Source organism: Centruroides vittatus, unplaced genomic scaffold (genome assembly GCF_030686945.1).
Source record: "Centruroides vittatus isolate TY-2023 unplaced genomic scaffold, ASM3068694v2 contig_799, whole genome shotgun sequence".
Taxonomy (NCBI): domain Eukaryota; kingdom Metazoa; phylum Arthropoda; class Arachnida; order Scorpiones; family Buthidae; genus Centruroides; species Centruroides vittatus.
In genome coordinates this window covers 568363-636545 of record NW_027122516.1, presented here as the reverse complement: position 1 = coordinate 636545, position 68183 = coordinate 568363, and the positions used below count along the sequence as shown (strand labels likewise).

At 29.0% G+C, this 68183-nt stretch overlaps 1 protein-coding gene across 1 annotated transcript; it reads right to left on the bottom strand.

Annotated features, from left to right (window-relative positions):
* Nucleotides 1-19666: 19666 nt before the first annotated feature.
* Nucleotides 19667-34952, bottom strand: LOC136981835 (uncharacterized). The gene is made up of 13 exons (XM_067278219.1): nucleotides 34650-34952; nucleotides 28128-28266; nucleotides 27994-28065; nucleotides 26868-27048; nucleotides 25165-25329; nucleotides 24626-24805; nucleotides 24463-24550; nucleotides 23898-24022; nucleotides 23690-23748; nucleotides 23537-23618; nucleotides 22684-22768; nucleotides 22540-22612; nucleotides 19667-20076 (listed from the first exon to the last, which is right to left on the bottom strand). Exons 1-13 carry the CDS (start codon nucleotides 34824-34826, stop codon nucleotides 19982-19984), a joined length of 1521 nt encoding a protein of 506 aa, XP_067134320.1. The 5' UTR covers nucleotides 34827-34952; the 3' UTR covers nucleotides 19667-19981.
* Between the last annotated feature and the right edge of the window lie 33231 nt (nucleotides 34953-68183).

Genomic DNA, 68183 nt, shown 5'->3' with positions numbered 1-68183 from the left:
ATTGTCATAAATTTTACTTTTCTATAGTAAGATATAAATTTCAGATTCTTTTCTTCTTAAAATATATTTATATCAATAAAATAAAAGTAGTGCCTTTAAGAGAAATATATGGAAGAAATATATTTTTATAAGTTAAACTTTCCTTCAGTAAAAATTTTAATATTATCTTCTTTTATATAAGGCACAGTAAAACTTTCTATAGTTTTTATAACTTATATTTCATATTGTTGCCTTAGATAATATATTTGAAACATCAATTTGAATAAAAATTCTAGCACGTATCTGTAAAGGTTAGAAAAACTCGAAACACGAGATACAATTATTATTCGTTTTGACAGAATCTGGAATAAATCCAAGAGATTGAAATGCATACAAATTCCTCTCCTAAAAGAAAATCTGATGAAAGAGGATATATGTATTGTTTTTGTTTTTTTTTATAAATTATTTTGTTGTTTTTAATGTTGAGGTTTTGCTATTGCATATAGAAGTAGTTGGAAGTATTCATTTATTTTCCAGTATTCTATTATGTATACGTCAACATCAAAAACATTTCATATGTTATTCCCAATAAATCTGTTTATCTTCTACAGATGTTTGATATATTACCTGATCCGCTAAACTTTCTATTACATTATCAAAACTTTTAATTATGGATTTAAAACAATATTATATTGATATATATAAACACTATAGCATGTTAACCAACCAAGATCTTTTTATAGCAGTGTTTCTCAAACTTTTTGGTCCGCGACCCCCCTTTTGCACTTACCCATTTTTAAGGGGGTCCTTTGAAATTTTGTGTATAGAAAAACATCCCGGAGGGGAAATTAATTTAAATTTAGAAGGAGTTAATTTCTTTTGTTTAATTGCATTGAAACACTCATAATTTTAATAGCAGATTTATTTTTAGTATCATTAAAAATTAATAACTTATCTTTGGTACAACTTTGAACAAAATATTTTAAGTACATGTTTCGACATTAGTAAACTCAATTAGTTAAGTTAAGCATATTTTAAATTAAATTTAATGTAATGGGTACTGCTTATTTTGGCACAATAAATTAAACCTGGGTTTAATATCAGTCAGTGCAGGTTTCAGTGATTTCTATGTTGCTAAGACGAGAGCGCTGCTTTGTTTTGACGTTGGTCATTACCGAAAATGCCATTTTGCATAAATAAGTGGTTGCAAATGGTAAGAGAACTGCCATTGCTAATTCACAGAGTAGTGGAAACTCTGTTCTCACACTAAGCCAAAACGAATTAAATGTTTGCTGACTAAACTCGGTTTTGTATTACAACTACATTAGGAAAATTCTTCTTGGGCACTTATTGGGAGATGTTTCACTTGTTCCATTTCTACAAGGAATGGTTTTTGCACCCAGATAAATTGTTCAGTATCTAAATCTGATAAAATGTATCTTTTAAATTATTCTTCCATACATGACAAATAATTAATTATGATTTTCTTAATTAAAATATTATCCAAATTATTTTCCGTGATAAAATCATAGGTACTTGAAAATATTACAAACGTACCATTTTCCACACTTGATTTCCATACGTTTATCTTCTTCATAAACGCATGAATTTTATCATACAAAATTAATATGTTCGTGTTCTCACCTTGCAGGGACATATTCAGTTCATTGAGTTTTTCGAATATGTCTGACAAATAAGACAATTTGCAAACCCAAGTTTCATTGTGGAAGAGATTGGAAAAATCAGACTTTGTTTCTGATAAAAATGTCATTATCTCATCTTTCAACCCTATTAGTCGTTTTAAGGCTCGCCCCTTTGACAACCACCTTACTCTTGAATGTAGTAAAAGTTGTTCTTAATCTGCTCCCGTATCCTTACATAAATTTGCAAACAAACGACTATTAAGTGCACGACATTTTATGAAATTTATAATACGTATGGCATCATTTAAGACCACATTAAGATCTGGTGATATTTTTAAGCTACTAATGCTTCTCGATGGGTAAGAAAGATATGTCCATTTGTAATAGATTTAACTTTTGCTAGAAATCCGACGCGCTGTCCTTTCATCGCTGCTGCACCGTCAGAACATCCACAAATACAATTATTCCAGTCTAATCCTTGAAAAAATCATTAACTTGTAAAAAAATATTTTCGCCTGTTGTACGATTGTTCATTGGCCGACAAAATTAAAGGCATAACTATATCGAACATAGACCAAAAGTTGAGCTCAATTTGTAGTATTTGTCGATTCATCCAGCTGAATTGCAAATTTCGGACTTTCTTTAATTCTTTGGATAAGTTGCTGAAACTAATCACAGCTAATTTCTGAAATCCTTCTACTAACGGTACCATTAGAGAGAGAAATTTTTCACAATTTATCTGCATACTTTTTTCCATGAATGGTTTCTGTAATTTGTGCTCCAGTAGGTAAAACAAGTTCTTCTCCAATTTTATATGGTTTTTTAGCCTTTGCTATTAGATATGATGCTAGGTAAGATACTAAAATATATTTTTCCTGAGTAAAGGCATACTATTCTAACAAACATTTGCTTTGATTTGATGACTTTAATAAACTTTGAAAATATTCTATAGTTTTTTGAATAAGCAGCATGTTTCGTGTTGAAATGCCTCAGCAATTTTGAAGGCTTCATGCTTTCAGCCACCAAAATATCATTGCATAATAAGCATAAAGGTAGTTGTTTGTTATGCGTACCGGTAGAAAATGTAAATCCATATTGTAAATATGACTCATTATACGTTCTCTTTTTTTATGAGCTGGTCCCGTTGCTGGTTCCATTTCTGTTTTCGTTGGGGTGAACATCGACAAAATTCAACACGGCGTCACAGGAAACGGAGAATTTTCCTAATAAAAATAAATAGAGAAATAAAAGTACTTTAATTACATTTATTTTGATATATTATTAGCAATAAAATACTATGGAAATGTTTAGTTAGTGAGCACTTTTTGTTTGGAATGTAAATATTTCTAACTCCACGTACTTATAGACGCAGCGCTGCTAGCCAACGTTCTTCTATCATAGTTTAGGCGGGGAATGGAAGTTCGGGGAATTTCCCAATAGCGCACAAATTTTTGAATGTTATATTCAAGCTCGTATTAAAATAGCCATATTGTTTTTATTATTTATATGTGCAATTTATTTAAGTAAAAATTGTTTTATATATTTTTGATTTCTACTATTTCTAAACATAAATCCATAGTAAATTTATAAAATATTTGAAAAAAATGATCTGTTATCAATTTTTCTGCAACCCCACAAATATTTTTCACGACCCCCACTTTGAGAATCACTGAAAGCATGTTATTCGGTAAGTGCCGTTTCACTTTTCTGGCTATTATATATATATAGTGATTCCTCAAAAGGTGACCCCAGTAAATTTTTACATTTTTGGACTCGGGGATCCTTGAAACATCGAGAAACAAAAATTTTCGAAGATTTTTTGTATGTCTGGGTGTGGGGAGCATAATTTTGTACACTCAATTTTCAAAGCCTTATAATTGCATTCGAGTTGTTGTCAAGACTGAAGGTGGTCATACGTACTTCTTTGATATTACGACAGGAGTCAGTCAGGGTTGTGTCCTGTCCTTTTTCCTCTTCCTCATCGCCCTTGATTATGTCATACGGCAGGCAGGCATTGGAGCCGGTATCCACTGGTCTTACCAGGACCGTCTTGGAGATTTGTTTTTTACTAACCATATCGCCCTATTACAGGAAAGTAAGACAATGCCACAGCATGCCACGGCCGCATTGGGTCTGGAGGCACACAAAATTAGCCTCAGGATAAACGCCTGAAGTCGAAAATTATGCATGTATGTAACACGTCCCAAACGTGGAGAGTAAATATCAGAGAACAAGGATTAGAGAAGGTGGAAAGATTTACCTACTTGGGTAGTGTTATTTCCAAAATGGTAAAGCGGAAATGAACGTCAAGTGCTGCATCAGAAAATCGGCGACCGTCTTCTGGCGGATGAACAAAATCTGATCCTCACCATCCAACTCATTGAGAACCAAATTCCGCCTGTTCACCTTCATCATGATTCCGATAGCTGTTTATGCTAGTGAGTCCTGGAAGACATCGGGAAACACCAATAGAAGGCTCGATGTCTTTCAACAGAGATGCTTACGACGAATCCTAAAAATCTAATATTTAGATCATATCACCAATAAAGAGGTTTTCCGAAGGAGTGAAATGTGCAAACTTCATAACATTGTCGTCCGTAGAAAAGTTGGACTGGTCAGCCACATTTTTCGTATGGAGTACAATAGGATCCCTAAGATAGCCATAAAATGGGTTCTCCCTGGTGCCAAACGACCACGAGGACGCCCCAGAAATAATTGGCGTAGAACTTGTCTTCAAGATTTGAAGATGCTCAATATGCCGTGGGAGGAAGCCGAAGCCCACGCCCATGATCAAAATCGATGAAAAATACAGTAATTGCTGCCCGATATGCTACCTAGCATTGAAGGAACTACTACTATTCGAAGCTTAATTACTCCTGTGCCTTTTGTCGAAATTTTCTGAAATTTTGCAGAGGGATTTATGTATGAGAGTGATTGATGCGTTTAAATTTTCATGGCCAAATTTTAATGGGGTGGAAAGAGAGAGAGAGAGAGAGAGAGAAAGGGGGGTCACTTGTCATATCCCGAATGGAATCGTACTTAATAAAGATTTTACTTGCCATTACAATTTGCAATTATTCTTTATAAAACTCTTCTCTACTCTCAAAATTTTTTAAAATAAAATTTCATAACAGATAGCTCTACACAGAAAATAAACTCTTGCCGGGAAAGCTACGCAACTCGCTGCTCAATTTATGTGAAATACTTTATATATAAAAATATTTTATGGATGATTCTTAATTAATTCTACAAAAATATAAAATTTTGTTGTAAATTATTTGAAGTAGATAAATTGTTATTTTTATAATTTGCGTTTATAAATATTATTATTGAGTTTTTATTATTCATAACTCTACAAAATAATATACACAATCAATTTAATATAGCTTACAGAATTAATATTTTACATATGTAATTTTTAATTGATATTGCAAGAGTAGTAAAAGAATGTTGTACAATTTAAACACTAGAAGTTTCATAATATTAAATTAACGAATTAATCTAAAAAATAAATTAAATAATTTATTTACTTTAAGAAGAATAATTACTAAATATATTTTGCATTAAAAAAACAACAAATAATGTCATCTGCAAGATTATGATCAAAAAATGAAACGTTCTTAAATGGGAAATGTTTGTAATTAATTGTTGCAAACATTTTTTAAATTTTCAATTAAATGAGATTATTGTATATTAAAGAAATTTTTAATTATTATACAATTTATTCAAGGAATAAAATAAAATTTAATTAAAAGTGATGTGACACTTGTTATTTACACTTGTTATTAATTGTTTATCTGTAAATCTGAATCTACTCCTTGACATTATAATCTATCTATAATAAAAATTAGATATGAGAGGTTAGTAAATTGTTTTACTTCTTGTTTAGGTCTACTCTAATTTTAAATATATTTTTCATGAGTGTACGTGGACATACGGTTGATCCTTGGTTCAGGTAATTAAAAAGCACAATAATAAGTAACTAGAAAATGCAAAAGAAAGTTTATAAATGTGAGCGCTTATTCACGTTTTTGAATACAAAACTTTCGATTTAAATATAAATTAGAGGATTGAAATGTTAAAAAACTAATATTTTATCAACATGGAAAAGTATACAAATAGAACGAAACTTGAATAAAAGAAATTTACATTGTCTGGATTATAAATTAATCGTTAAATCCTTAACTTTAATTGGGCTGCAATTTGAAAAATTTGTAGACCTATAAATTGCCACTGGTATTTGTCTATTTGTCTATCTGTCCTTCCTTAATCTCGAGAATGGAGTTAAATAGATGAAAGACAAGACCAGATGTAGAAACCTTAAGAAGATCTCGATTAACTATATACATTACAAACTTTTCCCCTGAAAGGTATTAGATAGATGACCCGCACGACTCTATTGTTAAAGGAAAACTATGATGTACAGGGGCAAGCCACTACTAATTTGAGGTGGATAGCATATGTTTTAAATTACATAAATTAAAAATATGTTTAAAAATTGCGTCCTGGCATTATGATTATTTATTTATTTTCGTACTTTACAAGTGATTATCAATGATCAGAGGGAAAAAGTGAGAACATTTACAATCTTTTCCCTTCATTCATGCATAACTGAATGTCACTCGATTCCTGTTTGCTTTATTTTTTCATTAAATTAAATTGCTAAGGTGTTAACATTTTAAAATGTTTCTTGTAAAGATTTTCATGGCAAATTGCAATCACTTCCTGTTACGCCTCAACATATAGTTACTTATATATTCTCTCAATATGAATCTATTCATAAATATCTCGCTCTCCATGTAACACTGTAATACATAGACAACGTCATGTGATTAGCGTGAGATATATAAACAGTTTAATTAAATGTTTCTTTTGTAATTAATTTAATTAATGACGATTTAATTGATTAGCTATTATTTCCTATATTCATGTTTTAATACTATTAAATAAAACTATTAAGAATTGACAGTAATAAAATTATAAATGTAATTAAATTTGTATTGTTAATGCATTTACATTGTACTCATACATTGATAATGTAACATTAAAGCAAATTTTATTCATTTATTCATTTTTACTCGAAAAAATTAGTAACATGCATTGAGTTGTCTGAATGCCAATTTTAGTATACAAAAATATTATTTACTGTTACACAGTCACAATGCCAGGAAGCAATTTTCAATTATCTTTTAATTTAAAAAATCATATAGCTTCCGGTCCACGCCAGAGGTTCGTATATAGTTAATTGGGACCTCTTGTCCCTCAGTGTTTCACATCTGGTCTCGAATTTCATCTATCTAACATCGTTTTTGAGATTAAGGAAGAACAGACAGTGCAAAGTTATGTCTACAATTTTTCAAATTGCGGCTCAAGCATTTTGTCCCATAATGTGTTGTTAGATAAGACTTAAGTAGATTTATTCTTCCCCTTTTTAATCGGAGATTGTTGGGCTGCAATTTTAAAAATTGTAGATTTATAAATTCTCACTGTCGTCCATATGTCTGACTGTCCTTCTTTAATATCAAGAATGGTAAAAGAGAGATGATAGTTCCTACTAGATATGGAAAAATGAGGGGCAGAATGCCCTGATTAACTGTACAGAATCCTGCGGTCTATACCGAAAGTCATGTATTTTGAATTCGAAATTTTTCCCTGAACTGAGTTACATAAATGGCCGACATGACTTTGCTGTTATCTGAAAACGTATAATGTACAGAGGAGAGAACACTACTAAATTAAGATCGAGATTATATATTTTAAATTAAATAAATTAAGATTATGATCAAAAATTGCATTAAACAAGCAAAATTTTTGCTAGTTTAAATGACGATATATACAAATGTACACAAATATCCTTTATTTCGACCCTCCCTAGCTGGCTAAATGGAGTTTTTCCGGGTTTCTTCCATTCTTTTCCCAAATGGGAGCCAGCTTCCCTAATGTCCTCCCGGAAGGCTGCTTTAAATACTCGTATAGAGTGTAGCATATTTCCCATAAAATTTCTCTTCCAAATTCTGTTGGACACTTTTATCACTGGACTGCTCATTGCTGCTTTCTTTCCTCAGCTGCTTTGAGTCATCCAAAAGAAAGCAGGTTAGGTCTGGTTGGTTAAAACTGCATACTGCAACTTTCCTGTCAATCTGTCTTTCTCCTTAGCTCCTAGATACAATGGTAAGTAAAATAACACAAACAAAAATATAACATGCAGAATAAAGATAACACATAACATATTACACGTAAATTATGAGCCCTCACAAGAGACTAGTTTTTCTTATGAGCCCGCCTAGGGACACCATCTACTAACCCACACAAACCTACCTCACACATGACACACTGGGGCCTTTTTATGCACTCTTTTAAGCGGGAAAGGGCCTAAAACCAGAAAAAAAATGTACACAAATATACTTAACATTTTTACAAAATTTTTCATCTTTTTTATGAAAAGTTGGCGTGCAAATGTAAAATAAAGTTTATTTAAATCAGAGTTCATCGAAATTGTTAAACAGTACATGAAATTAATGAAATTAGAACACATCTAGTACTGATTTTATAGCTTCATTTCTTATCGCCCATTCTTACCTTTTCTTATCTATCTTTAATTTCATTAATTTTTTATAGGTGCCGCACAAGCAAATGTAAATAACGTAAAGTAATACACATTATAAATGCGTAAATTTCACCCTTCAGCTGTAATAATTAAACACAAATGTTTGAAGTAAGGCCTTTCTGAGGAAGAATTGTGAGTTACCAGGAGCGCATTATTCCATATTAATATTCCGCCATTTGTAATCTCGTAATCTCAAATAAACACCGGGTAAAATAATTTAAACCATGCCTACTAAAATGGAAAGCTAATTTCGTATTCGGTTACTCTGAGGTTTAGCACATTTATTCTTAATACGAAACAATTAAAAATGGTACAGAGATTAACACATACCTGTAACTATTACCTTTCCTACTATTATATATAACAGAAGGAAAGTATGGGGATATGGTTAATAAATGACCCCCCAAGATTTTTACATTTTTGGACTTAGTCTTTGGACTTTGACACGTCGAGAAATGCAAAAATATTCTGGGGTTTTTTCTGTATGTATGGATATTAGTGTGTGTTTCTGGGGAGCATGATTTTGTTCACTCAATTTTAAGCTTAATAACCCCTGTGCTTTTTGTCGAAAATTTCTGAAATTTTGCAGGGAGATTTGTGTATCAGGGAGATTGATGCTATTAAATTTCGGTGGTTGAAAGTCGAGAGATTAGGAAAATAAAGGGAGTCGTGTGCCATTTCTCTAGCGGGGTCGGATTTAACGACGGTTTTACTCGTTATTACCATTTATAATTATTTATAAAACCTATCCCCTATTTTCAAAATGAAGCTTTTTGTTATTTTATAATAATTAAGAAATATAAAAATGTTTTAAAAATAAAATATCATAACAGATGTAGTTTTAAATGCTGCTGACAAGGTTAAGCAACTCGTTGCTGTATTTTTATAATAAATGAAATAATTGATTGATATTGAATTAGTCATTAACAAAATGTAATTTTATATTGTTTGTAATTTAGGATGAATTTTCTTTAGTTTTACTAACCCACATCAGTAATCATAAATACTCCATAGATTACATGACTAATAGCGTCATACCGGTGTTTTTAATGAAATTTTCGAATTTCAGCATGTATAAAACTACATTATACCGTGTTTATATTCTTACTCCGTATTTGTATCATTTCACTCTATTAATTTATATTTAACAAAGAGAAAGACAATAATAGTTCAGAGCTTTGATGTTTCATCAAATGGAACTTAAGATAAATGATTCAAATGCCACTAATAGTTAAACGTAATATATAGTTCAGTAATGGTAATAAATGGAGTAATTATAAAATTTTAAAAATGTTTTATACTTTACGTCTGCTATATTAAATATATTAAATATTTACAAAGATAAATTCTATTGTTAATGCGTATCCAATTATTATAAACAATATTTAATTATAAGTAAAAATGTACTGTACATATTGTGTTAATGTAAAATGTATTTATTTATAAGAAAATACTTAATTTTGTTTTAAAATTATAAGCCAAACATTTTTTGATCTATTTAATATAAATGCTGATTTTAATATCCAAATATTTGCTTTTATTTTTAATAGATTTTATCCATTGTTTTAATTATTATACTTTTTATTGTAAGTTTTGTAATTGTTTGTGGTTTTATTGTTACTATGAAAGAAGGAATTTATTGTCGTAGATATTTCTTACTGTAAATAATATAAACAAATAAATCTGAAGCGAGATAACTGAAACTTAAATAAGGGATGACATATTGTTACGCTAATAATCCAGTAACACATCAGCATGGCACAGACGAGTTTTACTGAGTATCAGCAAATCAAGCCACATCTGTATAGCTTTTATAGATAAAAAATATGATTATTTAAGACCGATTGTAACCTTTCAGCTATGCACACAAACTCCAGCAGATGGTGTTTAAAATTTAATGCTTTTTCTATGGGAAAATACTTTCTAAAAATTCCCGAAAACGGAAGTAGATAGTACGAAAAAGATTTTTGCTTTAGAAGCATATTTAATTCTTCTATTAACACACGGTTAAGAATTTTGAAAATCAAATTCATTAATTTTCTACGAATTTTTAAAGTAGTAGAAAATTTGTAGAAAATTAACGAATTTGATTTCCAAAATTCTAAACCGTGTGTTAATAGAAGAATTAAATATGTTTCTAAAGCAAAAAATCTTTTTCGTACTATCTACTTCCGTTTTCGGGAATTTTTGGAAAGTTTTTTCCCATAGAAAAAGCATTAAAGTTTTAATGTCATCTGCTGGAGATCACCTGTTTAATTAATCAGCATTAAGGAAAAGACATAAGTAAACTTTCTGGATTTCAAACGACAGTTTTATTTTGGCGAATTCCAATCTATTCACATTACAGAAATCGTTACAAAATTCGCTCGAACATTTATAATTGCATTAGTAAAGAGAGAGATTCAGGGTACCCACTAGGCTAAGAAATCCGTTCATAAATACTGTATTTAGAATAAGCGATGGTTCCGGGGATGTTAATTCTATAATTCTGACAAAGTAAATATGATTTTTTTTCCATTTCTTGAAGTTTACGGTATAAAGCTAGAAGGAAGAAACTTCTCTGTTCAATTGGTACAATTAGGATATGTTGTACAGAGCAAAGAAGATGAGGACTTTCTCTGAGTCTTGGCAGTTCGCTTTCCTTTCTCTCGAAAACTCCTCTTCGTCACGTTTAATCCTGTCATTGAATTTTTGAATTGTCAACAAAAATTTATGAGGGTTATTGACAAATTAACTTTTTACTCTCCTTGTCAGTATTTAATCAATGGATTGTAGAAAATATTGCAAACTTTGCAAAAAATAGTTTATACTTTTAAAATTTCGTAAAAACACTTCTTTAATTGCAAAATTATTAGAAAGATTTTAATAATTTTTGGAAGGGCTGTACTATAACACTGTACATATACATAAAACATTTCAGGTAATATGTAACTTGTTGCACTTTAATGAAGAGGGGTTGCAAATAAATAGAGGATAACTGTAAATATTTTTTAAAATATTGTTCTATGTGTTTTAGCAGTTTGAAGGGAATAGCAGTATTAATTATATCTAAATAATTAATACTACAATTCCTATCTTTTTCTATATCAAACTGTATATTTGTTTTTATTAAGTTTGCTTGTTGTAAAATTCTTATTTATTAAGAATACCAAAATCAAAAATACGCATAAAAGAACATATACGAGCGATGAAGGAAATTATGGAAATTCTCATTGGTGGAACATTGCAATAGTGATGGATGTGAAATAAATTTAAACACAGTTAAAATAAAGAAAAAAGAAAGTAACAATTTTAAACGTCAGGTATATGAACACATCAACATAAAAAGACAAAGAAATAAAATTAACAATAACCTAGGACGAGAAATCCACCAATTATGGCCGAGTATAATCGACGACGTAAGTAATAGGCAAGGGATATAAAAAGACTTAAGTGATAGGTGATGGTTAATTTATTCGTTTAGATGAGCTAGGATGGTTAAGTAAGTTAAATCTATTTTGTAAATTTAAAATTTTTTTAAAATTTTTAATACAGAAATATGTACTTAAACAATGTTATAATGGTGATTCTTTTGGATGTAAATTTTGCATATTTTGATGTAATCGGCTACAAGAAAATTGTAAGTTTTTACTAAATTTTTGTCGGGTTTTTAGTGTATTGTAATATAATTTTTTTTAATTATACGAATTTGTTTTAGAACATCGTTGTGGTAAACCTGCTGAAGAGAGACCTATTGGTCCGAAACACGAATATTATGTGTATTATGTGTACAGGGAAAACAACAGGTAAAACATTAAAAATTTTTTATTTTTTCTGATTAAGAATCTCCCATTAAATGTCTTCCATTTTTGTTTATTTCATCCCAATTTTATTTATTGTTCTATCCGAAGCCAGGAAAGTCCGATTAATAATTTCTGCTAAATAATTAATAATATTTTCGGGGGGAGTAAACACAACCTTGCTAAGCAGAACTTATCACACAGGAACACAGTAGTGTTCCTGTGTGATAAGTTCTGCTTAGCAAGGTTGTGTTTACTCCCCCCAAAAATTATTATTCAGCAGAAATTATTAATCGGATTCTTGGGAGTCATTTTTTGTTTTTTGGGAGTTACAATAACACTACTGTGTCTCCCAAAGAACAAGAAAAAATCAAATATTAAACTAGCAAATTGTGTGTATCATTTCTTATAATTTATTTATTAATTTGTATTTAAAAATTGATAATACGTTTTAATAAATATCAATTTTCTTTTAAAACAATTTTATTTATGAAAATAATACAAGCCTATTCCTCATTTCATTCTAATTATTTTTGAATGGATAAACATTAATTTTATAAAATAAATTTTAAAAAATCGAATATAAATTTATGAATTTAACTCTTTCTGTAAGACGGTATTATCTATAATGATTTAGCGAATATTGTCTGTTTTTATGTTATATACTATTTATTATTAAAGTATAAATTAATAATAGTTTTTAAGGTAAATATTCTTAACATTCGTCTACAACACTATAATTTAAATGGAATAGATCGATCACTCAAATTAAGCTAAATTTATCCCAATTGAAAAAAAAATAACTATAAAATAAATTAATTAAAAATCAAATTTAAAATAATAATATATTCTCTACTAAATGTCAATATGAAATCTCTTAACCATAGTATCGAAGAGTGATATGTATGAAATTTCAAATGAAAATAGAAAAGATTTATGACTAAAAGAAGTAGAAATTGAAGCCTCTGAATATACTTATATCTGGCTTTGAATTGTAGGAAAAGTTATTTATCATGGCATTTTTCAGTTCTGCGCTTTCATCCTATTTCAAATACAGTATATATGTATACTGTTAAGTTATGCACTATACAGATATAATAACGTCAATAGTTGGAGAGTTTTCCTATAACGCATTAACGAAACAAGTATGAATCAATTGTAAAGAGCAGAATAAACAATGATAAACAAAATATGTTTTGGAATATACCATTCTACTGAGTAAATAAAGTAATATATAAAGATCTTAAGGATCATTGAGTTTACGGGAGAATTTCATAATCGACAATTAGATTTCTCTCTAATCTAGAGATTAGTAAACATGTTTAACTAGATATGTTTGGTTTTGGAGCGCAATTCAACACAGAATTGTTAGCAAGTTGAAATTTGTTGGAATATCTGAGAAGACTGCATTAAGTGCTTTATGCTTATCTTAAGAAAATCTGTTTACGACTATTTCAACTCGAATTAAAATAAATATCCACCTTCGAAAATATTTGAAATGACTTTTTGTTGTTTCTTTTAAAAAATTTAATTACGTTAAACGTTAATTTATTTTGGCAAAGATTAGGATGTTGCTTTTGAATGCTATTGTGGGTTCTTGGTATATACTAAATAGGCAATTAGTAATTTCAACTTATTCGGTGAAGAATGTGTGAATAATAATAAATACAAGAACATACTGGTTAATATTATACAGCAAAATATGATAAACATCCTAACGACCTTTTATAATACTTTAACGCATAAAATAAACGTAAAACATAGGAAAATTATATTCGATTTAAAAACTAATCAAAACTGGAACACTGCAAATGAGAGTCGAACTAAAATATCATTACTTGAAAGTAGTTTAATTGAAAAAAATAACATAAAATCATCAGTAGAACAAGAATAGATTTAGCAAATGACATCCTAGAATGCTTTTTCGTGATTAAAACGTGGCTAATTGAAAAATGATCTGAAACTAAATTTCGATCATTTGAATGACACATGATCATTTAAAGTTCTTTTGAATGCCTTTCATTTAATTAAGCCAAAGTGATTCATTTTCTGCAAAATTCGTTGAAGAATACGAAAAGTAAGTTTCTACACTCGGCTTAGTAAGTGAAAATCGAAATTATAATTGTCATTACTACGAAACTCTATGGTATTGATAAATAATTTTAATGGATGTAAGACACTACTACACAAGTTATACTGGCGAGTTAAATTTTCTCCGTCGTGATTCGAATTCCTATTGCTGACAGAAAAAAAACCTTATTATATATTCTTCCAGCAAATAGTATTGGATATCGAAAACCGTTTTACTCGGTTATCAAACTTCTAACCTTTTATGATATCCATATTATTAAAGATTGAAACAGCAAAGATATGTTATACAGGACGGGAAAGAAAGTCACGTAACACACTTACTACAGAATAAAGAATGTATCCAAAGTTAATTCGTTCATGTCAGAAACACATTAGACCAAGGGGAAAACAGATTGACGTGTGTTATAGGCATGGTCACTATCTTGATGGCGGCCATATTGAATGCAGCTCCGAAACTGTAAATAGGAAGGTCATATAACACATCATTTAGGGTGAGAATTTGAAAGGAATTGATTTTTGAAAGATTTAATTGACCTGCCTTGAACTGTTACAGAGTTATGCACGTTACATTATGTGCCCAACGTATTTGATTATTTTATGTTGAAAATTAAACAAAAATTTTAATTTGCATTAAATTTAATTGTTTTGCAATGTAAGGTTGAAGGTCGCATTATGGCCCATCAGGTGTGGACTATTATTTTGACCAATTTCAATATTTTTCTTCAAGAAATGATTAAGCTATCTCCTATAATCGAAGTCATTCCTTGAAAAAAATTGGAGTTGTCAAAATAATAGTCCAATTTTAGTGTGCCACAATAGCCCACTAGTTTAATTTTATTTGACAAGATATGGCAATTTAACACAAGGGCGATATCCAAATGGGAGTATCTCCCCGGAAGAGTTTATATGGGAAATTGGTTCCTATTTAAACATTAGATATATGAAGTTAATCAACAGTCTTAAATTCTGTTGGAGGGTTCTTCATGATCTCAGATTCCTTGCAGTCATCATTCACTTCAAATTCTTTGCGTAATCTTATGCAGAGTTTATTCTTTTTCTTCAGATCAGTTTGTCCTTCAGCGGATTTTGAATCCTTATCAAATAACTTATTGTACAGGATTTTTCTTGGAAATTTAACTTGACAGCTACTTGCTTTATTAATAATTCTTCAATTTTCATTTCATCACTTGTTACCATATCATTGGCACTATTGTTCTTACATTGATGATATCCTAATAATTCCTTAATTAAATTGGCGAAGCATTTTGACATCGCAAGTGCTGAAAAGATAAAGAAATTGGAATAATAAATATTCGAGTATAAGTTATTCAGCATTAAAAAAACATTACATGCGATGCAGGCAATGCCACCTTGGCGAAAAAAAAAATCTAAGTTGAATAATTAACATAATAGATGAACCCTGTGGGTACTCTACCACACTATAAAAACAGAATCCTTGAATAATTATCGTAAGGTATTCACTAATTCAGACTTGAAGTTAAGAGGTTGTTTTAATTTTAAACCTCTATTAATTTGTTAAAAACTTTATTAATTTGTTTTACTTTATCATGGACAGAATTCAATTGCTAACTTAAACATATTGTTCTCAATGATTTTATTTTCATACACTTTCACAATAATAAGCCCTGAATTTATGAGGTAATAGTTTTACCTCATTCATGAACAAATATAGGCTGTCCTTTTCACTCTCCCTATGAGAATTTTAGAATAATCGATACTTTATAGGTAGCGTGTTATATATAGTTCTCCTTGAAAACAATTCATTTCAACGCTGTCAAGATAGAAGAATAATTACTATCCAATTATTGTGTGTAAAAATTACTTCACTCCATGAACTGCATTATGAATAATAATTAACGTTTTATAAAACTTTAATTATTAAATCGGAAATCACTCGAAATCGGATGTAAAAGAGTAGTTTTACTTGAATTTTAATTGGAAATGTTTACGCCGAACAAATAAGGCATATTTTAATTTTTTCATCGAAAACCTACTTCTGGCATAATAAACCAACAATAATTGGCAATATAAATATCAATTAAAATAGTTTTTATAAAATACGGCTTCAATTCTTCTTACAAAACTTGGACTCCATTGCAGTCCTAGTTATGCGGTAATGGGAAATTTCTTTCAGATTATACAATCTAAATTAAAGCCTCGAGTTTACTAATAGCTCGATCAATCATAAAATAATATAATTATTTCAATTTGAATGTAAACAAACAAACTTATGTTTCTTTGTCATTGTATTGATAGTGTCATATCTTCTTTGTAAATAGTTAACACGATGTTGTGCTTCTCTAAATTCTACATATGATAATATAGCTAAATTTACAATAAATAAACAGACAATAACTAATTAGATTATTATAGATTCCAGACATAAGATATAATATTCAACGTTTATTCAAGCATAGAGCGGTTAATGGAATAAGGCCACGCAACATGTGGGCGATCTGCCAAGAACGAGGAGTAAGTGCATTTCAGGAGGACTTTCTATTGAAAACTCGGTGTTAGACACGTGAAAAAAACCCCAAAACTCCACGTGGTCAGAGTATTGAAGAGGCGCAAACCTGCAACCAATTATCAGTCTTTTATCCGGTTAAGTTAGTGTACCACGAGGCGACTTTTCTCGTAGCTATTAGCAGTGGCAAGAATTCGCTCACGCCAAGGCAGCTGCTACTAGTTTGTAACACGTAACTATTAGCGAGGTTGAGGCCGAAGTTTTAAACGTGTACGTTAGGCGCCGTTTTCCTGTAAGGCTAGAAGTTTGACAATGACGTTTGGAAAGTCAGTGGAATCATGCTCGACATTCCAAAGGCCATTGTCAAACTTCTAGGATTACAGGAAAGCGGCGCTGAACGTCCGACGTACACGTTTTTGCATTTAAAGCTTCGGCCTCAACCTCGCTAATATTATACGATTTAGTCACAACGAGACAGTCAATGGTAGTGAAGATAGTGTGTCGTCTAGAAACGTCGTCGCATCTCGTCGTTTTATTTTCAAATGACTCATTTGTTTGGCGTGTGTTGGTACAAATTCTAATAAATGAGAAACTGGAATATTCGCAAAAAGAAAAACTGGAATGGTTAAAGTGAAAAATTATAGACTTTTATATCTCGTTTCTGTTTTTCGTCAATTCCATTTCAGCTATGACAACGACAAAAAACACATTCAATAATAAAACTCCAGCAACAAGTTGCTTAACTTTCCTGGCAACATTTAAAACAGCGTAGGTGGTTCCCTCTGTTCTGATATTTTAATTAAATTTTTTTTTATATTTTTACTTATTATAAAATGAAAAACAGCTTAATTTTTAAGATAGGAACGTGCTTTATAAAAACTTGTAAACGAAGAAAATCGTCATTACGCCCGACCCTACTCAAGATACACACGCGACCTCGTTTATTTCCCCAGTCTCTTGACCTTTAACCTCGAAAATTTAATAATATAATTTCCCCTAATACACAAAGTTCACGGCCAAATTTCAGAAATTTTCGACAAAAAACAGGGGTTATTAAGCTTCAAACAGGATGAACAAAATCACACACACAGAGAGAATCCCTCGAATTTTTTTTGTATTTCTGTACGTTTTAAGGTCTCCTGAGTCCCAAAATGTAAAAGTCTTGGGGGTTATATTTGATCGATCGCCATATTTTCTCTCTGTTATATATAACAGAGCCAAAGAAAGTAAAAATACCTCAACGTAAACGTGAAGTTTAGTCTACAGCGATCATGTTGGAGACACGAGTCGACACCGTTAACTACTAGATCATGTCAGCGCCGGATTAGCATGTTTCTGGAGAGTATAATTGAATATTTATTTCAATTTCAGTAACAGAGACTATTTATAGGCGCTAGTCGCATCGTATGACTATACAATGCGACCAATCGCGGCGAGTAAAGTCGTCTGGTGCGACATTACCTTTAGGTTTATTAAAGAAACTGAGAAGTAGAAAAATTGTATTTATTACAAATCACTATAAGCTATTAAAATTACATAATTCTCTTTCATTAATTGACACTAAAATGTATAATTTTATCTCTCTGATATTGATTAATACAGAGTAAGTTAAACTAAAAATAGATTACATTAAACTGTTGCTTATATTGAATTATTAAAAATTCAGTAATTACCGAGAATTATTCAGCATAAACATTATCTTCAATATTTAAAATGAAAATATAATATATACGTAATTATTAATGTATATTTTAAGCATTATTTAGTATTTATTACAATATATATATATACTGTGCAATTAAAATAATTGCATAGAAGACTTATGATAATAGAATATTACATATAATAATTGCATGCGGTTTTATTGGGCTGCAATTTCCAAAAATTGTAGACTTATAAATTACCACTGGCATTCGTCTATTTGTCTAGCTGTCCTTCCTTAGTCTCGAGAAATAAGTTTTATAGATGAAATTTCAGACCAAAAATGGAAAATAATAGGGACAGGAAGCCTCGATTAACTATGTAAGACACTCCCTTTTGAACTGAAAGTCACGTTATTTTAATTCAAAAAGTTTCTCCTGAGTGCAGTTAGATAGATGACCGGCATGAATCTAGTGTTAACAGGAAAAGCATGATGTACAGGGGAAAGACGTTACTAAAATTGAGAGCGTTGTGAAGAAAAATTGCAGCCCGACATTGTGACGACGTCACAATAAATAATAGCTCATTTTTTATTAAGAGGACTTTTTCAGACCCATTCTGAGTTAGGTGAGGATGACAATAGGGCTGTGGAGTAGTGAGAGACTGGGCCAGAAAGGTCTGGATTAGACCTCACCACGAAAAATTTCTGGTGATTACTAATTGTTCTAAATAATTAATTAGGTTATAAAAGATGTAATTTCAGTTATACATAAATTAAATACTATTACTATAAAAAATTATTTTTTTTATATCTTATTTATTCATTCACTAGAAAATATGGAAATAAGACAGAAAAGTTTTAAATTTTGTATGTTTTTATAGTATATACTTAAATCATTATACATTATAAATGTTGTTAGGAAATTATTAATATATTTTTATAAAAAATATAATTATATAATTAATTTTTAATAATTTTAACACGTATTTTTAAAGATTATATTTCGCGTTTATTTTGTATGAATATAAATCTTGGAAAATGTATAATAGAATAAGAATAAAATATTCAAGAACAAGATAATAGAGCAGGAAAGTTTTTAGTAACAACATTATATTTCCAAAAATATATAAAATATTTATAATTATTTAGACAAAGTTTTCATTTTTAATCATTAACAAATATATAATCTATATATATATATGCACAATATAATTTATAATTTTAAAGATAATAAATATAATTATTATTTAAATAATACTTCAACATTGTCACATCGATTACGTGAACAACGATTGATTATTTTTATGTAATATTTTCATATTGTTACATCAAGAGCGTGCACAATGGCAGAGTTATAATAAGTTGAATAATTCGTTATTATAATTATATTTAAAATATTCCTTAATTTATCTTTCACTTTAGACTGATTAGATCCGTTTAAAATTTATTTAAAAAATTATTTCCACTTAATAATTACACACGTGTCTAGATACAGATTTATAACAGATTCTGAAGCTCTTCTTTATATACAATTATTAAGGCTCAGTTTAAAATTTTATAAGTTGGCCCACATCAATTTGAGGCATAATTAAGATAGAATACTCTCCAAATAAACGGTATATAAAGTATTTAAAGTACAACCACTCGATACTCTGTCACTGATCGATCGAATCATTAAGGTAACCAACATACATAAAATATATTAAATTTCGAAGAAATATATATATATATATATATATTTTTTTTTATATAGAATCAAGTCGTTTCTAATGTTAATGAACATAAACGTTGGAACTCTTCTTCATCTTTCTCAAATGTTTCTATCAGGCTATGGACTGACTTTCTCTCCACTGTAATGAAAAATTACATTAGAAATTTAAAAACAATGTAATTAAAAATATTACTTAGAAAATTAAATAATATCAATGTTAAGTTTTATATTTTTTAATTATTATTATTTATTAGGGGTAAAGCTTATTCAAAGACCTAGGTTGAAGGAAGGAAGAGAGGAGGAGAATAAGGAAGAGAAGGAAAGATCCAGGTAGTGTACTGATTATGTAGGGATATATTATAAGATAAATTTAAATTAAAAGATAAGAAAAGACGATAAACAGTGAATTATCTTTAAAAACAAAAGGTTAAATAGTTAGTAGACAAAGGATGAAAGGACAAAAATTATATCATAGTATTTGTGGAAAACTTTGTAGAGCTATCATTAAGTAATGTATATATTTGAAAAAAAAAATTGAGTTTTTTCCTAATGAAATTCAATCTTTATTTAGAAGCATTAAATGGTAATCTAAAGTTAAAAAATGTAATTAAATACTAAATTAAATTTGAATTTATTAAACTCATTAATTACTTCATTCCATAAAACATGAATTATATTTAAAAGCAATTTATATTTTTAATATTCGAAGTCCGAGTGGTATTTTGATGATAATTTTTATGGTATCTTAAGTTTTATTTACTTGATAAAATGCGATATTAAAAATACTTCGAATATTTCTTTAATGTATTATCATTAAATATGTTAAAAATTAAAATATTTTGTCAGGAATTAATACCTTTTAATGTAATTAATGACATTCTCATTTTATATTTTAAATGGAATTGTAAAAAAATAATAATATGTATGAACCTAAGATGAAAGAAGACAATATTCCATCAAAGCAAAACATGTAGACCAAAAGGAAGGTTTGTATTTTAACATGACGTATGTAGACGTATAGAATTAATTTTTATTTTAATTCTATACCAATTTTCTGCTACCATATTAAATCTCATATTGTACAGAGTAATATAAAATCCCCATACAAAACATAGACCATTTTGGGTGTGATAATTTAACGGGGGTGTTTAACATTCCCAGACGTGTTAATGTTTACACTGTAATAGAAGCAAAACATTCATATGCATATTTAGTTAGCTGGCGATTTTACATACAGCAAAACACATTTTACGACTTATAAGTGACTGCACAACAAAGTAAACCCTTTCTTTACGGGTGAACACTATCGAATCACTCTCTACACTTAAATTGTATAACATTCTTTAATTTGTTATTGTATCAATCAAAATAATTACTTATTACTTTCCTGGTTTTGTTAGCAAAAGTAAGGCGATCGATCGAAAAAAAGGCCCCCCCCCGAAATTTCTACATTTTTGTACTCAGGGCATCTTCAATCGTACAGAAATGCAAAAAAAACATCGTTTTTTTCCCCTGTAAGTATTGGTATCAGTCTATGTGTGGGGCACGATTTTGTTTACCCTCTTTGAAGCTTAATAATTCCCGTGATTTTTGTCGAACATTTATGAAATTTTGCAAGGAGGTTTGTATTTTAGGGGTATTGATGGTGTTCAGTTTTGCTGGTTAAAGGTCAAGAGGATGGGGAAATTAAGGGGATCATTGGTCATATCTCGAGTAGGGTCGGACTTAACGATGATTTTATCCGTTATTATCATTTAAAAATTTTTGTAAAACCTATCTCTACCGTCAAAATTAAGCGTTTTGCCAATCATGTTAAATACATTAAACAATTTATTCAACTTTTATATGAACTTAAATAAAGTTACATTAAAAATAATGAAATGCGTTATGATAATCTTCAACAAATTTAATTCAATAAGATACTTACATATGAATGAATTTATTTATTCGTTTCATTATAATTTTCATATGAAAGAGAATTTTTCTCTCAGAAGGAGAATGTTCTGAATGTTTAATTTTTGAAAATCCTTCAACCAAACTATTAAAGTTTTAATAAGATTTTATATTTAATAAAGTCATTTAATCTGATACATTCCATTTATAAATATAAATTTTTCATGAACTTATTAAAGAGAAATGATTCCTTACAAAATATATTCATAAATTCATTTTTATATTAAACAAATCTCGTACACTATTAAAGAAAAATAATATTTTTCAATAGTAAATTAGATTTAAACTTCTTAATCAATTCACATTACAGATAAATGAATTATTAAAGATTTATTTTGTTTGAGTATTGCTTAAAGCAGAATTATCAGATTTATTTTTAATAAAAATTAATTTTATTATCTCCTTAATGATCTTAATATTATGCAGATAAATCTTTTTAAATTTTTAAATGGTTAAGTTATTTAATTTAATTATAAAATTTTCATTATTATATAAAAGTGGATTTTCACAAAGGAAAAAAAATTGATTTAAAATTAACTTCTGCAGTAATTTAGAAAGAGTAAAATAAAATTAATGTGAAATTTTTAAAGTCAGGAATAAAATAAAAAGAGTTTTCTGTTTAAAATTTTGAAATAATAATTATATTTACCTCTAGATAATCTTGCCTGAAGTACGTAATTTTCTTTTTTGAGAAATGTTATAGTTGTTTCTTGTCGCCTCAGCTATAAAAATAATATTAAATTATTAATTTAAACACCATTATATCTTATTAAATTCATTAAATAGTATTTACTAGATTGTGTAGTCGCAGAACTTCCTGTTGAAGTCGAGTTAAACACGTAAAATGTGACTGGTAAGATTCCAAACTCTTCTGCCTCCTGTGTAATAATATTTAAGAAAATTTTAAAATATTATAGATGACAACTGCATACAGAAGAAGTAAATCCCTCATATTTTACTAGCACTTTCACTATACACGCCTAACAATGATATATGTAGTGTAAAAAATAATAATAAAATTAAAATTATTGTGACGAATGGTTTCTAAGCCAAAAATTATGTAAAATTTGATATAACAAGTCAAATAAATACTTTACTTCATCTTTAAAACAACTACAGGTAAGAAGAATGCTCTAGATAAATATAATATAGTAAATGTTAGAAAAATTTCTATTGCTTTTTAGAAAATTAAGGCTTTAAATGACGTTTACAGCCCTTTTGCAGACGTTTTAAAGCCCTTTACAGTACATTTTTGGGTTCGTTCTTGCTTACTGTGAAGGGCTTGTTTAAAATTTAATGTTGCTTTTAAGGAACAAGAAGAATCCTAATCACTGAATCCTGTCAAATTAGTAAAGTGTGTATAAAACGAGGAAACGTAATAACGCTACGTTTACACAAAAATTCATTAAATGCGGGTTATCCACGAGACGTTTCACCTTAAATAGAGTTATCTGTGTTTTAATTTTCTCCAAAAAATTATTTTTATACATTAGAAAAGGTATATATAGAAAATAATATATAAAATTAAGGTTACATATTAATAATTATTTGAAAATTTCAACCACTTTAGTTGAAATTTTCAAATAATTTTCAATATGTAACTTTAATTTTATACGTAACATAATATGTAACATAATTTCTCCTACCATTTTTCAATTTCATCCTGCATAGCAGTCAGAGATTCGGGTTTATCCCAGTCATACACCCCAGGAAGTGGCGGATAATGTCCTTTTTTTATTGAAAATATTAGTTATAACTTAAAATATTTATAGTTTCATAACTACATTTTAATATTTTACCATCGAAAGGTGGCAAATAACACAAAATAGTAGTATTTTCTCTTCTTTCTTCTAAATCGCTGTTAAAGAAAGTGTTATGTTAATTAATAATATAGAAATTCTAGACAAGTAAATGATTTAATTAATAAAGAGACAGAAAAAATGCTATCTGAAACACTTAATTACAGTAACAAAATTAATAAAAATATTAATTATAATTCATCGTTACCAGAATCGACTACATAAAATGATATCATCCGTGAAATCGTTCTTTTTAAAGAAATTTTGCGAGTAATTTTTTGCTTGAACAACTAATGCATCATATGGTCCAACTTGTGAGGGATTTTTTAGTTTCTAAAGGAAGAAAAATATAAAATTTGTTATATATTTAATTCATAATATATACATACATACAGTGAATGTCACGAAATCCTCACAGTACCCCTTTTCATTTGCAAAAGTGAATTAGAGCGTAACAACTGGAGACAAGATTCTTTGTTTTTTCTTTTGTTAAATGCATATGTAACGAGCAAAAATTATTGTGGCATGTTCGCAATGCTGCACTAATCAGGGGACAGTGGGAATTTATATGAATACAATTTTCAAATCGAAGCCCAAACAGAAGAGTAAAAACAATATAACGCGGAAGGTAATAGCAATGATTCTGGTTTAAGAACCCCTGAATGTCCGTGCTTTATGTAACATGAGGCATCATACAAATTTTGTAGATTTCGTAACGTACACTGTACCTGTGCATAAAATACTTTCAGGTATTTACAGAACAAGAAAATTACCTTCAGAAAATATCTTCCAATGCCACATTTCCTGTAACGTTTACGGACGGTCAATAATGACAAATTGACAACTTTTACGCCAGGAATTCTACGAATTTTATGAATGAATGTGTTAGAAATCATATTATAAATAATTAACAATTGAAGGAGGATTGTGTCATACTTATAATTTTTGTGGAAAGTAGATGAAGCTATTAATTTGTGTTCGATTCCAACATGAGAAGGTAAGAGGCTGTAAGTTTCTTGGGCTAATCGGGATTCTTTTCTTCTAGTGACGACTGATCTAAGGAACGTTTCTAACCCCCTAGAAAAGTCATCGTGGTAGTCGTCTTCTTCCATATCACTGCAAATAAAGCTGACTTTTTAGTTGGAATTAGTAGTAAAACAAAGTATAGAAAAGAAAGAAGAATGTAGCTTAAATCTTAATGGTATGAAGGAAAAATTTTGATTTAAGAAAACATATAAACAGGGAAGAAATATATTAAAATAATAAATTTAATCGGTAAGAGTCATATTTTTCTATAAATTATAAAATATAAATAAATATTTACAAATCTACCATAAATATTACTGTTAAATTGATGGAACACTTAGTAGTAATGACAATAAACTGTATTTAATTGTTTCGAAAATGATTTGCAATTACTGTATTATACTTAAAAATTCATCTTAAAATAGGTAAAATATTATAAATATTGTTACCTTTCGGATCCGGTATCAACAGAATCACTAAAAATATCAGAAAAAGGCGATTCCGTGTGTGAATTTCCGTCTGTTTTTCCACTGTCACTACGTGGAACTGAAATCATATTGTTTCTATTCTGGAAGACGTTTCTTTCAATAGCACATTCCTCACTTTTTCTATTTCTGCTGACAAAAAATGTTAAAATAAGAAGCAATCTAAACATTTATTACGTAAAATAATACTTTTTTATATCACAAAAGCATCATAAATAAACTTCCATCCATTTTAATTTATTTAAAATAAAATAAACTTTGTAAGTACTAAAATTGCGAATTGTCTGCATTAATACATATGTATAAAAATGTAACCTTGTATAACTGTGTAATAACATAATGAATTTACTTGAATCATTCATTATGATTATTTTTAATTAAACAAAATTTAATGTTTCTTTCAATTTCTTTAAATTTTTAGTTAAATATCTCCTTACTGGCTATATCCGGTGGTCAGAGGCCGAGTGATAAACCACTAAACACTGATATTTTGTCGTGGGATGTGGGATATGATTAGATAGAATAAGGCAATGTAACACATGGATAATGTCATGAGATTGTTTTCTATGGAAAATCGGGCCTTATTAAGGTGTAAAACACGAGAAGAAAACTCCGTAAAACACGTGGTCAGTCCGTTGGTGGGTCTTTTCTGACCTGACCAACGGACTGGCCACGTGTTTTTCGGGTTTTATTTTCGTGTTTTACACCTTAATAAAGGCCAATTTTCCACATGTGAAGTACTGTACTTCTATTGACAAATCGTCCAAGTGTTGTATTCCCTTATTCTATTCAATCCTATCGCTATACTGTGTTATCCACTTCAATTATTCTATGATTCTTTATTACTTGCTTGTACATCGTCAAAATTTTAAAGAAATTAATGAAATTATTTCATAAAATATAATTTCAAAATTAGAAAATAGAGAACAATTTATAATGATTCTTTTCTACTTCACGGACAATTATTCCATTTATTTAACTTTCCCAACTTCTAAATCTATCTTTTTAACAATTAATCTATTGGTTATTGTGTATAAGTTTTATAAATTTTTATAAAAACTCTTAAAAACCTTCTATAAGATAAAACTTTACTAAAATTTATAAAATATTTCTGGCTTTATATTATAAAATTTAATTATTAATTCTATAAGTAAAATCCTATAAACTTAATTAAAATGTTTAAAATTAAATAGAAATTTAAATTACTATTTATATATTATAAGTAATTTCTTATAGAATATTTAAAGATATTTACTTAAGAACATTAAATGCCAACAAATAAAGAAAAATGAATAAATCACGAAAGATAATGAAGAATGCTATAGAATACAAACGTTTAATTGTTACAATACATTAAATCAAAATAATATAATAAAGCAATGTTTTACTGAATATAATCATTTCAATTCAATTTAATTTTATTTAATTGCTTCTTAATTGTCTATTAAGTAAATATAATTATTTTAACTTCTTTACAAATTTATATGTAAAAATGTAGAATTTACCGAGTAATATCTTTACTAAATTTAATGTTATTGATAATAATTTAAATTCATCTTAAATGTCCGAGTTTATTTGTTAATACAATTCAATGTACTGTACAATACCACTTATATATATATATATATCACTCTATATAAATGCCAAGTATCGGAGCATAAACTTACCTCGATGTCCATAGTTTCCAATCATCCTGGATTGGAGAAATGGCACAGCTACTCCGGTCATCATCTCCTGTATGATTTTTAGGGGTGGATGTTGAAGATCTACTCTGATATTGAGTATTTGTCACGCTATTATCGGGGACTCTTCTATCATCGTGTGCTGTTTCAGGATTGTTGTTGATTTCTTAAAAAAAGTAAAAAGTAGATCAATAAAAACAAAGTCACGTTATTTTCCCATTACGACCGTTCTTCTTTCCTTTAAAAATTTACCCTCATAAAATTTTTTTTAAAACTTGTTTGTAGTTTTTTATTTATTTGATATTAAACGTTCAATTATATGTATATATAACGCGGGTTATATAAGATACAGTTCTAATATACAATAAGGCACTCACGTACTTCTGATACGTGGTATATGGCACCTATGGTGACAAGGTTTGGTCAACCTTTGTGTAATCCTTTAAGGATTAATTTGTTTAAAATCGTACGATATTAATCAAAGAAATTTCTTAATAAAATTAAACATGGCTTCTTAACTTTATCAATCGTACATGACATTGCATAGAAGTTTAGTATTAAAGACACTTTTGTGAAAATATATGTCAATTGAATTTTTCCCTATTCGGATCAGTATTATTTTCTCTGACCCCTCTTCAGAGGGGTCAGAGAAAATAATACTGATCCAAAATGCATTTGTAAAAAGGCATTAAAGGAGTTTGAACCTGTTAAGCTGTGAGGCAGTCTACCGTCAATTTTTCGGATTAAAGAGACTATTACTAGATCAATATGTCAATTGATTTACTCATTTTCTATAGAAATTTTTACTTTTAAGAACAGTAAATTTAATGTCTAAATTTAGTTTTTAAAGTACATTTTTAAAGTAATTATTAAGCTTATAGGTCACCTTTATTTTTAAATTGATTGTATGAAAATCACGTTTAAAAATTAACATAAAATTCAAATATACATTCACGATTTTAACTTCATTTCACTAAAAGTTTACAATGTTATGTATACACTTGAACTTTAAATTTTTAAGAGTGATTTTCACAAAATAAACTACTTTTAAACCTTATTTTTAATGCTTATTATTAGAACGATATATAATGAAAAATAATTATATTCTCACCTCCTATAGAATCTTCTCTAGAACGATAGCTTGGACTACTAATTATCTGATTTTCCCATTCCTTGAGAATTTCTATAGAAGAATGCATTTTAAGTATAAAAATATCGCTAAAAATAAGATTTATGACTCAATACCTGAAGTTTCTCGAAGAAGAAAAAGTGTCCTTGCACCTTCCACACAAACGATCCTATACAGAACTTGAGCCGTAAAGTCCGGTAGACACGTATCGTAAAGTGCTACTACTGCGTGTAGTAAATCAGTAGGAGACGTTACCTGCAGTAATATACAAATATCATAAAACCACAGCAAATATTCTCAGACTATTGTAGAGGTCCGTCACTCCATAAGTTAGATTTTAAATGTTTAATGACATGAAAAACATTGTAAATATTAATAAAAATAAACAGTTTTGTAAAGAAAAGTACTAAATTAATATAATATACTAAAGAAATTATGCATTATTGCTATATTAGTATAGTTTTTATTAGAATTTTCTCGTATTTGTATTTTAAAATATTAATCATTATAAGTAGTAGATTACTTAATAATATATCAGAGAAAATTATCAGATTATGTTATATTTACGTAAAAATTAATATAAATATAATGACTTTCTATAGGAAACTGACCCTTATTTAGGTGTTTGAGACATGAAAAAACCCATGCGGCAACTCGTTGCTCAAGCGCAAAACTGCGACCATACCAGTGTTTTAGTGATGTTATTCACTAGGCCACTGGTGGGAAAATATGCAGCATTTCCCTATAACCATTACTTTTCTAGGAGTTAGAGGGCAAGAATCTCACGAAAGTGAAAAAACCGCATATTCTTAAACATTAACTCTTAATACCCTTAACACAAAATAAAGTACAGTACGGTTGCGCTAATCCGAACATCTATCATTTCCCGTACTAAAATAATGAACTTGTCAACTGTAAACTTGCAGCTTACGTATAAAATAAAAATAGCCACGTGTTGTGAGCATTATTGCTCATTCTTTCTGTTACCCTCTTTGACTTAACAACAATTCTAACTTTTATTTGCTTCCGTAAAGTATCTTACAACAGTAAAAAAAGGCTTCGAAGCGTATGCATCATATCCCTAATACCATACCCCCTTAATCCGAACTTTTCATTAATCCAGACTACTGCTGATTTCAATTAGTTAGAATTTGCGCGACCGTACTGTAAAATAATATACTGTACTGTCTTACTGCGTTTTATAAATTTAAAATTACAGTATCAACGAGTAATTATTTATTGTGACATTGTTACAATGTCAGGCAGCAATTCTTGATCATATTTTTAATTTATTCAATTTAAAATATATGCTCACCACCTCAAATTAGTAGTGGCTTGCTCCTGTACATCATACTTTTCCTTTAACAATAGAGTCGTGCAGGTCAGCTATCTATCTCCTTCCAGGGGAAAATATTTGAATTAAAATAACGTGAATTTAAGACCAAAGTGAAAATTCGTACACAGTTAATCCGGGCTTCTTGCCACTTTTTTTTCTACATCTGTCTAACATCGTTCTCGAAATTAAGGATGGATGAGAGTGGGAATTTACAAGTCTATAATTTTTAAAATTGCAGCCCAACAACGTAATCTAATACAAAAGGATGCAATACAGTTATTCACAGTACCATATTGTGCTTTATACACGTTAATAATAACAGTTGAGAGAAACACAAGATATACTTTACACTAAGAGACAAAACGCATAAGTGAGGTGGCTAGTGTCATGACAATCCCATAGTTGTTCAGAGCATTAAAACTTTTACAAAAATTTAACTTTTTATAATAAATCTGTGTATATATTTATAGTATTAAATAATAAAAAAATAAATTATATAGATATTTTATGTAGTTTTTAATTTTCTTTACACTTTTTATGCGCATTATCTGCAATTTTTTGCTGTATCCCGCAAGACACAAGAAATAAAAAATCATATATACGACCCTATATAAAGTTTATATAACATTATTACATTTATAATTCATATTAAATAATTCACAAATTCAGTCAATTCAAGCATTAAAGATGTAAAACTTGTGATTATTTGCACTGTAAAATTGAATTTCGAAAAAGAAGGTTAAAGCTAAAATGTAGTTTTGAATATTTAAATAAGGAACTCTCTTATTAAATATTAAAATTAATAAACCTAAAACAAACATTTCTTAAAAATAATACTTCGATTAATTAACTTTGTTAATTACTTACATCATTAAATTATACTTTTACAAAAACTTACCTCAAAAATGGTAACTAATTTCATTATAAAAACCAATAATTACATTAGGAAAATGTTATTACAAAGCACGTGTTAGCGTCTACAATTTGTTCCTGAGAAATACAACAAAACCTCGTATTATTGATCCCAGCAGCAAGAGAAAACTGAATAAACCCGTTATATAATGTCGTAACGTGTGAATGAGAGGTGGAAAAATCAACAAAGTCCTGGTATAAGAAGCCAATTTTTCTATCTTTATTTATTCACGTGTTTAGATCTCTGTAGAGGGGGCAAACGAGGCACTGTCCTCCCCAAAATCGAGTGAAAAATTCCACAAATTATAATCTTAAAAGTGATTAAGATATAATAGTAGAATTGATTGTATATGCAGTTTTTAGAAGAAAACAAACGGTTTTATTGATGTAACCTCTGAAATATTTATTTTCTATGGTTGCTTAACAAAGGAAAAAATAAAACTGCCTGAAGAACAAAATTTATGGATAAGAAGTAATTCAAAAAGTCACGAGTTTAATTAATAAGTTTGACGTGGTTGAAAACTTTATTGCAATTGACAATTATCAATAATATAACATCATCATCATCAAGTACTGTCAAATTTAATTAATATCTCATATTTTTCCTCCATTAATTTTGTCATATGCTTAAACAAAGTGATTTATAGAAGTCATTACAACACATATAATAGCAAATATTAGACTATTAATATTTAAATATATGAAAATGTCCTTAATACTTTTTCTCTTAAACACCAGTAATAAAAAGTTAGTTTTGATGTTAAAATTAGTTGATAATATATTAATTATTTACGTATCTACAAATCATTTATATCCTTATAATTTGTTAAAATTATGTACGTCATAAACAAGAAACGTATTAGGAAAACTATAAATTACATTAATGTAACTTTTTATTCTCAATGTAGATTTTTATCATAAAAATGATAATGGACCACCCCTATTAAACATAAATCATTTAGAATATGTATTGTGATTTAATATAGATCAATCATTTTATAAAATATGAATTAAAGTTTTAATAAAATTTCTTATTTAATATAATAAATCGTGGCTATTCTCATTATTATTATTGGATGGTGGAGGTCCAGTGCCTTCGAGTGGGGGAAGCTGGAGAATTTTTCTTCTCCAGGCCTGCAGAAAACTTTGGAGGTCCTTAGGGATTCCTATATCTATAAATTAATGTTATTTTTACTAAAAAAATGAAATATTTAAGAGGAGTTTTCATTAATAAACATTTATGTATTCCATTTCTTTAAAAATAATGGCAAAACGGCCCACATTAATAAGTAGAAAGACTTTCTAGAGACTACTAAGGATTTATCCTACAGTCTGAAAAAAAAAGTGAGTATCGGATAAGGAAGAGGGGAAAAACTTATTATAACAGTTCTTAATAAAATTCAGAAATTTTCTAAAAATTAGAATGTTTATACAGTATTTTTTGTAATATGACGTAAAAACTATTGTGAGAAAAAGAAGATTACAAGTCATTATCAAGTGAAAATAAAAAGTAAAAATAATCTTGGTATTAATAGAGACGTAAGAGAAAAATTTCATAATATAATTAAAATTAAGAAACTTCAGAGAAAGAATTATAAAATAATTTTATATATATATAAGCGTAGAGCTTTTTAAAACCATTACTACTACTTTCTTGAATTGGTAATCACGTTAAGGATCAAAGGATTCAGAAGTTGCTCCTAATCGATAGTTGCTCGAAATAATTGCAATTCATGAAATAACATAACGATATAAAAAAAGAATCAAATGGCCAGAAGCGGTTGAGATTGTTGACATTTTGCTGAAGATAAATAAAAACGATGCTTAATATGCTCAAATATTTGTTTAAGAATTTGGAAAATGTGTGATCATTTTCCATTTTGTACAGTAATTTAAGTAGAAATTTCTCACAAACTAATGACGTTCAAAATAGATTTATTCATACTCTTACCTTTAAAAAGAAAAATTTAACCAACTAAACTTTGTGATGTCTTCAGATAAGTGGGAAAGTTTAACAATTGCTTCTACGCAAAAAGTGTTTTAACATTCTGTACCACGAACTATCATCAGAAATCTCATCATCTCAAACTATGGTGAGATATCATTATCGAGAAATTGTAATCCAAGACAGAAAAACTTTTAAACTTACCAATAAATAAAACTATTTTAATGTTTTCTTTTGACATTTTTATGATCTTTGTCTTTCATATTCACTATCAGATACTATCGGAAGTGTTAACTGTTTTTTTATGTCTTACATATTGTTAAAATAATTTTACACGAAGAAACTCGTAACTAATATTGAGTACTGAATTAATCATTTTTAATGCTAAATAATAAATTAAATATAATAAGTAGTAAATTATCTGCATATTATATAAATAGAGTATAATTAATAGGTGATAATTAATTGTCTAGAATGCTTCTAACTTATTGCGTTTACGAGGTATCTACAGACACGTGAAATTTAATGAATATGAAAATATAGGATTATTTTAATACATAATTAATATGTTTTAAATATATAAAGATTTAATGTTGTCTATAAGTTTGATAAATTATCTATATAAAGAGACTTTTACTCATCGATTTTGAATAGAGTTACACAATCGATACAATATTGTAATTCTCTAGAAGTTATTCAAGCATAAAACATATGATCATTTTCTAAATTCTCTGAAATATAAAGGGAGTTTAATATATTTTATAATAAAAATAACAATATTAAATTCATTAAACTGTTAATTTTACTCCGAATAACTTATACTTGTTGCGGAATATCGCCTCACTAACATCGACGTAGCGAGATATCTCGTGGCGTAATGTTGGAAATAGACGAGATAAATAGAATTATTCTTCGAACAATAAAATATCGGTTAAAACAATAATTCTTGAGATATAGAGCGTGACAAAGTAAATGATATCGCGTATGTTATCTTTACGGCTTTATAATTCTATGAGAAAGTATCCAGAAAACTATGGGATAAATTACAGATTTTTCGTATAAAATATTAGAGATAATTTATGAGTTGATACTTAAAAAAATAAAGATAGAGTATATGCAATTTTAAATATAATTTTATTCACATTTGGTATAGCAAATTAAACCTTCGCCTAGCTACTGTTTGGAGTGGATGCCTCACGAATGTGTCACGTATTGCGTGTCACGTGCTCGCAAGCGGAATAATTTATATGTCAGTACGAGACAGTAAACAGTTTTGTCTGGTCTTATTTTGAAGGAAACGTGACCAAAAATACCTTCGAAATCACTTACTTATAGAGTTTTGTGTAGTTTACATTTTCCTAAAAATGACCGCGTATATATCACGTTATAAAATGCATTTTCCTAAGTTCAATTTTAATATTTACATTAAAAAATGTATAATTTCTATTTATTTTTTATCAGTTTATAATAGGAAACGACAGAATAATTGATAAATAAAATTTTGAAAACAAAAAAAAATTATTTTAAAATTTTAATATCTACTTATCTCATATATTTTAATTAGATTTAAATAAAAAAAACAATTAAATTTTAATAATAAATTTAATTAAATTCTAATTATTTTAAAGAATTTATAAAGTATTTTAATTTTTTTAACTTTAAAATTAATCATTTGTTATATAATTTAATTTAAATTATATAACTATTTACTATTTATATAAAGATATTTTCATAGAAAATCGTAAGAATTTATAAAATTAAAGCATATAAATTGTATATTTTTTATTCTTAAACAAATATTAAGCTTATTAAATTCTTATATTTAAAAACTTTAGCGTTATTACTAATAAAAAATATTAAAAAAATTTTTTTATAAACCTTGGTGTATTTTAATATTAAATTTTTATTTAAAATTTTATAATTCTTATAGAAGATTCATATCTAAACACAAGAAGATTATTAGTTTTAAATATTGACGTAGTAGTGAATTGAAATTATTATTTATATAATCGTAAACAACTTAAATAATAGAAATTTTATGTATTTAAATAATGTAATTTAAAGTACTGGCCACTAAATGAAGTTTAAAAAATCGATAACTGTAAAACATTTTCTTCCACGCCATAATAATCAACTTTTTTTTAAGGTTATGTTTATAAATGCTTTTTTTTATTATATATTCAACTGTTTAAATTGCTTGAAAGGACTAAAAATTCCTATCATTAATATTAAAAACAATTACTTATAATTATTGTATTGTTATTTTCTTTTAGCCCATTAAACGTTTCTACTGACTTAAAACAGTTATTTATATTCAAGTGTGTTATTTATATTCAAGTATTATAGTGTGATAAGCCCAAATATAAAGAACTGTTTTTAAGTTATGAGAAACGTTACTTATAATTGCTTTAGACATATATATATAATTAGTATATAAATGCCCACCTGATCAGAATCGAAACCTCCTAAATTTAATTTATTCCACTCGTCTAAATTGGCAAGACGTGACGTTCTGTCCCCTTTAACAAACTTTCCAAATTCGACTGTAACAGGAAGAGCTGTGATAACGTCTCCTTTCTTGCTTTTGAAACGTACTCGATCAGCCACCGACACAGACAACATGCTACTGATACTCTTCTGGACCGTTCTGTCCTACTTCGATCTTTCTGTCCATATACACTGCCAACTAACACCATCTGGTGGGGTGACGCCATATTGAATTTACGTTCTACCCCTCTATTGGTTCTTCTATTTTGTGATCGATGGGTACTCGCTCGATCACTTTTATAAATATCGAACTGGAAGTTTACGACTTTCTGAATGAAAATTTTAATTAATTAAATTGAAATTGACAGTTATAAATTAAATTATACTCAAATAATTTTACTTGTAAAATTGTTTTACCATGTGGCTTATGAGCTTTATTGGAATTATGTATTATAATTTAAAAGAGTCGTCGTAGTAGATGAAGTTTTCTGAAAATGTAAGTAGAACTTTTGAAAGCAACGAAAGTTTTTATGACAGAGATTTTATTGCACACTGAAAATTTAGGTTAAAAGCTTATAGAAAAAACCAGCAATTATTTATTGTGACGTAGTCACAATGCCGGGCTGCAATTTTTAATCATATTTTTAATTTATTTAGTATAAAATATATGCTCTCGATTTCAAATTTGTAGTGTCTTACCCCTGTACATCATACTTTTCATGATAACAACAGAGTCATGACGGTCATCTACGTAACTCCGTTCTGGGAAACATTTTGAATTGAAATCACGTGACTTCCGAGCCAGACCGAAAGATTGAATATCACAATCAGATGCCTACTACTCCGAATCTTTCCACATCTGGTCTTGCCGTTCACCTATCTAACACCGTTCTCGAGATCAAGGGAGGACAGACAGACAAACAGATGTCATTTAATAGCTAATTATATGCTGAATTATTTAACTGTTTAAACACGATTTCAATTCTTGTTATCATGTGAATCAATGAGCTTAAAAATTTACATTCCTCTTTTTATTTTAAGAATACTGAGAGCAACACAAACAGAAAGATAAATATTGAATAGTATGATATTGGATTTGATTAATAGAAAGAGACAATGTAACATATGGACGATCTGCTAGAAGAGAAATGACTTCTGGAGGACTTTCTATAGAAGAAAAGCCAAAATTTAGGTCTTAGACACGTGTATAATCCCAGAAAACAATGGTGAGGAGCAAATTAATTGTATAAGATTAAAAATAAAGATTAATATACATTTTTAAAAAAAATAATATATAATATACGATTTATTAATCAAGCGAAGAATTTTATAATGCGCTTATAATAAGTGAATTATAACAAAAAATTGACATTATATAAATTAAATATAATTATTGATAAGTATATAATAATTAAATTCTACACTATATAAAGCGAAAAATTATTGTTTCTTCGATTATTATTACATTAATGTGCATATTATGAAATATGTAAAACAATTAAAGTACTGTACATACAGAAATAAAAATAAATTTTAAATAATTTTATTAACTGAAAAACTAATTAATTTAATTTAAACTTATTGGTGAATTATTCAATAATAAACATGCAACGGTAGATTATGAATTTTTCAAGTTATAAAAATATTCGAGGTTACTCGGTTGTTATCAGGAGAAGTATGATATACAGGAGAAAGATATACAACTAAAATCCTTTTCTGTTGTTTCTAAATTTAAAAATGAAAGAAATTACAAATTTATTTAATTTAAAATATATGCTTTCCATCTCAAATTAGTAATGGCTTGCCCCTGTAAATCTTACTTTTCCTTTTAACAATAGAGTCTTGCCGGTCATCTAACATCTTTCAGAGGAAACGTTTTGAATTGAAATAACGTGACTTTAATTATATTATCATCACATTTTCAAGAAAAAAAGGTATTAATCTGAGTAATCTATAAATAAAATAAAAAATAAAAAAATTGTTTTGGCAATTCGTGAAGATTTAAAAATAAAATCGAAATGAAAATATGGGTTGTACTTACTTATAAAGCTGCCTTTGAAGTTAACAAAATAATATATTTTATAATCCATACTCAATGTAAATCGAATTTTGTTTATGAAATTTAAAACTTGAGTCATTTAATATATTCTGATGTTTTATTTCTCAACCAAAACATCCTGAATAATGCTCATACATAATAATGTTAAAGTTTTAAAGCTTGTTGAGCGTATCCAATTAAAAATATAAGTGAAAGATGACTTAATACAATTAATATTTTATGTAAATAAAAATATATAATGTAAAAAGCTATATATAATTTTAAGCATTCAAATATTCTTGGCCAATTTTCAAATTCGTTGTTTGTTTATATTTGTTGCATATAAGAATTGGATGAATGTATGCGATAAGATTTTAATATTTATATATTTAATCAAAATATTTTACAAATAATAGAGAAAAATGATAAAAATTTATTTTAAAAAAGGAAATAATTAAAAACTTTTAAGAAATTTTCATAAATTTTATCTTTTAAGATATTTATGGTGTTATAAAACGCATTTAATTTTAATTTAGTGGATAAATAATGCTATAATTCGATACTTTTGTATATTGTAAAATTTAAATAATGTCTTTATTTTAAAATATAATTTGTTATAAAAATTAATAAATAATTTTATTACATAATAACGCTTTTCCTTGTAAGCACATTAGGTTTATCATTAATAATTAAGAATCTTTTAACATTGAAAAATGTTCTAAAGTTTATTATCTTTTACACATATTTTAACGTTGTGTAATCGTTATAAAACACTAAATTAATTAAAAAATAAATTATTTTTAACAAATAAAAATTAGAAATATTTATTTTACCAAAATAAAGTATAGATGAATGAAAAAATAATATTTAAAAAATTTTTAATGCTAATAACGAGTAAAATCGTTAAGTCAGACACTATTCGAGACACAGCACCTCCTCTAACTTTCCACCTTTTCGACCTTTAACCACCAAAATTTATTAACCTCAATGCTCCTCATACCCAAACACACCTGCAAAGTTTCAAACATTTTCGAGATAAAGCACAGGCGTTATTAAGCTTCAAACAGAGTAACCCCATACATACACACTAACATCTATACATTCAGAAAAACCCCTAAATTTCTTTGCATTTTTTTCACGTTTCAAGGGGCCCTGAGTTCATAAATGTAAAACTTTTAGGAAGACATTATTATATATAACAGAGCAGGGAAAGTAAAATACAGCAAGCCTATTCGATTCATCTATAAAAAAAATAATAATGATTATTTTCGTTAAACATTGAAAAGTAATTTTAAAATATACGCTAACAATTTTCTTTTTTAAAATTTTCTTTCAAATTTTGTTTACGAGACGAATATCAGTTAATCACTTAAGAAGTTATCGTTCTTGAAAAGCATTCATAAATCAATTCAGTGAATAGAATTTTTATACAGTTACGTCCAATTTTTCACTGGAAAATTGTTGTCATATATATCTAATAGTCTGTATAAAATATCTCTCTTTTTCATATATACGTTAAGAAGTAAGATTAATCGAGAGAAAAGTCGTCAAAAGTTGCCTGTTGATGATAGAATACAGATAGTGAATGGTTTGAAGTGATAAAAACGTTAACCAAAATCACTCTTCCATCAAAAATCTTCAAAAATATCATTCGTCACCCCCTTAATACACCACCATATATCACTTTGATTCTAATAACTGAGATTTATTATTGGATACGAATGAAAAAAATATATATAAACATTTTTTGTGAGTTAATATTTTATATATATAAAGAAAAAACTAATAAATAAACCTAAAAATTTATAACTCTACCTACAATAAGGCTTTGTAAAAAAGTAGATGTATATATATGTATATATAAACTTAAAATTGATTATATCACGAATAAGCTTTTATAATAAATTATATATGTACTAAAATAATTTAAAATTGGTTTATTTTAATATTTTTAGCTGTTTTGTATTGATATGACCTATTTATTAACACATGAATAGATACTTAAAGCGGAGAGCCAGCAACGTTTGCTGAATGTAGAACACTTGAACTATTTTCTGCCTCTATTCACGTTCGAATCCTCATGTGTTTTACATATTCTTCATGTTTGTCCTGGAATGAACTTCTGAATCAAATTCAAATACGAGAAGACGTAGAGAAGGAAATTCTCTAAACTTTTGTGTATTCTGTACGTTTGCTTAGAAAATGTCATAGGGTGTAATTTATACCTTAAAGCAGAGTTTTCTTTATAAAATAATAAATAAATAATTTATATTAATTAAGAAAAATGTCTTACTTACAGGTGAGAATTAATAATTTCCTGTAAATCTACATTTCGTGCGTTAAGTCGTTCCTCTAAAGACAAACCAAGTTAATTGTTTTGAAACCCTTTTCATTGTTTTAATTAATTAATTCACCAATTCTCATTCAAATGTAATTATCAATTAATTGAATAACAAAATTCTAAGCGAATTACTTAAAAAAGATATGATTTTAATATGTAAATCTGCTTCCTTGAATTTATTCCATTGCATCACTTCATGATTATTTAAACTTCATTTATGCGAAATTTATCTTAATGTTGAGGAAACTTAACAATAAAAATTAATTACGAAATTAATAATTTATAAATTTCTTTCTATTTACGTGTTTAAATGTTCATTATCTTTGTGGAAGAGAGAAAATTGCAAATAAATATTTACAGATAAAAAGCTTTATTTGCAAAATAGACGAATATTATTTAAATTTTTCAGAAAATAATGATACTTTAATATAAATATTTAATTTTAAAAAATGTTAAAATGATATTTATAAAAAGTAAATAGAAATTTTGTAGTAAACTTTACACGAAAAGTAATGTTAATTTTTACTTTCCCAGCTGTTATGTGTAAGAGAGGGAAAGTGTGGAAATCAGCTGGAAAAAATGACCCCTCCTCCAAAATATGTTTAAATTTTTGGACTCAGGAGACCTTAAAGTGTTGATAAATAAAACACAGTTGAAGTATGTATGGATATATTAGTATGTGTGGGAGGGCACATTTTTTTCATTTACTTTGAAGCGTTATAACTAGTGCCAGTTGTTAACATTTTCTGAAATTTTACAACTAGAACGATTAAATTTTAGATGTTAAAGATCGAGAGGATGAGGCTATAAAGTGGTGTCCTGTGTCGGACTTAATGAAGATTTTACTCATTATATTTTTTTTATAAAACTCACCTCTTCTCTCAAATTGAAACAAAACTCTAGAAAATTAAAATGAAAGTTAATAAAATTATGTACTGTACTTTTAGTATTAACCAATGGCTTTAATTAATTAATACTTTATGTGTAAACTTAATGTTGCCAGGTAATTTAAATGCGTGTTTGATATTGGAATTTCTAACTACAAAACTATCAAAATGGCTGTTTAATAATGTCTTTTAAACGAGAATATTTGTAAAATATAAATGACAAAATTTAGTTTCCATGGAAATATTTCACGTATAACCTTAATCTGTAAGGTATTGTTTAATAAAATATTTACATTATCATCAATGTGTGAATAAATAATATTTATAATTAAAAGCTTTGTTTAATGTTACAGTAGAAACAAAGAAAATTGTTAATGGGAATGATTTCAAAATTAATAATTTGAAAACGGAAATCATTTAAATGTTTAAAAATATTGCAAAAGCTACACCAGAATTAAAAATAAATAAATAAATAAATTCAGCAATTTGTTGCATAAATTTTCCGGCCAAACGTTAAAATTTTACGTGGTTATATCTCTTATAAAATTTTTTAAAAAGACTTTTTATATCAATAATTATTATGAGATAGCAAAAAGCTTAATTTTGATTGTAGAGATGAGTTTTTAAAAATTTCAAATGCTAATAACTATTAAAATTGTCATTAAATCTGACCTTACACCAGTTATGACATACGACCTCGTGTTTCTCCCTAACCCGTCGAGCTTTAACCACCAAAATTTAACAGTCTTAATCCTCCTAATAGATAAACCTCCATGCAAAATTCCAGAAAGTTTCGACAAAGGACACGGGAGTTATTAAGCTTTAAATTGGGTGAACAAATTCGTACCCCTTCATACAAACTAACTTTTTTCCATTTCTTGCAAAGAGTTTGGAAGGAATAATCTTAAAGTTTTAATTTATAATATCTGTATTTAGTTCTACATAAATTGGAAGAGTTTATTTTCATAAAAGCACAGAAAATATTTTACCAATGCCTTATAAATTATTCACAGTAACCAATTGATTATATTACATTATCGATTTTGAATTAATAGTAATGTATTATGATGGCATTCATAATAAAGTAAATAACATAATTTACGTAATCATATCGATCTTACATTTAATAAATATCAATTACTGCATCAAGACAGTGTTTATATTTGCTTTACTTAAAAATTAATGTTGCTACTATATTTTTTGTATGACTTGAATGTCAGAAAGTTAACGTTAATAACTATTAGAAAAAGCTTTTTTGTAAATAAATTAATTTAAAAATAATATTTTATACCCCAAAAATTAAAATAATATAATAATTATATAAATTTAATAATATAAAATAATGTTTAATAAATAATTAAATAGAGTTAGATAAGATTACTAATTTACTAAATATAGATTTATATTAATAATTTAATACAATTGATAGTAAAATGTAATTAAAATTTTAATGGACATTAATAATTAAATATATTTATAATTAGGATATAGAGAATATAAATTGAATAATTTAGTGAACTACATTGATCTTTTGCATATAATACAATAATATATTTAACTTTTAAAATTATCTTGAATTTTATGTATTTAATATGTATTATGTTACATAATACTTTAAATACGTAATAAATTTCCTGATTGATTCACGGAAGATTGGGGATTTTGCATAAAGTATTATATTATGTATCATAATACTTGACATACGATTATCTTCAAATACAGGATAAGCAACTGAGACATTATCCTCGTATATCCTCAGTTAACGGAGTGTCCTGAGATTCCTGTCTACATGGGTATCGTGGCCGAACCCATAATGAATTTAAAGTAGAGTTTCTCAGTCCCCGTAGGAAAACAAAGAACTTTAAAAATAACAAACAATAAACATTATAAATTTTAAAATACTTGTGTGTAGTCGGGGCTGTTTAAACCAAATATTTAATTTCTAATTAATTAATTAATTAATTAAAAATTGTGTTGTATATACAAAAGAGTCTTGTGATAAGACATCGTTTTGCCTTGATTTAAAAATCATATACGTCATAAAAATAAAAAATTTTGCATAAGTGCTATTTGAGTGTAAAATGATCAAAAGTTATTTTACTTCACTTCAACTGCTTTAACACGCTGTAACTTATTTTATCTTTGCAGAATTTGTTCGTTTTCTTGGTTTTTAGTTCAGTCACTTGCTATAAATGTCTAAGTGTGCTTATTTTTGTCTTTTAATAACAAGTAAAAGACCAGTGGCCGAGTAGATAAAACCACTGAACACTGGAAGCTGGTCGTGGGTTCACACGGGTAGCCATGTGGAGTCTTCCGGACATTCTAACGTTTGTAACCTAACCTAACCTAACCTAACCTGAATAGGGACCAGTTTAAAATTCCTCCCGGGAGGCAGATTTCCTACGTGTCTCGTTGCCATATAGAAATAAACCAAATCAACAGTTTTCTCGATTGGATAAAAAAAAACGTTGTTTTTAGAAGCACTCGGAGAAGCATTGATAAAGCCGTATCCAGTAGAGGATCCCGATTAACCGAGGTAATGCATTATCCGTGGCGAATCTGTAAGTGAATACACAACTTTTCTTATACTGTAATTCACGAAAAAAGTTTAAAACGATAACGTATTATTGCAAAATGATTTTTTCTCTGTTACCTTACATCATTTAACTTCAATGTGAGATAAATTTTTCATATGTAAATACAATAATATGCATTTTTATTTTTATTGTACGTATTATCTGTATAATAAATAATGTTAAAATGTATATATAATTAAATTCACTGAGGTATAAAAAGAGGCTTAAAAGTGCTCATATTTACTAGAAATTTGTTACTATTAATTGGTACAAGAGACTATTTGACTAAACTAAGACAATCGTAAGTAGAAGATGAATACATAAATATAACATAATATCTATTGAATAATACATACGTGTGAATAAATGAATATAATATTTATTCAGTTTATATTTATAACATAAATAAATAAATAAAATAAGACAGAAATGAAATGGATAGGGCGAGCAGGATATAAATACGAATTGTACAAGTGCATAGGACATGCACAGACATATTAAAGGAAGTAATACTAATAAAACTAATGTAAAAAATGTTTACAGGAAGAAAAACTAAAGCTTTCTAAGTATAGAGATGAGTAAAAGACTCTAAAACTCGAAATTTCTTAATATTTTGACTCGTATTACTTAAGATGTATTATAATACTATAAACGATAAAAATTCAGTTTTATTACTATTTTAGAGTTTATGCACGTTGTTATATATTTATTTATTGTAAAATACACTATATAAAGGCGTCTATGACTAATAATAATAGAAACAAAATAATAAATATATTTTAAATAATTATAACAAGTAATAATATATAAACGACAAGACTTAATTCGATAATTAATTGAATAAACTTTTTATTTTATAATTCCGTGCGATTTTTATTTTATGTTTAATATTTTTGGAATGTTATCAGCTGTCCAAACATGTAAAAAGTCCATTAATCAAACGTCAAGATCTATATCTACTTGCACTAATATTCTTAGATCCCGTTTACAAACGAATATTATGATTAAAAATAAATTAAAATTCTAATTTTGTTCTCTAAATATTCCATCAAAATACTTTAAATTTTTGTGGTATTTTTTATGAATGTTTAGAAATATTTTTTATAAAAATTATGACTATTTTCCATAAGTTAATGTACTAAAAATCAGCATTAAAATTTTTTAAAATAATGTATCAGGTGGAAAAGAAAGTCACTTATCACCCCTGCTACAGTGTATAGAATGTACCCAAACTATGCACATTGAATACATCAAGTAACGTGTATAACTCTGTAACAGTTCGAGGTAGGTCAATAAAATCTCCCAGCAATCAATTCCTTGTGAAATTTTTACTCTAAATGATGTGTCGCGTGACCTTTCCATATACAATTTCGGAGTAGCATTCAATATGGCCGCCATCTTAATGGCGGCCATATTGAATGCTACTCCTTAAGTATCAGTAAGAATGAATATATTTGCAATCTGAAAATTGCAGCCCAATTAAATATGAATTGATTATAATGTAAGATGTACTGTACATTATGTAAAGACATAATTAGCATATAAAGTAATATGTAATATTCAATTCTAAATACAAAACATAAAATAATAATTACATATTCAAGGAAGACTGCAATGTTATATAAGACATTAAGTTACATAAGAAAACAGAAATAATATTCAACAGAGAAGTAAATAAATAGATTTTTCCATTTGTTATCGACAAATAATATTTTCTGAAAATTTGAAAAATACGATAAAAAACTTTATATCTTTTATTTTTGGAAATTTTATACCGATAACATATTAATAGAAATGATATGGAATTGTATTAAATAATGTGAATATTGTTTTATAAAATAAATGAAATAATAGCTTTCTTGTGACTTGTGAGTATTATATAGCATAAAACCTTGTAAGTTTCACAATAAAATAATTAAAAATATTAAAGGAATTAGCCAAAAATGCACCACACCAGTAATTCCAGTTCTATTTTTAAATGTATTCATTGTCATTTTCTTCATATTTTGGGTCAGTTTTAAAGTACAATAGCCATTGATGACGTCACAGTAATTTGATTGCGATGGTCCACTTTTTCGGCTTGCTTGGAGTGTGCTTGTTAGAAGGAAATTCGGGTTTCTTATTTAATATTGTCGTTGTTTTAACAGCGCTTCGGAGGAATGATAAGTTAAAAAATACTTTAATTATATCATAATTATATAACTTAGTGCTGTATAATTTTAATTCTCAATAAAAAAAATTGTTTAAGACAGTGATTTCCAATCTGTGGGGCGCGATACTATTGCAAGATGGGCGCAGCTTTCACCAAATTATCATTTTTAATACAAACAAGATAAGTCAAATGGACGTCGGAAAAAATGAATCAGAAAAACGGTTATGCCTAATTCACAAATCCTCCTCCGAACGATTCGGGTACGAATTTTAAAAATCTATCCACACTCTTGCCGAAAAGTCTCTACAAAAGTCGAGCCCCATCGAACAATAAATTTTATTTAATAAGGTATATTGTTTGGTAGGCCTTTAAATAAATTATAAGGACAGTATTTATGAAATTAGACTGTTACAAAAATTGAGAGGGTTCAACAATTCTTATTTGAAAAAGAAGGGGCCCACTCAGGGGCGGATAATTAGAGTTGAAATAAGTAGTATATTTATTTATGAAATGTGCTGAATTACAAACTTTATATCTTTAATTCTGCAAAGTATAATGCAATAACATATACAAATAACATATTATATATTGTCTAGTGTCTTGGAAATACAGTATTTTAAACCGAAAAAATCATTATTTTGGTCAGCCTTAAATTATTTTCGGAGTAGCAAACATTTTCGTGTCCACTGCCACATGGTAAACGAATCGGTATGCATAAAGCAAGTTTAAGATTTCGAACAATTATTTTTAAAAAGATACTTTTTAGAAAAAATTTTAAAAAGCTGATTGAGAAAAGGACGATGGTATAATAAATATAAGATAATGATGAATGGTTGAAATTAAGATATATTGAAATTTATTTATACAATCAAAATAAATGAGATTGTATATGTTCCATGTTACATAATTTTTTCCGACATGCCACTTTAGGCACGTACTTTTCGTCTTCCTTATACTTGGATATACGTATACTTTTCATATATATTATTTATTAACATTTTTAATTTTTATACAGTAATACATGTTCAAATAACGATTTTTTATTGTACTAATTGACTAAAAGTTCAGCTGTGATAGATTTTTTTTTTTTTATTAGATAAGTGCACCACTCCTATGGGAGTATAACACTAAGATACATAAAACAAGATAAATGATTCAGAGTAAACATAAAAATAGAAAGTTCTGCTTTCATTGAGGACTAAAAGTAATATTAGAAATTAGAAATTATGAAAAGTCTTTTCTTCCATATATTTTGAATATAACTGTAAAAGGTATCAAAAAGAGGCTTCTGTACAAGTTTATCCAGTGGGCATGGCCACCTGAAACCATGCATGAAGATTTCTAATTTCATTATGAGTCTATCTTGATCATAAATAGGACAATGGTAGATCATATGGTCAACAGTATCAAGGTTTCCTGTGGAACAAAAGCAAAAGGCAGTTTCTGCCCGGTTATACATCGCCAGGTAGCTCCTAAAATTACCATGCTCAGTAAGAAGTTGAGCAGTAGTAAACGACAGAAATCTAAGTGGTGAAGAGAGTCTGCTATCAACACTAGGGAAATACAGTCTGGTTATTTTACCCGTCTTACTGCTCACCCATTGCTGGTTCCACTTCTGCATAGCATTGGCACGGATATAATTTTTGAGGCTGTTGCGTGAGAGAGGAATGAGTGTATAGTCCAAGTCGGTGTCCTTTGCAGCTGACTTAGCCTCGAGGTCGGCTTTTTCATTTCCCATAATGCCAGTATGACCAGGAACAAAAATAAAAGTTATCCTATTGACATGATTTACAATATGATGCTGGATGTATGCGATTTTGTTGCTGTTGCAGTTGGGATTTAAGAGGGCCTTTAGGACAGACTGAGAGTCACTGAAGATGTTGAAAGAAAGAGTTTTGTTAGGAAGTGAGGTGGCCCACTGAACAGCCCGGTAGACAGCATCTTCCTAAGCTTGATAGATGGTGGTGTACGGGGGGTACCTGTACCTTTTAACATATTTTGGGCAAAGTAAATCAGTTTGAAGATAAATGCAGACACTTGAGCCAACATGAAGGGAGCCTTTGGACCCATCTGTGTAGATGTTAATGTCAGCATGGACATCTAGGGTGGAAGCAGATGGCACCACGTGCACCCTGGGGATAACCCTGCTTACAGGGTGATGATCACAGTTGGTGGAGAAGTTGCAGTGTGGAAGCATGTGAATAGCCGTAGATAAGAGCAGAGACCGTTGTTGAACTTTGATGTTTGCGGTTCTGGTGTAATAGTGAAGAACTTTTTCTTCAATACAGAGAGGTAAAGGAAGGAGCTCTGCTAGAATCAGAGAGGCATTTGTAGAAACAGTCCTGCAGCACTTTGAAATTTTGATGGCAAACTGTCTTTGGAGAGAGAGTAATTTGCTTGCAATTGTAACTTTACTCGTTACATGTCCCCAGCTAGAAGCCGCATAAAGTATCATTGGTAGTATTGCCCCATTATACAGAGTTTTATAAGCTTTGTGATTTAGGCCCCAGGTGCATCTAGCACATTTTTGCAGCATGTAGTTTATTTTCTTGGCTTTAGCCAAGATATAATCAATGTGGTAACTATATGTAAGTTTAGTATCAAGGATTACTCCCAGGTACTTTTGCCGGTCTACCCATTCGATTGAGTCACTATCTAATAAAAGCTTGGGGTATGAAAATTTGTATTTGTTTGTGAAAAGCATAGCTTTGGTCTTGTAAGTACAGAACTGGAGTTTATTAAGATAGGCCCATTTGGAAGCTTTACTCAACATTTCGTTTAGCTTACTTTCCAAAAAAGCAGTGTCCCTATGCTGACACACAATGACGAGGTCGTCGGCATAGGCTTGCACACTTATTGCTTTGTCACATTTGGTTTTCAGAAAGGAATTGACCACTAGGTTCCATAAGAAAGGAGATAAAACACCACCTTGAGGGCAAGATTTTGTTAGGAGTTTACTAACAGAGTGATGATGATAAGACAGATTTATTTTCCTGTTAGTTAAAAAGGAGGAGACCAGCTTGACAAGATAGTTGGGACAGTCTAGTTGGGAGAGCTGGTTGATAATGCTTGGGTGCCAGCAGTTGTCGAAGGCACCTTTAATGTCCAAAAAGATAGCTGCGGTATAAACTTTGTTACTCAGTCCCTCTTCTATGAGTTGTGTCAAGGCATAGACAGCATCCTCAGCACTTCTGCTTTTCCTGAAGCCATACTGGTTTGGGTCGAGCCAGAGATGCTTATTAGCAAGCCACTCAAGACGGCCCAAAATCATTTTTTCAAAAACCTTGCCCATTACTGGAAGAAGGCTAATTGGTCTATACAGCTTGGAGGGGTCGGTATTTTCAGTTCTTGGTTTTTTGATAAGGATGACATTGGCAATTTTCCAGTGAGCAGGAAAGTAAGAAAGACTTAGGCAGGAGTTGTACAGACTGAGAAGAAAAGGTTCTAAAATGTTGAAACACTCCTGAAGCATTTTGGCATAGATCTCGTCACCTCCTGGAGCCTTATGAGGTCCCATGGAGAAAAGTGCTTTCTTGAGTTCAAAGGTGGAAAAGTAGTGATCTATTACGGTTGGGGCTGAATGCACACTTAGCCAATTTGTTCTGATGGATTTATGTTCAGAGGAGTCATCCGTGTAATTGTCACCAGGGAAGAGTTGTGCAGCCAGGGCTGATAAAGCAGAATTGATATCATAGCTATGCTGGGAGTTATCTATTTGTGCCAGAAGTGTATGATCCGTGTTGCTCCTGTTCAGAATCCTGTAAATGTTTTTCCATGGATCAATATTTCCCCTTGTATTGCAATAGTTTTGCCAAGATTTCAGCTTTTCTGATTTCATTTCTCTGATATATTTCTTTTTTGCTGTCCTGTATTCAATTTCTTGATTGACTCTCAATAGGGGATTTTTCTGTCTTTGAAATTTGCGCCTAAGAGAATTGACCTGTTTTCTCAGGGATGTTAATGTTGGGGTCCACCACGGCACAGCCTTCTTTAGGGGGACTTTTCTGGGAATGGCTTTTTCTGCTGCACTTTTCAGAATATCATTTAGCTTTGACACCCATTTGTCAATTTCCTCTTCAGTGTTAAGAGGGGTTTGTGTACTAAAATTATCCAGTTCTACTTGGATTAGATCCTGAAACATATGCCAGTTTGCCTTTCTCAAATTGAAGGAGTTACTTTTTGTGAGGCAAAGCCTGTGCTGCTGTTCAATGCAAAAGGAGATGGCTCTGTGATCAGAAAGCATTTCCTGGTCAATCAGAGACCAGCAAGTGATGTTTTTAGCCAGAGAGGAGCCAGTGATAGTTAAATCAATCCAGCTTTTGCCCAGGATGGAGTCATAAGTAGGTTCACTTGGCTCATTTATCACAGTAAAGACATGTCTATCTAGGAATTCTTCAAAAAGGGTACCCCTGCTATTTTCTATGATGTCATGCCATAGTGGATTACGGGCATTGGAGTCAACACCAATCAGTAGCCTATTTTTATCAATTGTTTTGTAGGCTTCCTCCAAAAAAGAGATAGCATCATTCAGAGGCAGGCTGGGATAGCAATAAACTGATGATAAGAACATAACAGTATCCAGAGTAATAGATATTACGGTGCAGAACTCATTACATAGCTGGGTAAGCTGCAGTATGGGGATATTTGGGTTGCATATAATAATGCAAGCTAGGGGATTAGGGACTGCTGCAGAGAGAATCTTGAAACCCCTAGGAAAGCCAACAATTTTAGAATTGTATACGTAGGGATCCTGTAAAAGAGCAATATCTATGTCGTTAACTATTAAGTAGTTTGCCAGATTACCTGTGACTGCTTTGGAGTGATTGACATTAAATTGGACAATTTTAATATGTTTCTTGGTATGTGGCCTCTCCATAGTCCGTATTTTCAATAAGTTTTGATTTTACTTTTAAATATACAGGACATTCTGGGTCAGTGGCTTTGTGAGAAATATTTTGAACATTCATTTTTAGTCGTTTAGCCCATCGGATACAATTGATGCACTTAATAACAGACGACTTGGTCTTTTCCATACAGGTTCTATAGCTGTGACCCTCTACACCACAGTGTGAGCAGGCAGGTTGTTCCGGTACACATTTTGAAGCAATATGACCAAATTTGCAGCAGTTGTAGCATTGTTTGATTCCTAAGTAGTTGAGGACTTGATGAGATCTAAGTCCTATATACACCCTTCTGTTTTTCAGTAAACTTTGATGAACTTGAGATGAGGTCAAGAAAACCCATGTTTTTTCCTGAGCAGAGTCTGCCTTGGATCTGAAGGAGAATAGTGGTTGTAGTATTTGATCTTTTTCTTCTAGTATATTTTTTAAGTTGTCATTTTGTGCAGTGACAGTGTTAATCAACTCCTCTTTATTTAAGTTAGAGCACACATGGTGGATTTGAACTAAAGGCTTTCTCTTAGTTTTCTTGCTTGCCGAAAATTTGAATTCAGAGTCATGATTGTTATTGATGAGATCAATAATTTTATCGACACTGGCAGTGTTGGGTAATTGTAGGCTGACTTTCCCATCTTTCTGCACTAGACAGGAGTCGATCCTGATACCATTGGCTGCTGGTTTTAGAACAGCTTCTAAGTGACTTCTGACAGTATTTCTGTCCACTTGTGAGTTTTTAATCCCTGGAGTTAATATTAATGTCTCCCTTTTTTGTGCTTGACCAGGCTGGTTATGAACTTTTTCTCTTGAAGCTTTGACAGCATTTGCATATGATTTTAGTTGTGATTGATGTTGAATTTTATCCTCTTGTAGTTTAACTATATCTTCTTGTACCACATTGTATTTGTCTAAACAGCATAAGTGAATGTCAGTTATTCTTTGTATTAACTGATCTATTGTGTAACTTTCTTGTTGGTTAAGTGGGCGTTTATTCACTATGGGCTGATAAATACTTTTAAGTTGGTTGATGACTTCCGTAAATCCAAGTTTCGATATTTCATTTAAGGTTGCAGACACGTTTTCTGGGGTGGCTTTCGATTTGCGCCCCGGCATCGTGCTGCAGATTAGGCTTAGCTAACTCACCAAGCCACGTGGTCGACAGTAAGATTGTCTAGCAACGAAGTAAGAACAGAAATTGGTACTCACATGCACAGCAACGGTTAAGAAGCCAAAATAAGAAAAAACAATTGTCAATAAAGAGGTGGAAAATATATTAAATATGAAAATAAAACCAGAACCAAAGCAAAGCGCTGTTTAAACTTGACGCCACCTGGCGGTCTTTCCAGCTGTGATAGATAATAGCTAATAAAAATAATGCAAATAACTAAAGGCATAAAATTAAAAGAAATCGATGTAAACCTGTATATTAAGACTTTCACAAAAATAATTTCACTGTATAATTATTTTATACATAAATATCAACTACGAAAAATCACTAGATATGATTTGATGTGGAATGAATTTTAATATCTTTTAAACAGAGTAATTCATTTATTGAAAAAGAATAAAAATTATAATATATATATAGTATGGAGAGACAGAGGAAAGTGAAGGAGAGAAAGACAGACGAAAAGAGAGAGAGAAGTGGCGAGAGAAAGAAAGAGAAGAGAGAAAGACAGAGAGAAGAGAAGAGGGAAAGACAGAGAGAAGAGAAGAGGGAAAGACAGAGAGAAGAGAAGAGAGAAAGACAGAGAGAAGAGGAGAGAGAAAGACAGAGAGAAGGGAAGAGAGAAAGACAGAGAGAAGAGGAGAGAGAAAGACAGAGAGAAGAGAAGAGAGAAACAGAAAAAGGTGAGAGAAAGAGAGAGGGGAGAAGACAGACAGAAAAGAGTAAGAAAAAGACAGATAAGGGGAAGAGAAATAGATTATTAAAGATAAAACTGATTTTTTTTTACATAAAAATTCTAATTATACCATAGAATTTTTTTCCTGCACAGCTTAATATATTGATTCAGAATAAAAATGTACAGTACAATCGATATTTCTAACGTAATAACCTAAATATGCATTTTCATATAATGTATTTTATTTACATTTTAGTTTAATTAGAATTAATTTCAACAATTATAATACATTTCTCTATACGTAAAAACTAATATTTTTTATAAAAATAAATAAAAAAATCCATTACAGTTTTAAATTTAAAATTCTAAGACAGTTGTATTTCTTATGTGTTATATATAGTTTTAGAATAAGAAATGAGTTGTTGTTTCTGACTGATATTCTTAGATAAGGTATCACATTAAAGTAAAGACGTAGCATTTACGAATTAAAGTATTAGACATACAATTTGAGAAATCTTTTGATTTTATCGTCTTCCTTTCTTTTATGAAAGGCAATAAATTCAAATTACTTTACAACAGCGATATTTTAAGAACTAATATTGAACAGAAAGTTTCTAAAGTCGAGAAACTTACATTAAATAATTTTCCACTTTAAAAAATTTTTTATTTTGTGTAACATTTAATAAAATTTTCAATTTGAAAGAATTTTTTTTTTAGAAGAGAAAGTGAAATTTATGTCGATAGTTGAATTTTTTATAATAATATTATGCGAATTTTTAATGTAAAAATTTTATAATTGCTTAAAAATTGTTTTAAATATTAAAAATATATTTATAAATAGAAAATTCAAAATGTTTAAACACTTTTATTTAAGAAAGAAATAAGGATTATAAAAAATTCCACAAATTAAAATGACGTGTGTAACCTTACACCTGGGTCATGGGATGCTTTGTCTGACTTTTTGTATTGATGCATAAAATATTATTGATATAATTATTTGTCACCAAGCTTTGACCCCCGATATTTTTCTGTAGATAACCGTGGTTACAACTATATTCTAGAAGATAGGATACAATTTAAAAAAAAAACAAGAAAAGAAAAGAAGAAAGTATATCGTAATACAGAGGAAGAAAAGAAGTGGTGGAAGAAAAAGAACAATTTGAAAGGCTTGACCAAATTGCCAGTTCAATATACGATGACTATTACTGCTGCTGCATGCAGAGGATTTCGCATCTTGACATTCTGTATTGTAAGAGAATCGATTAGAATACGAGTAGCACGTTCTTATAGGAAACGTTTATCACAAATTACACTTTTATATTTTTCGATACGTATAAAGAAAGGATATTTTTACAGTGAAACCTGTGTAAACCGGACTCGTGCAGGTTTAGCAGGTTTTCGGTTTGAACAGGTTTTACTGTATTTACTTTTATTTTTAAGCGAAATTATCTCATTCCTAATCTCAATTTGATCATTTATATTGTTTCTTATGTTCCGATATAATTTACGAAATCATTTGAGGTCTTCCTCATATTTTATATTTATTTTTATTTGAAAAATTCTATTTTAAGCCAGTGTTTCGAAATGATAAATTTTATGACTTTTTCTAAATATTTTATAGCAAAAACAAATGATAGTATGATATTTAGGACAAAATTTTCTCATGTATAAAAGATATTACATTGAATAGAAATCTGATCCGGAATTGTTTGTATTTTTTCAGTTCTTTCTCTTTACGGTTCAACGAGATATTCTGGATCTCATACCAAGTGACTGTTAGGTCAAGGATGAGTTTAAATGTTTACAATAAACAAATATAATACAAATTAAAAACACGAGATTATTTATTTATTTTTATCCGAATATCACGCATTAAACTTTAATGTGTTTGTCAATAAATTAACAGTAACCTGCCTAAACGGTAGGAATGGAGCGATTTTCTGTTTAAAATAAAACCTTTTCAAAACGGAAACGTATCAATTCGAAAACAATTTTGGTACCGTGCGATTCCGGTTTACGCAGGTTTTACTGTACTTATTTTTAAAGTTCGAGCTATTATTTTTCATCACAATGCTCACGATTTTAGTAGTGTCTTGCTCCTGTACATCAGGCTTTTCTTAATAACCATGGAGTCATGCTGGTCATCTAGTTAATTCCGTTCAATAGAAAAGTTTTGAATTGAAATAACGTGATTTCCGGTCCAAACCGAAAGTTTTATATAGTTAGACGGGACCTCTTTCCCAATATATTTCGTTATCTGGTCTCGAATTTCATCCATCTTACTCCTTTCTCGAGATTAATAGAGGTCAGACAGGCAGAAAGTGACCAATGGGAATTTATAGGTGTACAATTTTTGAAAATCGCAGCCCAATTAAAAGTTTGTTTAGATATTTATAAAACTACTTGATATGTAAAGTCAACATGTTAAAGAAACTTAAAAATAACGATTATTTATTATACATTTTCCATTTCTAGAACATCTAGCAAAAGAAATGTCTAAACAAGTGAGAATTGTTAGCATTCTTCTGTGTGTAATATTTATTATTATTCATTCAACGTTATTCAGAAAGACTAGAAAGATTTTCCTTTATCTCTTCATCGATTTTCTAATTGGCCAGGTTTATTTAATGACCAAATATTCTCAGATTTCAATAAAGAAAATACAGTATTGTATTGTAGTCTTCCTCAGTTATTACAATTATATATTATTATTGTTGTTGTTTAGCATATACCCTTTTCTAAATTGAATTCTTATTAATAACTAGCTCCATTTGCCTGGATTTCTCGGGCTCTTAAATAATCTTATCCTGGCAATTTAAAAGAATATGGTATGAGAAATCCGATACCTTACATTTAATGAATTATTATATTTTTAAATTTAATTTATCAAAAGGATTTATATTCAAAGAAATTTATACTGCTTTAAAATTATCATGAAATTTTTAAATTAAAAATATTCTTGAGACTACACTTAATGATTCTTGTGTTGATTTCTCTTGAGAATTGATTTTTACAACCATAAAGAATGTTAAAAGAAAAAAAAAGAGATTATTTAATTACATTTAATTTAAAATAATTCTTAATCTAAGAAACAGATATTTCTAACAATTTTTATAAAATACATAGATTGAAGGTGAAACCTGATAAGGGGGTTTTTTGTATATGGCAATGCGACACGTCAGCGATCTGCCGAAGATAATACCTTCTGAGAGAATTTTGTATGGGAAGTTGGTCCCTATTTAGGTCTTACAAACGTGAAGAAAATCCCTAAATCTTCTTTGGGTAGGCTCGAACCCACGACAAATTACGTTAAGTGATATTATCCATTCGATAAAGAAATGCGCAACTAGTGAGTGAAAAACGATCAAATTATCAACGTTTAGTTTCAAAATTAGAACCTATTTATCATTGATAGCTGTTTATTATTATGCTATACCTTATTGTTATTGTATTTATATTACTATTATTAGTAGATTTGCTGGAATACCTTATAATACATTTTCTTCTTGTGTGCCACGAATACAGCAATTTGTCGTAGATTTAGATATGCTAATTGGGCTGCAATTTGAAAAAAAAATGTAGACTTATAAATTCCCACTGTCTGTTTGAGTCTTTCCTTAATCTCTCAACAACGGTGTTAGATAAATAAACATCGAAAAAAATATAAAAAGCTTAGGGGCAGAAGAACCCCGATTAACTATATATGAATTGCTAATACAAACCGCAAATAATATTATTTCAATTAAAAAAATTTTTCCCTAAAAGCAGTTCATAGATGACCAACACGACTCTATTGTTAAAGGAAAAGCATGATTTACAGGGGAAAGCCGCTACTAATTTGAGGTGGAGAACATATATTTTAAATAAAATAAATTTAAAAATATGATTAAAATAATTGCAGCCCTGACATTGTGACAATGTCAGAATAAATAATTGCTCGTATTTCTTAGGCCGCGACTCCACTAGCCGTAAAAGGGCCGTAAAACCCCTCACCGTAAAAGCTTTTAATCACGTGACCATGATATTTTACGCCTGAGCAGGTCGTAAAACCAACGTAAAAGCGAGTTGAACACTGCTCAACTCGCTTTTACGTTGGTTTTACGACCTGCTCGGGCGTAAAAGCTTTTACGGTGAGGGGTTTTACGGCCCTTTTACGGCTAGTGGAGTCGCGGCCTTACTTCTTCTCATAACAAAAACACAGCATTCCTCCTCAACACATCATCTACTCTTGTCTTGTTTTAATAGAAGAACCAACTTAATTTATCTATCGTAAAAAAGCAACATTGGTAATTCATTAGAAAATAAATATGAACTGAATTTAATTTCTGACATTCCGTAATATGTTCTTGTTGACAAACCTTCACCGTTACATTAAATACTTCATCATTTTTACTTACTTCAGAGGTATAAATATGTAAAAATTATGCTTATTTAAACATATAACACTGATTAAATGGAGTAAACAGATGCTTTCTATGTGGAGTTACATTTATGCGTAAGAAAAGTGTTTTTAGGAAAGCCTACGCAATTTAAATAGATAATATTGTTAAATTAGAATCTACTTTAGTTAATTAATAAATTTAATAATTAAATTTTTAAATTATACTAGTAATAGATTAAATAGAGTTTTACATAATAAAGAAAAATTATATTTATGAATCATTAACACGATTACAATAATATAAATTAATTGTAGTCTGCATTAAATAAAAAAATAATATAACTTTTAAATTGCAAAAATTATCTATTTTAAATCATTTTATATAGTTAATTTTGATATTTAATGTTAAAAATGTTTTATTTATTTTTTTAATGTAATTATATTTTTTATTTCAAACGTGTATATCAAGTTTATGCTTTAAAAAATGTAGCAACGAGTTGCGTAACTTTCCTGGCCAAACTTCAGAATTGTGTGTGGCACCATATGTCTTGAAATTTTATTTTAAAAAAATTTTATATTATTAATTATTATGAAATGGAAAAAAAACTTAATTTTCAGGGCAGGGATAAGTTTTATACAAAATTTTTTATGCTATTAACGTGTAAAATCTTCATTATCTCTGACTCCAATTTAGATATGACACATAACGTTCCGCTCCTTGATCTTTAACAACCAAATTTTAACAGTTTCAATGCCCTTAATACACAAACCTTCCTGCAAAATTTCAGAAATTTTCGTTAAAAGACACAGGAGTTATTATGCTTCAAATAGGATAAACAAAATCATGCCCCCTCACACACACTAACGTTACACACTAACATTCCTAAGTACCAAAATCCCAACCTGTTCTTTTCATTTTTCGATGTTTTATGGTCCTTTGAGTTTAAAAACGTAAAAATCTTCGTGGGGTGGTTTTTATGTTTCGACCGATCGTCATACTTTCTCAGTTACATATAACGAGAAAAGTAAAATTGATTAATAATTTCAATTATAGATAAAGTTTATTAATTAATATTAAATACACTAATATAATTTGAGATATTTATTATATACGTATACTGTTGACTCAATATAGAACGATAGAACGATAGAAAACTCGCATACAGAGTAGACACCCTCTGAGACTCCATTTATCGTTCAGTTTCTTCAGATAATGCTAGTTTTATTTCGTTTTACTATTTGCTACTGATTTAAAATGACAGTTAACAGCACAGTTCAAAATAAATTAGTTCAATTTTCAGTATTTCGCTGGCCACTGCACCCTTGGGTGTTTTGACACAGAAAACAAAACAAAAAGGGTGATAGGAGATATTTGAGTAGGCTGAATGGTGTTAAACAATGGCTGTCATCTGAATTAGCCTTGCACTTGGTGGAAAGAATTCCTCTTTATAACGCTACCCATAATACCACATGGTAAAATTTTTGAATTACAAGGATCCTACGTTATATCGAGTAACCAGTATGTATATAGTATGTAATAAATATTAGAAATTACACGTGCGTACAATACATTATACGTTAAAATTCAAATTACAATTAAGCAATTGAAAGGCATGAGAAAAAAATTAAACGTTTTAAATTATTTTTTTATAGTTTCTGTTATTCCACGAGAATATATTTTTATTTCTAAAAACCTATGAATAAAACCACTGGACAATAGCAGTTGGTCGTGGGTTTACGCCTCTCCCTTCGGAGAGGGGCAAACTCACGGCCCCAAAACGTGAATAAAAACCCACTTTGGATTTTATTCATGTTTTGGAGTTTTATTCACCCCTCTATTTGGGCGTTAAAACATATAAAACCCAAATGGGTTTTATTCACGTTTTAACGCCCAAATAGGGGTCAGTTTTCCATAAATGATCTCCTTAGGTTGGTCGTCCATGTGCCGCATTGCCGTGTACGAATAAAACCAATCAAAACATAAAAATATGAAAATTATTTAATATTATTCAGTAAATAATAGTCGATATTTTTCATAATGTAGTTTTATTACTGTTAACAGTTAATACATAATATTATTAATTAGTGTTAACTGTTAAGCTAATTCAGTTATTAATTGTGTAGCTTTTGTACATCTTTGGATATTCTTATATATAACAATTTTATAATACTGCCTTAAGTTATAAAACTTTCAGTAACGTATGATGTCGTTAGAAGCTGGTAAGTTTTTTTTTTTTTATATTGTATCCAAGCACCACAGATTTTATATATTTTTGAAGAAACTTTTTTATACAAAACATAACTTAGAACACTCAAATATCCAATGTTTATTTATTTTGAAAAGTAGCAATTTTTTGTACATTTCTCTTGAGATATTTCAAAAATAAAAACTTCTCTGAAAATGTTATCTATAGAAACAATTTATTTGTTTTTAGATGTGGGCCTATATTTAGGAGAGAAAAAAATCAATTTCTTCGTACTCTGACATAATGCAAAAGAAGAACAAATAATTTAAGTAGATATATCTAAAAAAATTGTTAAATATCGAACGATTTTGTCATTAAATTATACAAAAATGCAAATCTAATTAAGAGTTTGTAAGAAAAACAACACAACATGGGCAATCTGCCAAGGTGTGTGCTTTCAGGGAGGACTGTCTATGGAAAATTGGTCCCTTTTTAGGTGTCAGAAAAGTAACGAAAACCCAGAAAAGTCCACATGGTCAGCACTGTGGAAGGCGCGAACCCACATTCGTTGGTAGTTTAATGATAACACTATTGAAATAAGTTACCATAGCACAGGGTAGTTCAATGGTGTAAGCTACTTGTCCACTGAAATGCACAAATCTAATTAAACTCTGTTTTCTTCTAAACAATTAACATCGTTTAAGAGTTTTAATTATGTTTTTGTTAAATGTTTATTCAAAAAAAGTATTGTGAATTACTCAAATTTTAACCTTCCATGGGTTTTTTTATTTCTCGACGTTTTAAGATCTGATTTCTGATTCCAAAGAGAGTAAGAGAGAGAACAAAAGTGTGTGAGTTTTGGCCTGTTTTTGGCTTTACATCTCAGGACCGTATGGACCAAAAATTTTGAAGTTTAAGTATATATGGGGGAATTAATGCTATTACATTTTGGAAATTATAAGTCAAGAAAGAGGAGAGATAGAGACAATTACATTTCCAGGGATTAGATTTAATGAAAATTTTACTCGCTATTGGCATTTACAATTTGGTTTCTTTTCCAACTGCCCCCAAAATAATGTTTTTGTCTTTTTTCAACTGTTGAACAACAAATGAAAATTATCTGACTTTTTTCCTGTTCCTCTTAACCTCCTGTTTAAGTGCTAGAAAAATTATGCAAGAATCCCTTCCAGCTAATTTCTTTTGTTTGAAACGATCAAGCTTGGCATAAAACTACAATTAATTTATTCTAAGTTATATATATGAGAAACCTATTTCATAACGTTTTAAGCGTTGTGAAATAGTAATGGATACACAACGACGTTTGAAAATGAAAAAGTATATTTTTTTACTACTTGACAAAATAAATTTTTTTAAAAACTATCAAAACTTGAACACCTCAATTGTTACTTATGATATTTTATGAACTAGTCCCACGCAACTTAAAGAAGACATTATTAATTTGAATTCTTACAACGCACATGCCCTTATATTTTGATGCATTTTTATTTTATTTTTTTCATTTAATTTATTATATTTTTTATTTGGTAATTTATGTAATATTTTCGTCTTATATTTAAACGTAAAATATTCGAAGTTTCTGCCGTAAAAATTAATAAAATACGTTCGAATCCAGTTAAACCTGAAGATGACCTATTCTATTATGTTGAAAACGTTAGTGTTTCATTTAATAAACGTTTCTCAGCGATAGAAGGTGTTTGATGTTTCATTAAGTTATAACAATTGATGTCTTCAAAAAACTTATTACTGTAAATTTTGCTTTATGTAAATATTATTTGTCAAAAATATTGTATTGCATATGGAACATTTACCTGAAAAACATTCAAAAGATTAAATAAAATACTATGATTTTTATTTTGGTTTTTTAATTAACAGACAAAATTACAAATGAAAATAGCATCATCATCATCACTGTCTACTCCACGTGAACTATGGAACTATTTGAGAGATTTATCCATTCTATAAACGATCCACCCTACAATAAATCCTGTCCTATAGTGGATGAGTCTATTAAAAACCGGAGAATTACAATAAGAATTCATGAATTTACAGTTTAATGTGTAATATTAAACAAATAGAAATGCTCATAACACTTATGATTAACTTGTCTGACTTATCATGAGAATAAAAATCAGTAAAATATTGTATAGTTTTGCTGGGAAAGGGATGAAATCAGTTTCAGCATGCAGTTTCCAACTCACAGTGACCTCCACAGTGGAAACATGCGCTGTAGGATCTGTTATAAAATTCTTTCAGTTCCCGTTACTTTGTACCATCTACTGGCCAAAAAATAGAGAGAGTTCTCTTCTGATTTTCCCTACATGTACAGGAGAATATAATATAGGAGGAATATAAAGATACAGAGAATATATAGGGGAAAATAAGATATATACATCTTATTTTCCAAATATTATAAATATAATGTTTATGGATAAAGTAAAATATCCATATATATTTTTCAATTACGGTAAATAAGTACATTTGTTTAATGTTATATAAATACTCTAACCGTTGATAAAAATATTTACTTAACAAATTCACATCGAATAAAAATTTAAATAAGATAAAATTATTTAAACAAATGTCATCAGCTATGGTTGGTGTATTGATAAAATTATTGAATTTCAATTTCAAATATTTGATTTTATAAAAACAAAAGGTAAGAAGTTTTTGTTTTCGCTTATGCTTTTGACATTTGAGTAAAATCTTCAATCGATTTTCCAAAGAAAATATTCGATTATTTTTGAAATTCTCCTTGGAATCAGAATAATTGCAATTTAATATATTTAATTTTGTCATTAATATTTACAATAAAAACTAACAAAGACAATTTTCTTATATTTGTATGAAAAATAATCATAACGAGCAATTATTTATTGTGACATCGTCACAATACTAGGTTGCAATTTTTGATCATATTTTAAACGTATTTAATTTAAAATATATGCTCTCCACTTCAAATTAGTATTGTCTTGCCCCTGTACATCATACTTTTTCTTTAACAATAGAATCGTGCAGGTAAGCTATTAACTTGTTTTCAGGGGAAACACATGAATTTAAATAACGTGACTTCTGGTTCAAATCTGGGCTCGAATTTTATCTACTTAACTGAATTCTCGAGATCAGGGAAACACAAACGGATAGAATACAGTGGGAATTTATAGATCTACAAATTTTTTCAAATTGCAGTCTAATTAATAAATATTTATTGTATTTTTAAGATTCATCTGTTTGTATTTGACAATTCTTTTCTAAATGAGTTAAAATATTATTTACAATAATACTGCACATATAAAATTAAATAGTTTTACATAAAGTTAAAATATAAATTTCCTACAAGAATTTATAAAATTTTCATTAAAGTTTAACAGCATTTATTTAAAACAATAAAAAATATAATTCGAGAATATACAATTGAAATTTAGATTTTTCTACAATAATTCTATTTTTAATAATGTTAAAATTTTTTTAGTTGGAATTTTATTTATTTATCTATTTCCTTCCTTATTGTATTTGTATCTAAATCGTTATTAGAAATGATAGCATCTGTTTAAAAAAAATTGTTTTTTGAATTTTTTAATATAAGTGAAGTTGTTTGAGATATAAATTTTTTAAATTAAAATTCAAATAAATATTGCATATTTTTCTACTTTATTATTTAATCCTAATTAGTTTAAATTTAATACGGGAAAGATTTTCAAGTTTTTCTGGTAACTTTAATAAGATTTCAACTTTTTATCTCTTCCTTTTTTGGTTGTTTTATAAAGCGTTAGCTTATCTCAAGTTTGGATTGTGTGTGTTTTTGTTTACGATTTTAGTACAAATAAAAATTTTATAATATTTCTCTAAATTGAAGAATTCTGTTTTATAATTTAGAAGTTGTACCAACGTCTACATTTTCAGTGTTTTTGATAAATTTTAAAATAAGTTTTTCAGTTAACTTCAAAGGCTTGGTTGTACAGAAAAGGATAAAAATACTCGATTCAACAACATGCTTGTATGATAAATAAAACAGTTTTTTTAGACTTTTTAATATTAAAATTAGCATAACACTTATTAAATTATTTGTTCTAAATTTTCGTCGGATGGTAAAAATTTTTTGTATAAATTAAAAGACACAGTCATTTTTAAAAATTCTTTAGACAATCACCATTTTCTTTCTTGTTCTAGAACAAACTGTTGACGACCAGACCTTTCTTTTGAGGCTACTTAGCCGTCCAGTTAAAAAAGTTCCTTAAAAAACAAAAAGAGTCCAATTAAAATTTCTAAAATTTCAATAGTGGTAACCTTACGACGTCATAGTATTTTCATCCTTCTCCATTCGGGAATTTCGAGTCTTTTATATCCACTTGTAATTAGCGCTGTCAAATGTAGATGATGCCACTACTTCCCCTGGTTACGAATTATTGCGATATTAAGGTTTTCTAATGGTGATTGTCTAAAGAATTTTTAGAAACGACTGTCTTTTAATTCATACAAATAAATTATTTATTCTCTATTAGGAAAATTTATAAGACAGTTTTTCATTTAGCACTCATAGCATATATCTCTCCATTTTCCCTCTTTGGCTTACATTTTCACACAAGAAGTATGATGTAATATTACAATATATTATGTTGTAGGCTAATAATATTTCATATAGAAGTGTATGTAATATTATATAAATTATTTTATGTAAATTAATAAATGTTATATTAATTGTGATGTTGGATATCATACGTAAAGAAACGCAAATAATTTATATCTGAATAATTTCAAACGTCGAAGGGCCTGGACCACTTATTTTTTTTGAGTACCAAACAAAGTATGCTTAATAAAGCAGCGTCGGATAATTTATATATATTTCTTCATAATAAATTTCGACAAAAAATTATTCTTTTCAATTTTACAAGCAATTTTAAACCAAATCTGATTCCAGAGAAACTTTAAAAACAATTTTTATATATTTGTGATCGAAGAAGAGCCTAAAGAGAAAGATAGACTATTCTAATTGGGTTGCAATTTTCTAATATTTCAGATCTATACATTTCCGCTGACGTTCGCCTGTCTGACTCTACTTTTTTAATCTTGAGAACAGAGTTAGATAGATGGAAGTCGATACCAAATATGGAAAGCTTAAGGGATGAAGGGCCGGATTAACTATAATAAAACTTCCTGATTGGATCGAAAGTTACGTTAGTTCAATTCAAATATTTTCTCCTGAACGGGGTTCGATAGATGACCGGCATGACTCTATTGTTACGATGACAGGAAGAGTATGATTTACAGGGGCAAGGCACTACTAAAATTGAGAGCATAGTGACATCATCACAATGCTCTCAATTTGATAAATAATTGCAAGAGTTTTAATTGTTTTTCTATGGTAGAAAAGAAGTATAAAAACTTCAAATTCTATTTTAGCTGTCTATATTGTGATATTTTGTAAATAAACGAAAAATGTTTTCCTATTACTATACAAGAAATGCAGTGGAAATCATTTATAACAAATATTTTTGAAGAGACATAAATATCAAGCTCAGGCCAAATGTTCTACTCGCCTTCGTGTTTATATCTATATTAAATAAATTTAGGCAGAAAATAATATAAGATACATATATATTAAACTATATTTTATTTATTCGACGAAAACCTAGAAACATTGTTCAAAAATCTTATAATACCATATCATGAATAGACGACTATTTATGATGTTTGGAAAATATTAAAGTGACATAAATATTGTAACTTCATATTCTACATGGTCAAATATTACATAAATTTTTTTAAAACAAATTTTAATCGATACAAAAAATAAAACTCTTTTACTGGTAATTTTTTCGTTGTTTTTTGGATCTCTCTCTCCTGTGGGCCATGCCGGTATTGTTTCATTCTTGATAGAGCCAGCCCATTGTGGCTTAAGAGCTTGGCACTAGGATGGTCGAACCCACGATAGGCCATCACACAATATGGCCCATAAAACAGGCCCACAGTAGAGCCAGTGATGAGGAACAGGACACAACATATTTAGGTCTTAATGCCCACAAAAAGTTCCTGGTTTATTCACTCAGATGCGATTCCGGATTCACGAAGTAGCAGGATGAGGTCGTAACCGTTGGGCCACACTCTTCGTATCTCAAATAATGTAAAAGGTATGATCCAGATATTAGAAAAGTTTGAGTAAGGGAGTGTGATGATTTATACGCTTATATATGATTACTGTATGTATACAACTGTTACATACATACTAGGATTTCTCAAACGGGATCCCAGTTGTTTTTTAACCCGGGAAATATCCCGGGAAATTTTTCTTATCTCGGGAAATCCCGCAAATTTCTTAAAAATTCACTTTTTTCTTATTTTGTGTTAAAGTTGAGAAAATTTTGAAAATAGAAAGTATAATTAAGTCATAAACTGTCAAAATAAATTTGTATTTATTAATTTTAAACCTACTTATTAGATTTTTAAATTTTTGCTCATTGTGGCATGTTACAAATGGTCAATAATCAATGCGTAGCTTATTTGTGGCAGGACTCTGAAAATTCTTTACTTGTAATATCTGGAATAATTGTGCTTATGCTGTTTTAGTTTTAACCATGCCCAGTAGCGTCGATAACTGCGTAACGCCAGGTTGTGCAAATTGGGCAAGAATACAAACGAGTACGAAGTCGGACAGTATGAAGTTTTTCGGTACTTATCGATTAAGAGGACGCCAGTCGGAAATTGCGATCAAAATCGCATTTTTGAATGAAATTATCTAAATAACAATAGAATAGTAAATTTAACTCAAAAATTACTGTTTAAGTTGTAAAAATAAAAAAAACAGCAAGAAGGATGATTATTGATGTGAATCACGTCTCTGATACCAGCAAAGAGAAGAAACAGTGGAGACGCACGTTCTAACCTAACCTAACCCAACCGCGGCCAGATGACCGAACGGTCTAGGTTAGCAGCCTGCCGTCCTGGGGGACCCGGGATCGAATCCGGACGGGTCGAAAAATCCTCAGGAATTTTTCGGTTGGGTGGTCCGTCCGGATATGTCGGTCCCGTCCCTCACCACTCGGCCACCCCATTGTGGGCCTGGCCGAACTCATAATGGGTTTGCTATAAGAGGCCTTCTTAGTGCCCACAGGGCGGAAAGACTTACAAAAAAAAACCCCAACCTAACCTATTCTAATAATTTGGTTGATAATAATTATAATCGTTTATTAGAATAGGTTAGGTTAGGTTAGAACGTGCGTCCCCACTGTTTCTTCTGTTTGCTGGAATCAGAGACGAGCCGCCATTTTGGCACCGTAGGTAACATTAACCGTTATCTGTAATCATAAGAAGTAAGCAGTTTTTGAGATTTGTTAAATATTAAAACTAAGCATTTGTAAATCGTTAATTTGTTGTTTGATTTAACAATTGTTTTAAATTTGAAAAATAAAAACTTGCATTATTCGGAAAAATCGCGATTTCCGACTGGCGTCCTCTTAACCCATAAATACCAGTTTTTCTTCATAAACCTAATTATTAAAGACCAACGAACTGTCGAATTATTGGGATACAAGCTTAATACCGCTATTAAAGCACCAAAGGTAGACAAATCAAGAATACTAGAGAGCAAAAGAAGTACTACAATCTCGAAAACGAACTAGAAATCCTCCATGCTACAGGTGAAAAAAACATATAACATCTGTTTTCTCTTAAATGCATTAAACACGATTCCAATCACATGAATTGAATTTGGAAAGGGCATTCTTGGTAGCAGGCTTTTCATTAGTTAAATAAGAACCAGATCGAGTGATTGGAGTATTGACCATCTTTGCTTTTTAAAATCTTATTATAAAATTTTCCAATAATTTTTTGTATTGTGTTTTATTTAAAAACAAAAATTACTTTTTAAGTTAGAAATTCGATTTAAGTTCATTTTTTAAACATTTTCAACTCAATTCAAGCATTTTTTTGTTGTTGTTGTATGCAGTTTCCAGCAAACTTTAATAAATTTTTTCTATTAGTGAACATTTCTACGTAATTCAAAGATAATTTTTAATATATATCTTACACTGCATTATTAATATGATTTGGAGGTTGCAGAACGTATTAAATTACTTTAAAAAATAAAAAATAATTATATCATTTGATTTCAAGATATCTTGTATATCTTAAGAATAATTAATTTTGTCCCGGGATTTCCCGGAATCCCGGGAAACAGTTCACTTTTATCCCGGAATCCCGGGACAAGCAAAAGACCGGGAAACGAGAAACCCTAACACATACAGTATAAATATGATAAAAAGTACAAAAAGTAAGATTCAGAGCAGCGTATAATATTTTCGAAAAACTTTGGTTACCTTAGATTAGTGGCCCACCAGTGGTCAAGCGGTTCTGTTCCCTGAACACTGATAGTTCGGTCGCGGGTTCGCGCCACGCCAGGACGGGCTCTCTACATGGAGTTTTCCGGGTTTTCTCCACGTCTATAGTGCTTGAATAAAGACCAGTTACCTTTAAAAAGACCTCCCGGAAGGGATTCTCCCTAGGCAGATCGCCCAAGTGTTCTGTTGCCATAAACTAAACAAACAAACAAACCTTTGATTAGTCCGGATAAGAGTCTACTGTATATTGAAATTTCCTCTTATTTTACTGTTTTCTACATTTTTAAAATTTAATTTATAAAAAAAGTAAACAAACTAAATAATTAAATTACTTTTAAAATATCAAATACTTAAAAATAACATCAATATAAAAAAATGAAAATTATAAGTTTAATATGGCAGCAGCATCTAATAATAATTGTGAAGTATAAAAAAAACAACCTATACGTTATTATATTAATTAAAAATAGAATAAAACTACTAACAGAAATCTTTAAATTTGAAAATAAAAGCAAAAAACCTCATTAGATTTTCATCTAAGAGATTATTTTTATTAGTAGACATTTATATAATACAATTTTTCGTTTGTATGATTTACTAAAAAAATGGCCAAAGAGATACTTCATTATCAAAGTGAACTGTAAAATGCAATCGTTAGGGATATTTTTCTTTTTATTTTTAATATTTAATTTAAACAAGAGATAAAAATAATCGCAAAAAAATCTCTTTTGAGCATTCCTTTTAAATTATCTTTTCTTTTATAATTACTTGGTCGAAAGAAATTATTTTAAAAATATCTTTAAAACTTTATTATTTTGATTATAAAAAGGATGAAACGTTCTTAATTTTCGCCTCTTCTTTTAGAAATGTATTCATAAATACGTTTTATCATGCATAAAAATTAACTTTAATTTTGTTTTTTTTTTCATTAAAATGAAAAATTTTCCTCGTGTTATTAAAAATAACATAAAAAATATGTATTAAAATATAATCGTTAATTATTACAGCAATATTTTCTGCAAAGTTTTAATGACGTTTATTAACTTTTTTATACTCAGTGTTATACTTGATTAAAAAAATTGTCATTAATTTTATGACAATAAAAAAGAAATGTAAAAAAAGTTTAGTCGTTAATCTCAGTAATAATAAATTGGGTTATATGCTTTTTAATGAAAACAATTCGTTTTTTGGGCTGCAATTTGAAAAAATCCTAGACCTATAAATTTCTACTGTGTTCCATCTATTGTCTGTTTTTCCTAAATCTCGAGAACGGAGTTAGATACATGAAAGACACAGACGATACGTGGAAAGCGTTGAGAGAGGAGGCCGTAATTAACTATATAAAACTTCCGGTCAAAACCGGAAGTAACGTTATTGCAATTCAAACAATTTCTCCTGAAAGGTGTTAGATAGAACAACGGCACGACTCTAATGTTAAAGGAAAAGTATGATGTACAGGAGCAAGCCACTACTAATTTGAGGTGGAGAGCATATATTTTAAATTAAATAAATTAAAAATATGATTAAAAATTGCAGTCCGGCATTCTGACAAATCACAGTCATTTGCTTGTTATAATTTTTAATACATTTTGAGTTTGAATTAAATTTGAATTGTATTAACAAAATTCCACTTTTCCCGCTATTATACTGTATATAATATAGGGAATGTATGGCGATCCGTCAAAAATGACCTTCCCCAAAAATTTTTACATTTTTAAATTCGGGAGAGCTTGAAACGTTGACGGGCTGTATGTATAGATGTTAATATGTGTTTGGGGGCACGGTTTTGTTCGCTCTTATTTAAAGCTTAATAACTTCAGTTCCTTTTGTCGAAAATTTTT

What these genes read in the sequence shown, in the direction of transcription:
- LOC136981835 (XM_067278219.1), bottom strand. Translation starts at nt 34,826, where the DNA reads ATGTTGTCTGTGTCGGTGGCTGATCGAGTACGTTTCAAAAGCAAGAAA. An exon ending in GAGGTTTCGATTCTGATCAG is followed by an intron (nt 28,267 to 34,649) that starts GTGGGCATTTAT and finishes ATATTACTGCAG; the next exon opens with GTAACGTCTCCTACTGATTT. An exon ending in TGGAAACTATGGACATCGAG is followed by an intron (nt 25,330 to 26,867) that starts GTAAGTTTATGC and finishes TTTTGTCAGCAG; the next exon opens with AAATAGAAAAAGTGAGGAAT.